Here is a 72,089-nt window from a genome sequence, read left to right as displayed (position 1 = left end):
TAAGAGCACTTCCTACAGAAGAACATTTTAAATAAAATGGCAAATGATTGGTCAGAAGTTAGGAAGAGAACTGGGGATGAAAGTTCTTTGTCTCTCAAATTTCAATGGAGGAGACTCAAGCTTGCTTAAATGCTGAGGGGCAAAAGCTGGGCAAAAAGAGAGACTGAGGTAAGAATGAATGGATCTAAATGGTGGAGCAAGTTTCTGAGAGAAGGTTGAGAGATTAATCTTGGATACAGGAAGTTCTCCTGTTATATTAAATGAAAGAGACATAGATTAGCCACAGAGCAGAGCCAAATAAGTATGGAGGGAGGATAGGAAGTTGAGAATGTTGTTGTACAGGATTTCAAAGTGAAGTAACAGCACTTTTAAGATTTGCTACTAATTGTTCTGGGTGAGTATGGTAAAATTAAAAGAGTTTTTTTTTCATTTCAGAGTGAGAATCAATTATAAGGTATGTGATATATTTGACATTGGAAAATTACTTAATGGATAAAATAATAATAGGAATAATATTATTAAAAGGAGATTTGAAAAATCCTAATTATAAATAAAGTATTGATCTAGTACATTCCAGGACTGATGAAATTACTGAAAAATTTAGAGATTCATTCCAATTGGCAACTAACTAGAGAATAAAAACTGAGCAGTGAAGTTCAGATAAATGACTTCTGCCAAAACATAGCAAAGTAACAAAACTCAACAACAGCAACAACAAAAATCTTGGCCACAAGAAGAATTTCTGAAATATTTCTAAAATAAAATGTAAGTGTTAAGTAGATGTAAGGAATTATAACTTTGCTAAAATCTTAAAAGGATACTAGATAAAATAATAAAAATATTGAGAAAATGTTTAAATACTTGATAGGTATAGAAAGGGGGCATTTCTATTGTGATCCTGAAGATAAAAAAGTCATTGGTGGGCTGGGGATGTGGCTCAAGCGGTAGCGCGCTTGCCTGGCATGCGTGCGGCCCGGGTTCGATCCTCAGCACCACATACAAACAAAGATGTTGTGTCCGCTGAAAACTAAAAATAAATAAATAAATATTAAAAAATTCTCTCTCTTTCTCTTTAAAAAAAAAAAAAAGTCATTGGTTACATTAGTGTGAATGAATTAAAAACAAAGTCAGTGCTCATCTGTGTCTTTTATATCCTCTGCACTATTCATGTAGATTTCTTCCCACAAGTATAATCAGGCTTATTATTTTGAAATAGAGTTTGGAAACAACTTTGAGGTTCTATGTCCTGTAAAAGGAGTGAACTTTTGCCTCTGAAATATCCCTTGAAAATCACAGGTTTTTGAGAATGAGATGTCTGTGGTGTAGTCTTGACTAAAAGCAGCATTACCCAGCTTGATTAGTAATTTTATTTGCCAACTGTGGTGACAGATGACCATTTTCTGTTAAAAGAACCACCAAACATCCCCAAATTAGAAAAGTATGCTCTCATTGGGGATATTCACAGAAATGCAATGTTGGCTTCATTGGCAGTTTCTAAAGGGGCATATAACAACAATTCTTTTAATCATAATTGGAATAAAGATAATTTCTAGCAAAGTTTCCATTTTCATGAGGATAACATTAATTTACTTAAATTGCCAGTTCTGGTATGCTTATTACAATTTCTTTTAATAATCATTTTTCCTGTTCTATTTTTAAAATGTTTTGAAAGACAAACTTTATGGATGTATGAACATATGCTTTGTAAAAATTCAAACCATATATATGTGCATGTGTGATATATATAGATAGATCTATTGAAATAAAAAAATATAAATATAATATAGCTATAATGTAAATGATCGTGTTATGTATATTGCTTTGCAACTTGATGCTCCATTTAATAATTTTGACATCAATATAGTTTTATGTTAACATACATCATCTTTTTTTGTTTTTGGTACTAGGGATTGAACCCAGGGGTGTTTTATCCCTGAGTCACATCCCCATCCCCATCCCTTTTTATTTTTTGTTTTGAAACATGTTCTCACTAAGTTTCACTAAGTTGCTTAGGGCTTTTCTAAGTTGCTGAGGTTGGCTTTGAATTTGTAATCCAACCTGCCTCAGCCTCCCAAGCCACTGGCATTACAGGCATGTGTCACCATGCCTAACTTTACATCCTCAATGGCTACATAGTATTCTGTGGCATGGATATGTTAAAAATTAATCTGACTTCTGAATTATTAAAAAATTACTATGTATGTACTCTTACAAGAGTTCTTAGCCATATTAATCACTCTATATGCTAGATCTTCTTCTGATTATTATTGTATCTTATTATGATTATTCTCGACATATTGCACATGAAAAAGGCCAGTATCAGAAAGATTGACTTCAGTAAGATCGTATGGCTGGTGGAAGAAGCAGAACTGGAACCCAAGACTTAACTTTTAGAAAAGGCAATGGTAGTACGCTCTACACACCTTATGTCAAATGAAAAAAATTAGGAAAGAAAGCAATAAAAGAAAAAGAGATTTAAATCATAGTGTGGATCTTTGAGAGAAAAACAACAAAGTGTAAGGTGGAGTCAGGAAAGGATTTTATTTGAATGGATTCCTATTCCCCTGACGGTAAAATAAAGTGTGACAGATTGGAAACTGTTTTGAGATAGGATAAAGAGCACTATGGTCTTACCAGGGCTTGGCAAGGATGAGCCAGGGCTAATTTGACTAGGAGAGGTGAAAATGCTTGGGGAAGTTTTGTGGGACCTAATTAGGGACTCTGACTCGGTATGGGGTGATGGGGGTTTCCAGCAATGGGCCAGGCAGAGCTGAACTTGGCTGGACCTGTGGTGGGTGGGGCCTGTTTTATCAATGCAGAGCTCTGGGTGGGAGTCTCTCAGCAGCCAGCACAGGCAGATGGCCCACAGGCAATGCTTTAATGGGCAATTTCTATTCTTCTTCCTCCTCCTCCTTCTCCTTCTTCTTAAAATACACTTTATATAAAATAGAATATTTTTTTTAGAAAGTCATAGTTTTCAGAATTTCGTAGAAAGTGGCTGTTAGGGATCGAGTCTTTTGTGGGTAGGGCCAGCTCTCTATTGGTGCCACGGGCAATCTTTGGCAGGTGATACCCACATTACAGGCAGCGTGCTTCTCCCAACGTGTGGTAAAAGAAACGCAGGCAGTCCCTGCAAGAGGGAAGTGGTTACATGATTGAAAGCAGCTTGGGACTTGCGCAATATAAAGTCATTGTCATAGAAAACTCCAAATGCGTTTTCATTTTCAAATGATGAATTACATGCAGGATTGCACAAGGACAGTCTCAGAAGACTTCCAACCAGACAAGCCTTGATTTCCAGTGCTTTGGCTTCCAAAAGCATGTTTGGGACATTTTAAAAACCTGTCCCTAGAGGCAAAGAGGAAGCGTTTTGTTGTGAAAATCTGTTTTTTTATAAATGGGATGAGAAAAACTGCACGCACATTTAATTCAGGAATGTAATATGATCTAACAAAAGCATTTCTCATTTAGTAGGGATTGAGGGTTTTAAAAAATAATTTCCTCATGAGCTGAATGAACAGTTCATTGATTTATTGTTAATGGAGTTGTTCATTTCTTCTTAATCATATACTTAGAGACATTGGTTCTTCATGTCCCCTTTCTCTGTCGAAAACAGCTACACATATGTCAATACGAGTAAAGTTGTTCACTATTTGAGAGTCATGTTGAGTTTTAGTTATTTTTATTATAAAAATCACATATTCAAATATAAATGTAACTGGGTGTAGTGGCACATGCATGTAATGCCAGCAACTCTGGAGGCTGAGGTTAGAGGTCAAGAGTTCAAAGATGGCCTCAGCAACTTAGCAAGGCCTTAAGCACTTAGACCCCGTATCAAATAAAAAATAAAAAGGGCTGGGGGATGTGGCTCAGTGGTTAAGCACCCCTGAGTTCAATCCTTAGTATCATATATATATATATATATATATATATATATATATATATATATATATATATATATATTCATTCTCACGAGTGCATGTGTGTGTGTGTGTGTGTGTGTATGCATAACAGTTTCCGATAGCTTTTATACAAAATAAAATAAAAATAAATCTATAAAAAAAATAAATTCAAGCAAAACATAATCAGGAGGGCAGTGCTGTTTGATTCACAACAGATTAGGTGCTGATTGCTATGCCAGAGGCCCTTTTGCACTTGACAGAGGCTACAATGCCATTTCTTGAGTGTCCTCTGCTACAGCTTTTCTCATGTTGTCTCAACAGGAAGCTGGTAAAGACCAGTGGGTAAGGGCAGATGTTTTCCAGCCAGAATGCCTGACTGGTTTAAGTCCTGCCTTTGCTACTAATTACTGACTATGTGATCTTAGGCAAATTGCTTAACCACTTTAGAATTCAGTTTCCACATCTGGAAAATGGGAGCAACAAAATTCCCTATAGCATTTGGATGTGATAATTCAAGGAGTTAATGCTAAAGAACAGAACATCAGAAAATTATTAATACAATATAATTTTCATCATTTATGCACCAGGTTGTGTTGTCACTTACCATACATTGTTTGTCATTGGCCCTCCGAATCCTCTGTTTCCACATTTTCACATTCGATTAGCCAAAGCTTAAAAGTATTTGGGAGAAAAATTGAGTTAGCATTGAACATATACAGATTTTTTTTCCTTGTCATTATTCCCCAAACAACACATGAGAACAACTTTTACATAGCAGTACATTGTTTAAGTTATTAATCCAGAAATGATTTAAAGTACATAGGAGGATGCACATAGATTATATGCAAATATCTTTCCATTTTATACAGACAACATGAGCATCCATGGATTCTAGTGTCTGAGGAAGGTCCTGGAACCACTTCCCAAGGATACCTAGGGATGAGTTTAATTTACTTTTCTTAAGCCAGTGTGATGGCTTGCAATGTGTCAACTTGGCTAGGCTGAACTGCATGTTCCAGAATTACCTTTGCTGTTTGCTATTGGTTAGAGGGAGCTACAAAAGACATTCCCGTGTCTTTGGAGGGCAGGAGTGAAGTGGCAATCATTTTGTAGCTCATACACATTGTCATGTATCGTATCGGTTGGTTCCCACAATTTGTGTGAGGCAGAAGCTGGGCCTGTAGCTCCTCCATCTTCCCCTGGATGCTCGTACGGCTCCTCTGACTCCTGGAAAGGTTTGGTCAGCTCCATGGTGAGGCTCCTGACTTCTCCAGGACACCCACCTCACTCAGAGGAGAGGCAGTAAGTACTGACATAAGTTTCCCTTCCTCCTCCCAGGTGCCAGCTTGGGCTTGAGGTTCCCTCTTATGCTTGGTTTTCTTGACTTTACACCCATCTTTCCTTCCTGCCTGCCTTTTCTTCATGGACTTGAACCCTGGCATCAGATGCAGAAAACTGATATTGGGAGACCCCTTCTTAACCAGCTCCCACAATTGTGTAATGTCAAATTCTTTTAAAAAAAAAAAAAAGTCTGTGATAGATAGATCGATCTCTAACAGTCCTGATTCTCTGAAGCTCCCTGTCTGATACAACCAGGGTAATTAAAATTGTTTGTCTTTCTCAACAACATGGTCATAAACACAAATGAAAACATGGGCAATGAATCATGTGGGAGAGTTAATTATGAGAAGGACATTCATATAATTTAGAATACAATTATTTTTAGATAGATGATTATGAAAATGAAACTTCACAACTTAAAATGTTCTCACAAGATGTCCTAGGTTATGTTGAAAAATACTGCTATAATTCATTCTTATTTGTCTCTCTCCCTAGTATGTTTTGGAGACTGTGAACAATTAATATTCTCATACTTCCCACACAACACCCACACAGCATCTTCCATTGTAGGAGGCACTGTACCCTTGATTTTTTTTCTGACAAAAACAAAAACAAACAAAAAAGATGCATAAGATTCTACAACACTCTTTCTAAACTTTCCTCCTGATTCAAGGAATCCGACCCATTTCTCAATAATTCACTCACTTTTAAAAATTTATTTATTTATTCATTTATTTTAACTAGGTATGTATGACAGCAGAATGGATTTGATTCATCGTACAAATTGCAGCACAACTTTTCACTCTTGATTCATTCAATCATTGTAAAGTATTATTGAGCACCTGCTGTGTGCAAGAAAGGAAATTGTCACAGAGTATGTAAAGACAATTATTGTCTCTTCCCTGAAGAAGTTGGATTTCGAAGGGGCAAGCAACCAGCAAATTCAGGATAGCAATATCATGTGACTGTCATGGAAGAGCTGTGCACAGGGCTCCATAGGAGCTGCCAACTCAATAGGGATCTAGAGAGTACTTCCTTTAGGGTGAATACTCGAGTTGGGTATTAAAATCTAAAGGTTAGTCTGTAAAAGGTGAAGGGTCTTTGGACAAAGGGAACAGAGTTTTGAGGCTCTGGAGGTACAAGGAAGCATGAAGTTTTGGGGAAATGTTTAGTTGAAACTCATGAGTTTGAAGGTCAGGATGAGATCTGGGCTCATCACAGTTACAGAAATCTGAAAGGTCAAAAGACAGTTGACACTGTGGAAGAGAGAATGAAGACTGAGCACAAACAGAAGAAAGACTATGGTGGCCAACGTTGGCACTCAGCACAGCACTTTACAAGGTGAGATCAAGAAGAGCACCAGAAAGACAAGAGAGGCCGGAGAAGATCCAGGAGAGTTAGGGACTAGAATCAAGGGAAGAGGGACATGTAGAGAGATTGTGGTCAAAGATGTCACATGCTGAAGAAAGTGCAAGTAAACTAAGGATTGTAAAGGGAATTCATGAGTCACTGGTGATGTGAAAAGTGGGCCCTAATGTTCACAGACCTGGTGACTGCACCACTTTCCATAGAAACTGACTGTGAGAGTAGGGAGAAGAGCATGGGGTCTAACATGAACATATTCATTCACTGAAGGAAAAAAGAGTCAGAGCAAAAGAAAAAGTTGAAGGTAAAGGAGAGAGGACTATAACCCAAAGAGCAAATTGGAGATGAAATGGTTAAGTAAGGAAACCTGAAAGTACTGAAGTAGATAGGATACATGAAAGTGTTTATCTCAAAATTTGTTTCCCTTAAATTTGTAAAAAAAAAAAAAAAAAAAGTCTGTGACTCCTTTTATGGAAACCTTTCAGTAACTTCTAAAGGCTTATAGTATGAAGTATGTAGGATAGACAGTGTTTTCACTCTGTATACTCCCTGTTCTTGGAAGAGAGTAATACAATCCATTCACTGCCATGTGATTTACAGTGTCTCCTATGGGAAGAGTTTATATTCTCAGCCCATTACATTCAGCTTGCTGATGTGACTTTATTTGACCAATGAAAATGAAGAGGTAGTAATATTTGTTTCAACCAAATAGAAGCTTTAAGAGCTATTGTATGTATCCACCAACTTCCTGCCACGAGAATGCACGTCTCAGGTAGGGACTATTCCTTAACCCTGGGTCCTATGAGAGGAAGAGCCATAGCAGATGACCCAGAGGCAATGACATGTGACATAGGAAAATATGATGTTTGTTGTTCTAAACCATAAAGACTTTTGACTTGGTTTGAAATGATTAATCTTGCAAAGAGGATTAATATGGAATTTGGCAATGGCCATTACGCAGTACCTAAGTAGGGAAATAGTGCATTCAGAATTGTATTTAATATTGATCTAGCAGATTTGGGACACAAGAAGAGACTTTTCTACAAGATTAAACATTTTTACAGCCTTGTCTCTGCCAGTTTTTCTGGGTCTTTGTCTTTACTTTTAAGCTTGTGTATTATCATATGGCATAAAGAGAGAAGTTCATTCTGGTTTTTATACTGTTGTAGGGACAAATGAGGCAAGGCACTGAAGATAGCAGGAAATAGTTTTATTTGGCTGCAGCCAGGTTCAGAGGGTACAGCCTTTGCTGTAATCAATCAATCCCCTGAACCCCGAGTTCAGGAAGTTTCAGAGTTTTATACCCAGCGTGTAAGGGGAGGGGCTCAGAAGTTCACAGTCTGCAGAAGTTCACATAAAAGCAGCTTTTTCTTTCACTGTTTTAGGCAAGTTAAATACTTCAAGGACAACACCTGAGAAGGGGAGAGCTTCTTCTCCCCTTTCTTTCTTCCCCTGCCAGCTGTTACCATGGAGCCCAATTAATATCTTCTTCTCATCTTAAAAAATGTAGACATCTCTGTGAAGCCCAGCTCAAGGCCAGAAGCTTTGTTAGCACATTTCTACAAACTACTATACTGGATCCATTTGTGAAAAAATTATTAAGGGGGTGCCCAGCACCTGGAGTGCTGGTATCTTCTTGGCCAGTGGCCAAGTAAGCAGAGTGACATGAAAATAGAAAGTTTATCTACAATGGACTCTTTTGCTGACAGTCCTAAAATCAGCCATGGTGAAGAGGGCTTTTCTGTGGAGAAAGGGGGTGCCACTTCAATTCCCCCCTTTAATGATGCTCCCCTTAATTTAATCCTTTAAATTTAAGAGCATCATTACCATTATCTTGGCTTAAGGCCTTATATAATGCCAAAACCTTAGTTGTTGTCATCCTTTCAACAGCAGCTTCTATATTGGACCCAATAGTTTTAATGCACAGTGGAGCCAAACATGGGAGCAATGAACAGGTTAACAGCAGAGTACCCACTACACCAGTTAAGTTTTAAATCTACCAAGAGTTGAAAACCATCTCCCAAAAGCATGTTTGGGATTCAAACTTTAATGCCCTTCTAGGTATGAACGAGCACATGTGCTAGTTCTCTAGCACATTGGCTATATCCTTAACTGTTTGTCTATTGTCATCCATCTATAGTATTCCTCTGGTGGGACAGGTCCTAAATATATGTTTTACTACCTCTTATAGTGGATTGTCTTGACACATGGTTCACATGATCTCCATGGTTGGAATAGGAGTAGAACAGAATCTCTTAAGGTTATCAAAGGAAACCAAACTAAATAATAGGCTAACATTTTGGTTAGCATAGGTTAAACAGCATAAATTAACAAAGCCAAATTAATAACACCAAACAAATCCTAGAAAACTTATATAAGTAAGATAAAAAAATATAAGTGAAATTTTGTTTTTTAGAGCCCAGAGTGTTAACCATTACACTATAGGAATTATCTTAGAGGTTGAAAGAGTCCATTAGTTTTCATAGAAGGTTTATCTTTCACTATGAATAGATCAGCCAGTCCCTCCTGTGTGGCTGAAACAGGGCCGTAGTCTCCTCAAGCTTTGGCCGTGCATAGACCAGTCAGCTTCCAGAGTGACTGGAGCAGGGCTGTTGTCCTTCTGATCCTCAAGCTTCTCCTGTGCTCCTTTTTCTTCAGGATGGTCAGCTTCAAGGGTGTAGCAGCATCTGGAGAGCACTCCAAGTCCGCAGCTACAGGCGTGAGTCTGGTGTAGTGAATCCAGGGACCTATCTCTGCAAACTTGACTGTAGTTGAGGTGGATAAAATAACAGTGAAAGGGCCCTTCCAAACAAGTTCAGGGGTTGAATATTTCATTCTTTGACTCAGACTCAATCTCCAGGCTTGAAGGAGTGTGCACCTGGGTCAAACTTACTGACAATCTTTCTCTAACCCATTGGTTGAGAACCTGTAAAGTTTTCCCTAAGACCTGAAGCTGTCAACTCAGGATTAATTCCCCTATCTCTCTTAAGTCTCCCTGTAGCCCCCTAATAAGGCCTTCCAAACATTATCTCATAAGGAGAGAATCCAGTCCTCCTAGTGGGAGTGGATCTAATCCTCAAAAGTACAATAGGGAGAAGTTCATCATAATGTAAGTGAGTCTCCTGGCACAGCTTACCCAATTGAGCCTTAAAGTTCTGTTCATCCTTTGAACTTTACCAGAACTCTGCAGCCTATAGGCCGTAGGTAACTTTCATCTGATATTTAAACTCTTGATCAGTAATCGTATCACTTCTGCCCCAAAGCTGGCCCATTGTCTGAGCCAATAATTATTGGGATACCTTAGCCTTTTCAGTGCGGGTGGGAAAGGCTTCCACCCGTCAGAGTGGGAACACACAAAACCCAAAGTTACTTATAGCCCCGTGAGCATGGTAGTTCAGTGAAGTTTACTTCCAAGTCTTCAAAAGGTGCTCCTCCTATAGTTTGGATTCCTGGTGAAAGCTTTGGCCCCTGACAAGAATTGTTGTGAGCACAAACCTCATATTGTTTGCAGATCATCCAGGTGATGCTTGTGAGCTGGAAGTCATAGAAATGTTGACTCAGAACTGTCTCAAGTGCTGTATGTCCAACATGTTTTCCTGTGAAACTGTCTGATAAAGGCTGGGGCTAGAAACTCCGGGGTGGCTATTCCGGCCATCAGAAAATCTCCACCATCCACCTGGGAGAAAATTTGTTTTTTCAGTCTTAAATTACTTACTTTCATGTTGGGAGTAGGTTGGCTCCCATTTTGTTAGCTAGTTGGCCAGGCAGAAGGACAGCATTTAAACCTGGGACTGGATTTTTTTCCCATTTCTTGCAGACAGCTAACCTGGCCTCTCTGTCAGCTCTCCGGTTGCCCTGAAAAACCACAGTGTTTCCTTTTCGATGACCTTGACAATATATAATCATAACCTTCCTGGGAGCCCACAGTGCATCCAAAAGTTTAAGAATTTCTTGCCCATACATCATGTCCCCCCCGTTTTTATTTCTCCTGAGTTAATTAGCCTACATAAGGCCCTATGAACATGAAGGGTAGCGAATGCATATTTTGAGTCTATGTACATATTCACATAGAGTCCTGCTGTCAACTGAGGTGCTTGAGTCAAAGCAATAAGTCTTACTTTTTGTGCTGAAGTTCCCTGAGGCAGAGGCTCTGCCTCGACAGTAGAGTCCAGAGTGACCCTTGCATATCCAGCCAAACATACCTCATCTTTTATAAAACTGCTTCCATCTGTGAAGTACTCTGCATCAGCGTCCTTGAGAGGCTGGTCTGTTAGGTCTGGTCTGCTGGAGAACACTTCATCCATGACCTCAACACATTTGTGATCAGGTTTTCCAGGTCCATGGGCAGCAAAGTTGCTGGGTTTAGAGTTCTGACGACCTCAACGTGGATACATGGGTTTTCACATAACATGCCCTGATATTTGACCATTCTTTCATTAGTCAACCAATAGTGTCCTTTATATTTTAACAATGTCAAAATTGAATGAGGAACTCTGACAACCAGCTCTTGTCCCATGGCCAGTTTATCAGCTTCCAACACCAGAAGAACTGTGGCTGCAAGGGCACATAAACAAGGTGGCCAGCCCTGGGCTACAGAATCCAGCTGTTTTGACAAATAGGCCACTGGACTGTGCCATGTCCCCAGCATCTGAGTCAAAACTCCGATAGCCACTCCAGACCGATCATGGACATACAGAAAGAAAGGTTTCATGAGGTCAGGGAGCCCTAATCCAGGTGTACTGGTGAGTGCTTGTTTAATGTCCTCAAAGGCCTTTTGCTTAGTTGACTCCTATATTAGAGGATCCTATTCTCCCCCCTTTGTGGCTTCATAGAGGGGTTTTTGTCATAACTGAAAGTTGGGGATCCATACATGTCTGAACCCTGAATTCTCTAGTCTGATGGCAGGTTGAAGGGACTGGAATTGAGCAGATCTCCTGTTTCTTTTGAGGCCCAGTTGCTATTGTCTGTTCTGTTGCTTGCCGCAGTCTGGCTGGGCACAAATCACGAGCCACTGAAGCAGGAACAAACTTTATTTTTAAACTGCAGGAAAACACTTCACACAGCTCCGGGGGAATCCTCCCGAACGCCACGAGGCTTGTCCAGGAACCCCCAGCCGGAAATATCTCTCCCGGAAAATCCCTCCTCCTGCACTTCCCCAACCAATGGGAACTCTCGGGGAATCCCCAGAAATCCCCACGAGAACTCCAAAATAGTGCGAGAACTCAAAAGTTGCGACAGAGGTGGATAGTAATGCCTCGCCTGTCAATCAATACTGTTGGCAAAATGCCAGGGGCCATACAGACTCAGCCGTGGCTCTCAGCAGTTGCTGAGTCAGATGGTAACCAAAGTATTTGACCTTTTTCTTGATAGATATGGGCTTTTAAGTCAGAGTCCAGTGCTGTCCCAATGATGATGTACTTAAGCCCCTGGGAGGAACTGTCATTTAGGGAAGGGAAGTGTACATAGAGCCTCTGGCACTTTAAGATGCAGGAATTTTTTTTGTTATCTCCCAGTGCAGGATCTTGGCTGCTGGGATTCTCCACCTCTTAAATCTAACATAAATCTTAGCAGAGACTGATGACCTGGGACACTATTTGTATAAAAGGCACCTATGTCAATCTCGCCGTGGGCCATCTGCCAAGGTTGGAGGGCAGCAGTGCAGTTCCGTGCAGGTCCCAGTGTGGCAGCCACATTGTGCCCACCTAGGTGTTTCTCTTTGTCTGTGTGGCCTTCTCCTCTTGTCAGGTGGGAGTCTGCTCTAATTGTATATAGCTGCCAGCTTGTGTTTTGTTCAGTATGCCTGGGTGCATGGGGCTCTGTGGCCCTTCCTGCTGGTGGCTCACAGCTTGTGGCTTGGAGTCAGGGTGGCATATCCTTTTGGAGTGAGCACCCTATGGCTCACTATCAGCTGTTAACATGAACATATTCCTGGTTCATTTGGGGGCTTGCAGCAGCTGAGCCCTCCTGAGGCGCTGGGTCCCGTGCATCGTGCATCAGATACAGTTGTGTGTATCTGTTGGACCTCTGCCATATTCGTCAATCACAGACTTCCGAGCAAGTGGGAAGAAACTGAAAGGAGGGGCTGGGGCCAAAACATTTATTCCTTCTCTGTTCAAGGCTTAGCATTTGAGCACGGTAGTGGGTGCTTGTCCGCTGGGGTCACTAGAGGCTTCCCCTTTTGTCTGGCCACAGTTTTTTTTTTTCTTATAAACATTTGGAGCATTGGCTTTGTTCTAGTGAGACCCCCCACCCTTTGAGTAACCTCTGGGTTTGTGGTGAGGGCTGCTGTAAGAAGATCCATCCTCCACTTCATCTTTTTGGTCTGCCTATCTTTGAGTCTCTGGATCTCGATTGATGAAAACTATGGTGGCCACCTTACTCAGCTCACTGGCACACTTCTCAGTAAAGCCCTCTAGGATTGTAAAATTTGGCAAATGGCTCTTTGAGCCTGTCCCACAAAGGCTGCATTGATCACCTGTTGCTTGCACCTGTGCATTTCTTCACTGACAAACTTGCACCGTGGCTGCTACACTTGTATGTGCCCTTCCTCCCCCGGGCACCTCGGGGAGGAGAGAGGGGCGGCAGCGGCAGTGGCCTGGACATTTAGCTCTGAGTCAGTTGGGCACATCTCTTTTGATCATTGCTGCCAGTTTCATAGGGTAGAGGGGCCTTAGGCAGATGTGGGGCTGAGAGAAATATTCAGGCTATCAAGGTGCGAGAGGAAGACAACAGGAGGCTTGTCTGGGCTCTGTTTGTTTGCAGATGTGCTCAGCTTAGGCTGGGGCTCAGGGCTGGCTTTGATTCCTTCTAACTTTGTTCTCTTTTTTCTATTCTTTTAGACTTTCTCTGAGGGCTTCTTGACATCTCTTTATCTTTAGACCTTCTTTTTTGTTGGGGCCAGTCCTAGCTCTGGATAATGGGCTGCATCAGATCAGTCATGGCCCAGGGTTTCTCCATGTAGGAGGGAGTATGGTTTTTCCAGCTTATGAGCTCAATGGTGGAGAAAGGCTGGCACACAAAACTGCCTTGTCTCCCTCAGACATTTCCCTCTGGTCAACATGGGCATGTCCTTTGATCCCTTGCAGGGGCATCTGGAGAATTCTCATCTGAGTTGTGGCTCTGATCTTGGGACAAATCTCCCACCTTAATCTTGGGAGGTGAAAGAGTCTTTGGTCCTAGGAAGCCTTTGTCTCTGAGGACATCACAGAGGAAGGAATAGCCAGTATTGGGGACCATCATTTGTTGCCTCTGAGGACAAGGGGGCTGAGGGGACACTCTGCTGTCCCGGTGGTCTTGGCAAAGTTGGTCCTGGGTCCTCTTCTGGCACATGGGGAAAACTGTTTCCCTTCCTGTCTTTCCTAGTCAGATTTTCTGCTTAGCTGCTTTCCACTGGGTCTTAGAGACCACTGTGCTCCTGGCTAACATCAGCTTGGACTGTCCATCTAGACAGGCTCTCAACCAAGGGGACTGTTTCTGTACTATCTCTTGCCAGCAATCAGTATAAGAGAATTGGTTCAGGGTTCCAACAACAATCAAAAGGACTCAGCAATGACTCTTTCATCTAAAGATCCTTCTGGTGGCCAGCCCACATCTTGGGTGAGCCACTCTAATTCACAGAGTATGCAACCTTTGTGGAGTGAGTTTCACCCCACTGTAACCTGGAAAACCTTCCTAACGGTTTCTCACACACATTTCAGAAGGCTCAGTTTCCTTAGTGTGCCTCCCATGTTCCACCCTGCATCGGTGTCGAACACTTAGAACAAAACATACTTAGGACAAGACTCGCTTCGTCCATCTCCGGCCACTCCCCTGGCAGGGACTTAGGGCCCTCTTAGCCTTGTGAGTCGGTATCAACCCCCGACCTGGAGCTTTCACCTGGACGTTGGTTGGGGAAATTCTTCCATAGACTGTATGAGGTGCCACAGAACTGCGGATCAGGACTCTGCACTCGCTTTGGCCCTCGGGTTGGGTCAGAACCCTTCCCTTTGTCCGTCTCATTCGCACACTTTCCCACAGACATGGCCAGGACAGAATTTCTATATCACCCAAATTCCAACAATTCCAAACCAAACAGAAAAGGGAGTCCCGGTTTCCCCTCTGCTCGCTGACCCTGAACATAGACTACTCGGGCGACTCCCCGGGTCCGTTTCAGCTCCAACCACTTTGGAGGGTACTCGGGACCCAACAGAGGGTGATCAAGCCTCTCTTCCACCAGCTTAGGCCTCAAAGAGGAAGTCAGGTGGGCTACAAAACCAAATGGATCCGGGTCCTACCTGTTCAGATGGGCGGTGCTCCAAAACCCTAATTCTGGTTCCTGCTGCCTGTGGGTTCTGTTGTGCTCAGGGGTGGCTGCCCCAAGGCGCTGGGTGAGTGGATCCTCCTTCAGGCTAAGAGTGGCCTGGGCAGCCAAGGGGAACTTTGTCCCCTACAGCCCCAGGGAAGCCTGTCCCCGGAGACAAGAGAGGCAGAATAGCCTTCCTTACCTCCCAGTGTCCCATGTGGGTCTCCAAAAATGTTGTAGGGACAAATGAGGCAAGGCACCGAAGATAGCAGGAAACAGTTTTATTTGACTGCAGCCAGGTTCAGAGGGTACAGCCTTTGCTGTAATCAATCAGAGTTTTATACCCAGCATGTAAGGGGAGGGGCTCAGAAGTTCACAGTCTGTAGAAGTTCACACAAAAGCAGCTTTTTCCTTCACTGTTTTAGGCAAGTTAAATACTTCAAGGACAACACCTGAGAAGGGGAGAGCTTCTTCTCCCCTTTCTTTCTTCCCCTGCCAGCTGTTACCATGGAGCCCAATTAATATCTTCTTCTCATCTTAAAAAATGTAGACATCTCTGTGAAGCCCAGCTCAAGGCCAGAAGCCTCGTTAGCACATTTCTACAAACTACTATACTGGATCCATTTGTGAAAAATTGTTAAGGGGGTGCCCAGCACCTGGAGTGCTGGTATCTTCTCGGCCAGTGGCCAAGTAAGCAGGGTGACATGAAAATAGAAAGTTTATCTACAATGGACTCTTTTGCTGACAGTCCTAAAATCAGCCATGGTGAAGAGGGCTTTTCTGTGGAGAAAGGGGTGCCACTTCAATACTGGATTTTTTACTTCAGTCCTTTTCTCTTAAATAGGTTTCAACATGACTATTATTTAGATTTCCATGGATATGTTGATTTTGCAACTAATTTTTTTTTAATTCTGTTAAAATTACCATGTAATGTATGGGTGACAAGGAAAAATTTAATATATGACTATTCCTCAGCTTTGCTTATTTTATGTTTACTAAAGAAGGTTTTGTCTCCCTCACTCTGCATCCAAAGAATGTTGTGCAGAATCTGGAGTCTGGGGAAAGCATGAATATCATGGGCTATTTTAAAAAATTATTGTTTAGGAAGAGAAATGAAGGGGGAAGATAGACTAAACTCTTCAGGTGCTTGGCAGTATCATAGTGTTTGACATGTCACTAGCACGTCATGAGGAATCTTTATTGTGCAGAGATGAAAGATGTGATCAGGGAGATTATGGAATAGACTCGTAGATGAGAGGAAAAGAGGCATCCTGGACAGAGACGCAATAAGCACCTGGAGTTTATAGAGTATTAGAGGATTGGGAAAGACGGAAATTGAAATAAGGGTTATTATTGATCTATGTACTTGGGTTCCCCCTTACGATTCTGGGATAACATAAATAAATAAAAATAGAATTTTTGTTTTCCTGCTCTTTTTGAACATAATGCCCCTCCTGACTGAACCACATGGGTTAAAGTCTCCCTATTCACTATACCTTAGCTTATGTCTCTTAGCCTACTTCCTGATTCCCATCGTTCCTGAGCTTCACTGAATCCCTGAGCCTCCTATTTCTAAGTACAGATAAAGCTGACCCTTACCCTGATCCTGACCCTACCCCATTCCCAAGCCTTACTTTTTTTTCACAAATGTAACCCACATTTTAATGTTGAAATTCAATAATGTGGCTTAGATGTGGTAGAGAAGAAGGTATTTGTAACATAGGTTATTGAACAGGTTCTATAAATCATGTTCCTTTTAGGTTTTATCAAAATACAATCTAAAATTCTTGTCAGTGTATCCAGACTGCCATGTAACAATACTTATCTTTTTCTATTTCTGTTGGATTTCTTCACTTATTATCATTTCTGATGAATCAGGGATGCTTCTCTGTAATTTGGAATGTGTGGCTAAAGTAACATTTCCTGAGTTCTCTGGATTTTACCCTTGGCCATTTTGATGTCATCAACAGTAAATTGGCCCAAGATTTAAAGCTTAGTAAAGAGCAGAACCATCAAATTAGATTTGAGGGCTGGTAAATCCCAGATAACTTTAGTTTGGTTAAAATTTTTAAAAATAAGGTCACTTATTAATTCTAAACAAATAATACTAATGTTTTGGTTTAGATGTGGTGTCCCCCAAAAGCTCACATGTGAGACAATGCAAGATTTGGAGGAGAAATGATTGGGTTATAGCCTTAACCTAATAAATTAACTAATCCTTGATGGGATTAACTGAGTGGTAGCTGGAGGCAGGTGGGTTGTGGCTGGAGGAAGTGGTTCGTTGGGGGCCATGACTATGGGGCATGTATTTTGTATCGGGAGAGTGGAGTCTTTCTTTCTGCCTTCTGATCATGTGAGCTGATTCCCTCTGCCACACTCTTCCACCATGATGTTCAGCCTCACCTGGTGCCCTGAAGAGTGGTGCTGAACTTCTATGGACTGAGACCTCTGAAACCATGAGCTCTCAAACCTTTCCTCTACAGTTGTTCTAGCCAGTCCTTTTAGTCACAGCAGTGAAAAAGCTGACTAAAACAGTTGATGTCAGCTAACTCACATCTGGGTTTTATATAGTCAAAGTTCAAGCAACAAAGTTAAAACAAAGTTCAAGGAATGGATTCAATAAAATTAGATTTTTTTTTCATTATCACACAGTGAAAAGTCCTATATTAGGCAAAAGTCTTTATCGTTGTTTCCAGAACAGCCTGAAAAACCTGTTTCTCAAAGCTTTCTCCACTTAAACTCTCTCTCTCTTCTTTTCCCTGCACCCATTTCAAGAATAAAATTCTATGTAAGCTTCTTTTGAGTTGGTACCTTTTTTTCAGGGCTGGTTTTCTGTAATTATAATATGATTCGATTTTTAACCCTACCTAATTAGGGGTATTCAATATTGCCTATCCTTTTTGGGACATTCAGTAAAGCTGGTATGCTATTGCTATTTTAGGGCAGCCTCACTGGCAGTGGGGCAGTATGTTTATACAGTCTACTTTGCTTGTGCCTCCATTAACAGAAGCCAGAACCACTCATGTGCTCCTGCAGGAGATGCCAAGGCCCTCTCAGCTCTGTTCCTAAACTTATCACCAAACAAATATAGACCTTTTCAGGGTAGATCTTGTTGCTCTTTCATTTTTCAAATACTTTTCTGAAATTCTTTATCTCCGTGACACCAAAACAATCACACAGTGAGTCAGGAAATTTCATGTTAGTTTTTACTTTCTAAATAATAGACTCCTCTGATTATGTGTTTCAGTTTTGAATCAAAATTATTAAAAATGTTCAGCCTGAACTGAAATCTATAAACCTTCATTATACTTACTCATTGAAACAGGATATTTTCACTTTTAGGCAACATGATTTGATAAACTTATTAAATTTTCTTTCAAACCAGTTACTTTTTTTCTCTTGAAAAAGACTTAATTATTATTATTATTATTATTATTATTTGCTTAAAAATGATTTTATAGAAGTTAGTAGGAAAATACAAAAACGTCAAAGTGTTTTTTACTAGTTTTTTAATATTGTGATCAAATGATATAGGTTCAATGTAAAATATAATTGAGAATAAAGCTGAGAATAGAAACAAGCTTTTATTCCAGGCTATCTACTGGAATTAAGTCAAATAAATAAAAATTCATAGTGTAATTCAAGAATTAAACAGATTTCCATTCCTTCCTCCATATTATATTATATTCTTGAGCAAACACTAGAAAAATAAAAGAATGAAACAAAAACAAAGGGCTAAATTTTTTTTTCTAATTTTTACAAACTTAAAAAAAAATGTTTTGAATATTAGCAGAGTCCTTGAATGGGTCCCAGAATATGACAGGGAAGAGACATTACCAGGACAAGGAGCAGGGTAACTGATGACTATATTTGCTGCTGGAATAATAGTGAACTTAACAATAACTTAAACAAGTTCAGCTCATTTCCCTTTTTCCCAAGGTTTCAAGATGCGGATTCATAGAAAATAAAGCAGCTTGTACCATGAGGTCACCCAGGAACCTGGGTTCCACTGCTGTGGCTTTCATGTTGTATTCCAAGGTGACTTTCACATTTGATCAGCAGGAAATGGAAAAGTAAGTAGGTTGGATTTAGTCTGTTTCAAAAAACAAAAACACCTGTAGTTTCACACATGACTTTGGTTTACATTCCTTAGCCAAAACCTAGTTATGTATCATACATAGCTAGAAAAGAAGCTAAGAAACACAATTTTCAGCTCCGAGACCATGTTCCCACCTGTGTACATAACATGGTAAATAGCATTGCCTGCTGAGAGCAAAGGACAGTGTCAGCTCTCATCTTATAAAGCCACTAATCTCATCATGGGGCCTAACCTCCATAACCTCATCTAACCCTAATTATATTCCAAAGGCATTATCTCCAAATACCATCAACATATGAATTTAGGAATTAAGTTTCCAACATAGAAATTTTGCTGGCACACATTCAAATCATAGCAAAATGAAAAAAACTATCCATCAATTGATCTTTCTATCTACCTGCCTACCTAAATTTTTATCACAGTTGTTGCAGGTTTTTGAACAATACATTTCCCACAAAAACTTGGTATGTTTCTTGTGTTTTCAGACAACCACAAACAAGCTTATCATGTGATTGAAATCTCTCATGTCTTATCTTCTGCCTTTTGTGCTCTGTCCACATCCCACGTCTAAATTGAGGTTGTTAGAAAAAAATCTTGCGTGGGGATACCACACTCATCCAATTTTGTCAGTGACAAGATTTTCTGTAAGCAAGTTCCAATCATCAGCCTGAGAAATCTTAATGAAGATGTTTGAGAAAGGTTGGGATACAGTTTATTTTCCTGTATGACACCTCTCTAGAGTCAGAACCACCTTTTGTAACTAGAAAGTGTTCGTCTCCCTCTTTTGATTTTGCTAAAAGAGGTAAGAAGCTGTTGACTCATAGTAATATGAGTTTTTCCAATTATTTCCACGTTTTGATCTCAAGACAACCATACTACTGGATTTCTTTCTACCTCTCTGGTCTTTCAATTTCAGTCTCTTCTGGGAGACTCTGACTTCTTTCTTTGATCATCTCTTCAATTTGGAATGCCTCAGTCCTCAATAATCTTTCACTGCCCACTTCCCTTTGATTATATCTTCTCCATTGATTCAGTTACCATCTTTTTGCTGATGATTCTCATATTATCTAAAGTTCTTTCATCCTTCACTTTCTGTGGATGATTTTCACTCAGCTTCTATTCCCACATTTGTCCAGCCATGTCTTGGTGTAGTACAGAGACTGACAAGTGACAATATTTATAAGACTCCTTTGCTTCTAGAGTAATTTATGTGAATTAAATTCCATAAAACAGATACACAAGCAAGAGATTTAGAAGGCAGAAGCTGGTGATGACTCTCTTCTTGCTGCTTTGACTATTTTTTCTGCAACATTGTGAAAATATGGCTTTTGTGCCTGAGCATTCCAGGAATATGGTTGTTAGGTATGGCAACAGCAATGGTAACTTCCTGGTTGTGGTTTCCTGATTTCTGGATCACAAGTATAGGCATATGTTCCTGGAACCAGTATCCCTAGTAGCAGCTTTGTAATTTCTTCATAATTTCTTCATGATTTATTCCTGTCCAAAGTAAACGCTTTTCTAGAGGATCAATTCTGCCTAATTCTTCAACCCATCCAACAATTTGTGTAGCATGTAATTCCATGGGTTTCATCATTTTCTGCTTAAAATAAATAGAATGATTTCTGTTCCTTGCTACCCATCTTTTGCCCTGGTCTCTGTAGCACTGTGGATGGTGAGGCCTGAGATTAAGAGAAACCCACTGATAATTCCTCTGAAGGGTCTAGGGGTGTTCTATTCCAGGCTTCTCTCCTAGTTCCTGGTGGCCCCTTGGGTTATGGCAGCATGATCCTAATCTTCATGTGGCATGCTCCCCGTGTGTGTGTGTGTGTGTGTGTGTGTGTGTGTGTGCGCCCACCCTTAAATCTCCCCTCTTTATAAGAACACCAGTCTGATTTGGTTGCCACCTAGCTCTCCTCCAGGGTGATTTCCTACTATCTCAAAGATCTTGTTTCTAAATGAATGCCACAGTCTGGCTGGGCACAAATGCCGCAGTCTGGCTGGGCACACAATCACGAGCCACCACACAGCTTGTAGATTCAAACAGCAACTCTTTATTCCCGAACTCACACCAGCTGTCTACAATCATGTTCTGGGGAAATCCACGTTCTCTGCCCAAATCCACCTCCACTGGGCATCTGTCTCCCAAAAAATACTGTCTAAATCCCATGAGAACTCAAGGGGAACTCAGGCAGCAGGATACGCCCTATTCCCAGGAGGAATAATCTTAAACCTGGAACGCCCTAAACCCAATTATCTTAAACCGGGAACACCCTAATCCGCCTTGGTCCTTGAGCAAGGTCACCTACATTCAATGTCACTGCAAATGTCAGCAACATGGGGTACGCTGGCAAGGAAATTGTCATACCTACTTGGCTAATGGCTCCCAGCATCTCCCCCCTTCTGATTAATTAAACAACAAGCAATGTGGCTTAAGGACCGTGCCTGGTAGGTTGTCCAATTCAACATATGGTTCTTACCCGTCATCGGAAAACTGACCTTTAGGCGTCAGCCTCCTGTCTTAGGTTGATACCACTGCAATTGAATCATACCCGTCACTGACTACCGGTCCAGCATACAGCCATACTTGTGGATAGGTCTATGCACCAGTGGGGGGGTGAGGTTCTTTGCCTCACCTCTGTTGGCCCCCAAATTTGGCCTTGGTGCCAGTGGGGGAGTGAGGTTAATGTGGCTTAAGGACCGTGCCTGGTAGGTTGTCCAATTCAACATATGGTTCTTACCCGTCATCGGAAAACTGACCTTTAGGCGTCAGCCTCCTGTCTTAGGTTGATACCACTGCAATTGGATCATACCCGTCACTGACTACCGGTCCAGCATAAGCCATTGGCCCCCAAATTTTAGACCATCACTAGCAGAAGGGAGGAGGATACAGAAATGCCACGACACCAAGCCAATTGACAGCTCCTTGGGAAAAATTGCATCACTGGTGACACCATCAGCAAAGATATGTCAGCACTACCACAATTAACATGGGGTGTGCTGGCAAGGAAATAAAAATTGCATCACTAGTGACACCATCAGCAAAGATATGCCAGCATTACCACAATTCGCTGCTCCAAACGATAGTTACATAGTCCAGGCAAGTTCTGCAAGCAGTTCAAAGCGGAGGAATCTATCAATATGTCCATTTCCTCCCAAAATCCGTCTCCTCCCAAAGTAAGTTGACTCCTTGATTGAGCATTACTTGTTGAGTTAAATTCATTGATGCATCAGTTTATACAGTTTACTGTGATAGCTATCATAGAAGCTGTAGTCTGGTTTTATCTTTGTCTTCACCGGCACTGGGATGAAGATAGGAATTCTGGCAATGATGCTAAAAAGACATTATCCTGAAAAGAATTATTAAATATAATGAAAAGGAAAGGTGAAAGTAAACAAACAGATCTGTTAACCTACTTTAAAAACAATCCTTAACAGCTTTTTACCTAATTTAAATTAGTAAACAAACAGATCTGTTAACCACCTTTAAAAACAATCTTTAACAGCTGTTTACCTAATTTAAATTAAACCATTTAAATCACGTGAATAAAAATAATAATAATAATAATTCGGATCCATTTTTTCATGAGTGCTCCTCATATAAGAAATATGGACATACGCACATACAGACATACAACACAAAACACAAGAGTGTACACAAACGTACAACACATAAGAAAATAGTAAAGGCCTTGTAGCTTTACCTGGGTGAAATCTCCATTGCAATGTTTAAAAACTCCACAGTCAAAAAATAAAACTGATCAGAAAAACACTAACCTAGGTTTGTATGAGCTCAAAAAATAAAAATAGAACCTTATGATGTGGAAAAATGCAATAATAAAATAGCTATTGAAAAAAGCATCCTGGTTAATCACTGTCGCAGATGTAAGAATGGCCAAGCTGGAGTTCTGGATATCAGCTGTTATGGATTTGAGTCAAATCATCTTCTTTTCGATCTGTAGAAATTGTTTTAGTTAATCTCTCTGGAATCCAAAACGGCTGCTGTTCTCCCTGTGGAAAAACACAAACAGAGCCCCGACTCCAGACAATCACTGGGTCAGGACCTTTCCATTGTCCTGTTAGAATATCTTTCCAAAGTACTTTAGGCTTATGTACATTTTTTGGATACATATGCCTTTCCGCAGCACTAAGTCCTGATGAATCCAAATTTAAAAAGTTTAGAGTAAAAAGCGTTATTTTAAGTTTATCTTTGGGGGATATATACCCCCTTCCAATTCCCTCTTTTTGCTTTAATAAGTACGTTTTAATAGTTTGATGAGCTCTTTCAACTATGCCTTGTCCCTGTGGATTGTATGGGATTCCTGTTATATGAGTAATACCAAATGATGAGCAAAATTGTTTAAAAGAGGTAGAAGAATAACCAGGGGCATTATCTGTTTTTAACTGTTTTGGAACACCCACAGTGGCAAAATTTTGTAAGCAATGAGCTATAACATCTTTAGTTTTTTCTCTGGCATGAAGGGAGCCCATCAAAAATCCAGAAGAAGTATCAACTGTAACATGTAAATATTTTAATTTTCCAAATTCTGGCAAGTGTGTGACGTCCATCTGCCAAATATGGTTAGGTATCAGTCCTCTAGGATTGACTCCAAGATTAACTTGTGGTAAAAATGTCACACAATTTTGACATTGTTTTATTATATGTCTGGCTTGTTCCTTAGTTATTTTAAAACGCTTTTGTAAAGTATTAGCATTAACATGAAACCTTTTATGAAAATTTGTAGCTTCTTCAAATGTAGAGAAAATATGTATGTCATGTGTAGTTTTATCTGCTAAATCATTGCCTAAACTAAGGGCTCCAGGCAATCCTGTATGTGCCCTAATATGTCCTATAAAGAATGGATCTTTTCTGTCCCAGATTAGACTTTGTATAGTGGAAAACAAAGAGAAAACAGTAGAAGAAGGGGAAATCCTACCAGCATCTTCAAGAGATACTATAGCATTAACTACATACTGACTATCAGAAAATAAATTAAATACAGAATCTTTAAACATCAAAAAGCTTGTATAACTGCATTAAGCTCTACCTTTTGAGCTGATTGTTTGGGTACTAAAAATGTAAAAGTTTGATCTGGGGTAACTACTGCTGCTGTACCATTATTTGACCCATCAGTGAATACATTTGGAGCATTCATGATAGGGTTTTTTCTTGTCATTTTTGGAAAAACTACAGGATGCAAAGACCAAAAAAACAACAAAGGATTAGATGGTAAGTGATTATCAAATGAAACTTTAGATTTACACATGATTATTGCCCAAGTATTTAACTCATTAGCTAACTCATCAATTTGATCCATAGTATATGGAGTAATAATTTTATTGGGAGAAATTCCAAACACTCCCTTTGCTGCTTTTATTCCTTTGAGTATTAATTGTCCTACAGCCTCAGGATACCTAGTAAGAATAGTGTTAGGAGAATAAGATAAATGTATCCACAATAATGGACCTTCTTGACAAAATACTCCTGTAGGAATATTTTTTGTTGGTAGTATAATAAATAATAAAGGCAAACTTATATCAATTCTATCCAAATGCATATTTTCCATATATGTTTCAATAATTGTTAATGCCTTTCTTGCTTTAGGAGTTAACATGCGGGGTGAATTTGGATCTGATGGACCTTTTAGAATATCAAATAAAGGTCCCAACTCTCCTGTTGGTATACCTAGATAAGGCCTTATCCAATTTATGTCTCCCAATAACTTTTGAAAGTCGTTAAGTGATTTGAGTTGATCTACTCGTATTTGAATTTTTGGTGGACAGATCATGGTTGAGGATAATAGAACTCCTAAATAATTAATTGGAAAATTTAATTGTACTTTATCTATTGCTACCTCTAGATCATAATTTTTTAATAAGTTTGTAAGTGTGGCATAACATTCCAGCAATATGTTTTTATCTTTATGTGCCAATAATACATCATCCATATAGTGAAATATTTGTAGTTCAGGATTTTGATTTCTAAGTGGCTGGATTGCTTTGTTAACATATATTTGACACATAGTTGGACTGTTAGCCATCCCTTGAGGGAGTACTTTCCATTCATATCTCTGATCAGGACCTTCATGATTTAATGCAGGGATAGTAAATGCAAAACGTGGACTATCCTCGGGATGAATTGGAATTGAAAAAAAACAATCTTTAATATCTATAGCTAAAACATGCCAAGTTTTTGGCAAAGCAGACAATTGAGGAATCCCTGATTGAGCTGGTCCCATAATAACCATCTCATTATTAATGGCTCTTAAATCTTGCAATAATCTCCATTTACCAGATTTCTTTTTGATGACAAAAATGGGAGTATTATGGGGAGATATGGAAGGTTGTATATGTCCCTCCGCTAATTGTTGTTTGACCAGATCATGGGCTACTTGTATCTTTTCTTTAGTCAGGGGCCACTGAGGAACCCACACTGGTCTTTCTGATTTCCAAGTAATTTTGATTGTCTCAGTGGCCCTTTCTGAAAATCCAACCCATGTCTGTCTGTTCCTTGATCTATTTGTATTGGTGCTGCTATACCTTGCCCTTGTTTTCCTAATCTTTTTTCTTTCCTAAAGCCTTGTCTAGCCCTAGTAGTGGGCGCATTAGGATTGATGTTATTTGTTAACGTCAAACCTAATTGATCTAGGACATCTCGTCCCCATAAATTTATAGGAAGATGATCCAATACATATGGCTGTATAGTTCCTTCACATCCTTCAGGATCCTTCCAATCTAATATCATAGAACTTCTATGGGGATTAGTCGCCACTCCTAGGCCTCGAAGCGTTTGAGTGGCTTGTTGTAATGGCCAATGTTTTGGCCATTCTTGACGAGATATGATGCTAAGGTCAGCTCCTGTGTCCAGTAGCCCATTAAACTCATGACCTTGAATATTTAGTTTTAGCATTGGGCGAGAATCTAAATTTAAAGACAACATAGCCCAATCTACACCTGTGGAGCCTAATCCCCTGGAACCTCTTTCTACACTATGACTAGGAAATTTATTATATAGGCTGGATATTATTAACAACTGTGCTATTCTATCTCCAGGTGAAATTACTGATATACCTCTTTGAGAACTAGCTATAATTTTTATTTCACCTACATAATCAGGATCAATTACCCCAGGACTTATCATAAGTCCTTTTAATGTAGATGAACTACGTCCCAGTAATAAGCCTACTGTTCCTTGGGGAAGAGGTCCTTTTACTCCTGTGGGAATGATTTGAACTCCCATCTCTGGAGTTAATACTGCTCTGGCAGAGGCGCAGATGTCCAACCCTGCGCTCCCTCGGGTTTGTCTGATGAGGGATTTAATGGACAATGTGTCCTGGGCACTAGCCTGATGGTGTTGCTGGGTTCCTCCACTGCCCCGTAGATTTGTGGTTGTGGGCCCCGGGGCATTGGGCCCCCCTGTCCGTTTTTTGGCAATGGAGCCTGATGCCTTTCTCCACGATATCTTGGATAAATACCTGGTCTTTGTCCGTTTTTTGATAAGGGAGTACCTTCTATGGTGGTTTGAGAATGGCATTCATTAGCCCAATATCTCCCTCTATGGCATCGTGGGCAAATACCCGGTATTCTATTCCTTTGATACCTACTTTTGTTAAACCCTCCTCCTATGGGGCAATTCCTTTTAAAATGCCCTGTTTGTTCACAATCATAGCATGTTTTTGGCCTGGCATCTAAAGCCTGTTGTACTGCAGCTGCCAAGACTTGCCCTTGTTCATTAATATCTCTACATAATTTAATATATGTGTTTAAATCTTCATGTCTCCATGGTCTAATAACCTCTCTGCAGCAACGATTTGCTTGGTCATAAGCCAGTTGTTTTATTAATGGCATTGCTTGTTCTGTATCCCCAAAAATTTTGGCAGCCGTTTGAATTAGCCTATCTACAAAGTCAGCGTAAGGTTCATTAGCTCTCTGTATTACCTTAGATAGCTGACCTTGTAAATCTCCATGTCCTTGTAAAGTCTTCCATGCCCTAACTGCGTCTGCAGCAATTTGTGCATATATAGCAGGATCATATTCAATTTGTTGCCGTTGACCCTCATAAGGTCCTTTTCCTAACAACATATCTAGATTTCTTTGAGGGTAACCAGCTGCTGCATTTCGCCTAGCTGTCTCCACGCAAAATTCCTCATTGGCAACCTTCCATAACAAATATTGTCCTCCATTTAGTACAGATTTACACATGCTAGCCCAATCTGCTGGCGTCATGTCCAAGTTAGTAATGGACTCAACCATGCTTACCGTGAAGGGAGCTTGGGGACCATAGGTTGTTACAGCCTCCTTTAACTGCTTCACTGTTTTAAAATCTAAAGCATGGTGAATTCGCTGCCCTCCTGCCTGTTCAAGTACAGGGCATGCTAATCTTTGAGGTCCTGTCTCAGGATCCCATTTATCAACTACGGGGTTTGAGGGCCACTCAGCTGTCTCCATCGGTGGGGCTGTTGGTTGAATTACGCCCTCTTGTGATAAAACGGAGTTACTAACAGCCTCCTGTTGTGGCCTTTTTCCTAACAACCCCTTTTCCTTTAAATTTTCTTCCTCTGTCTGACTAGCTCGAGAGACCTTCTCTTTTGCTTGATCTAAAATGTCTTTCTCCATGGTCTGAACCTCTAACAATTTACTTAACATCTTTTCGGTTTGTTTTTTATTAATTTCTAATCTACTATAAAGATAACGCAACCCAATAAGATAACACAAAACAAAACCGAAACTGAATGAAACAAAAACGGAATAAAAAATCGTTGTATCAATTTTCTCTTCCTCAGGGCTGACAAACTTCAAACCTTTAGCCAACCATTTTTCCCAGTTTGCCTGAGAAATTTCTAGGGATAGGCAGCTTGAAACAAAAACAAAATAAATCACAACAGGAACACATTGTTTTTTGAATTGATCACCCATTCTCTCGCCTTCCCTCAGGGGCAAGCAATTTCACTTACCTCCAAGTTTCAGATGTTCCCCGTAAGAGCCGCCAAATGCCACAGTCTGGCTGGGCACAAATGCCGCAGTCTGGCTGGGCACACAATCACGAGCCACCACACAGCTTGTAGATTCAAACAGCAACTCTTTATTCCCTAACTCACACCAGCCGTCTACAATCACGTTCTAGGGAAATCCACGTTCTCTGCCCAAATCCATGTTCTCTGCCCAAATCCACCTCCACTGGGCATCTGTCTCCCAAAAAATACTGTCTAAATCCCGTGAGAACTCAAGGGGAACTCAGGCAGCAGGATACGCCCTATTCCCAGGAGGAATAATCTTAAACCTGGAACGCCCTAAACCCAATTATCTTAAACCGGGAACACCCTAATCCGCCTTGGTCCTTGAGCAAGGTCACCTACATTCAATGTCACTGCAAATGTCAGCAACATGGGGTACGCTGGCAAGGAAATTGTCATACCTACTTGGCTAATGGCTCCCAGCAAATGAAGTCATATTCTGAAGTCCTGGGGATTCAGACATATGAATTTGATGGGAGGGATGCAAACCTATAGCAAATATCAGTTAATTGCAAATAGAACATCAGCCATGTAGTGGAGTTATCTGTTAAGGATAATACCAATCTCCTAGGAATATTATGAGGATTAGAGGGATAATATATTTAAAACATTTAGAACAAACCCCAGAAAATGAAAATTTCTCAGTGAATTAGTCAAGAATCCTAGCTGCTACTATAAAAATAAGAACAACAATAAGTGTATTCAATTTATTCATTAATTCATGTATATCAATGATCTCTCATCTGTGTTAGGCCCTGTGTTAAAAGCAGGACTACAAGTATAAAGCAAATTAAAAGTAAATATTTGTTGAATGAATGAGCTTACAGCTTAATGAGGCAGAAAGGCGTGCAGATAAGTGTGGGTCAGTGAAGCAAGTGCCAATAGGCGTCCACGTCATGTCCTATGGGGAGAGCTGGAGGGCCAGGGATGGCTTTCACAGAGAGGACAGCTGCATGTTGTGAGTGCTAGAAAACAGGCACAATAACACTGATGTTTTAAATCTTATTGATTCAATTACTTAGAAACCAATAGTGAGTGTATCATCTCCCTCAAGATTATGGTAGTGTGTTTTTATACTGATTGTTGCCTGAAGCTAAAGGATTGATTTCCCAAGTTTGGAAGGTTTGTGTTAAAATATTATAGCTCAAAAGAGGATTGCAGAATATCAATAACAGAACCAATATATTAACCTAAATAATATTTGATGAGGATCCTTATGAACCATATCAAAATTTGAAAGTTGGATACAGTCACTTATTCCTAAGAAAGGAATAGGCTCTTTCTTGGTAAAGAAATAAGACAGGTAATCATCCTCATGGGAACTCAGAAATGGTGAATCTCTCAGAAAATGAACTCATAAAATGAAAGGCAATAATGTATTATTATTTCTCACTGTCCTCTTTTGTGATATACTGTAGGGTAACTTTTCACTTCTCTCTTAAACCTGGACATGCCAGAGCTCTTACTGTGGCCAGTGAAATTTGAGCAAAGATTCTACATTAGAGCATGATAAGTCACCTTTGCTTTTGCTATGCCAGCGATAATAAAATATTATCTGGATAATTCCCCCATCAGTCTGTGTTCCTGAGTGACAATAACGAAAGATGCCTACCAATCTGGCATTGGACAAGGAATAAAAAACAAACTTTTGTTGTTCTAAACTACAGTCTGAGCATCCTTGGTCCAAAAATCTGAAATCTGAAATGCTCCAAAAATCGGAGACTTTTGTTCACTAACATTATATCACAAGTGAAAAATTCCACACCTGACCTTATACTATAGTCAGAATGTAGAAATACTAAAAATATTATATAAAACTACCTTCAGGCTATGTAAATAAGGTATATATGAAACACAAATGAATTTTGTGTGTAGACTTGGGTGCCATCTCCAAATTATCTCATTATACATATATACAAATATTCAAAAATTTAAAAAAGTATTTGCAATCAAAATACTTCTGGCCCCAAGCATTTTGGTAAGGGTTATTCAACTTGTACTTCTAAATTCCTGCATCTGTGAACAGAAGCATGAAAAGTGAACAGTATCTACATACAGATTTCTAAATTAATTAATGCACTGTTTTTCTGACCTTTAAAGCCATTAAGTTTTCAATCATTAACAACTCTACAACTTACCATAACATTTTTTTTTATTCTTCTAGGGGAGCATACAAGAGGAAATTTTTATTCATTTGCTTTATGAGAGGTCTCAATTTTGAAAATTTATCTTTTTGATCTAGGTGGCTATTATCTGCAAAATGCAGGTATGAGAAAATCAACTCAAATCTGTCCCTTCTAATTGCATCTCGAACCAGGTTCTGATCAGCATCAGAGATTTCCCAGTACATCCCCCTTCTGGGACGCCTTACAAATCCACTCCATAGCAGGACACCAAATACACACCTCATTTCCTGAACTGTGACTTCTAAGTTAACATTTTTCTGAGAAGCATAATTAATGGTTTCATTGACAATCAAGTTGAATGTTTCATCATCAAAAAACAATTCAAAGAGTTCTACTGGGTTCAACTTTTCACTCTTGAGATTTAAAAGTCCAGAATCCAGTGCCGACCAGCTGGGAAAGTTCGGCTTAATGTCTCTTTTGGTCCAACTTTTTTCTGGGACACTTGACACCTTTAGCTTCTTTTGAGGCTGAGCCTCAGGCTCATCTTCCTCCACTTCTGAGTCATCAGAAAATGCAAGACCTTGGAGCAGTTCACTCACTCCAGCTTTGTCTTTTTTTCTTCCTTTTCGGGTAATGTCTCCTGCTGCATACTGCAAGGATGCAATGTGCATTCGGGCCCAGGAGTCACAGGGTGGATGACGGTCCTTTAGAGTGTTCAAATTTGAGACTGTCTTTTTAGTAGGGACAGAAGAGTTACAAGAGATGTGGGGTGCACACTCTCTGTTGTTACCATACCATTTTTAAGGTGTCATTGGAAAGGGGTTTTGCTCTATCAATGGATTCTGCTTACTGGTTTCTGAATTGGGACTAAGGAGACCACAGATGAACACACACACACACACACACACACACACACACACGCATATACCTGGGAAAGTCAATCGAGCTGGGGACTGGGGTTGCAGCTCAGTGGTAGAACACCTATCTCGTATGTGTAGGGCACTGTGTTTGATCCTCAACACCACAAAAAATAAATACATAAAAATATTGTGTCCATCTACAACTAGAAAAAATATTTTTAAAAAAAAAGAAAGAAAGAAAGTCAATTGCTGGGTTTCTGTTCGTGATTAAAAGGTTCAGGGGTCATTCCAGTTACATTGGGCTAATTGGGCTGCACAAAATAACCACACAAGAGACACAAATACCTTTTTCTTTGGGGTCTCTGTGACGGCTCCTCTGACCTTAAGGGTACACAGGAAGAGAGAGAGCGAGAGCACGTACTGACCCCTTTTATTGAGGAGAAGCTATTCAAATGAGGCAAGGGGCCAGGTTTCAGGGGGCTGACATCTTCATGATGTCCACTGTCAGCAGGTTGACTGACACCTGGGTAGGCCACACCCAAGGGCACAGTAAGAGAAGGGGACACACACAAGGCACTTCCATGGAAGATTCTATCCTAAACAGGGCAAGGGGTTATATTACAAAGGAACAGGTGAGTGAGCATAGCTTCACCCATGGGGCTGTAGCAAGACACACCCATGCACGAGACACTGACCCTCAAACCCAAGAAGGGTGGGGAAAGCTCTGCCACATTTCTGTGACTGAGCGCCTCAGCACCCAGCCAGGGAGTGTGACTCAGTCACGTGTAAGGTTGGTCTCCCACAGTCAATCAAGCTGGAAGATTCTCAGATATTACCATGAAATGCATAATGTATTCTGTGGATCCCTGGGAACATTGTAGGGCAAAAGGTGCAGGTCTTGGGGCTCTTGATGTCCCCATTCCTGCTCCTGCTGTACCTAGAGCTACTCTTCTTTCCTTTTGATTGATGATATTCTATGTTCTCTCTCTCAACTTCTGTCTCAATGACCAAATTCCTGCTTTAAAAATGTTCACCAACCATTAATATAAATCATAAATTAAACATGAAAGCATAATGAATCATCTTTATGAGTTTGGCTTCTGAGAGTTAAATTATGAAATCCACAATAAGAAGCAGACAAAATTATTTAGAAGAAAGAGAGTGGTTCTGGGACTTGAGTAAGAATTTACACAGCCCAATAAATAATATTAACACTTCTAAAGAAATAATACTTTTCTCAGAAAAGACCAAGGAAATAACTGGTAGTAGACCATGGGAAAATGACAATCAGAAAACTTCTCTATCTCCAGGCCTGAACAAGAAATCTTGCTCAAATGAATCTACCTGATGACATTTGCTGGGCCCCAAATTCTTTCCTCTATTGACATTTCTATCTTAACCCAAAGAGAAGGAATTTTTCTTTTCATATTTCTGATTTCTTCCCAAGGAAAAAGAAATTGCTAACCAGATGGGCTAAAGCCATCTTTTGCTAGGGGACATATGATGTCTTTGGAGTTAATTTCTGAGAGGTTTATTTGACTTGCATGTGGGCTCCCAAAGTTATCAGGTTGAACCATATGAAACTTCTGATGTTCAATCACTTTCAACTTATAAGAGTAGGAGTTCCACATGGTCCAATATAATACTTGTTAAAGGAACTGATGCTCAAACCCTGATTTATCTATCCCCCAAAGAAAGCACTGTCCATTCTGTAAAATGCCTGCAATTTATTGACTGAATATTTTTGAGAAATGTGTATATGGCTGGGTGGAGGGCAGAGGGAGTAAGATGATAGGAAATTAAATAGTGTTTATTGCAGTAAAATGGGCTGGGGAGATGGCTCAGTGGTTAAGTGCCCCTGGGTTCAATCTCTAGTACCAAAAAAGATACATAAATAAATAAATATATAGATAAATAAATAGTGTTTATAAAGACTGGAAAATAATGTGTGGGGTGGATTAGAAAGAGGCTTATCAGAAGCAGAGAGACCAGTTATGAGGGGCCAGTAGATCAGGTACAAACCTTAAAGGCAAGGGGCTAGAAAGACTAGGAAAAACTCAAGGGGAAAGAAGACCAGGAAACTGCTTTTCCACTCTGCTAGAAGACACTCAAAAGACCACCTTGTCTTTTGGATGCAATTCAATTCAGCCCTGTTTTTTTTTTTTCCTTCCTTTTCTTCTTGTGATGCTGGAATCAAATCCTGAGCTTCTCATGCATGTTCTCTCTCACTGAGCCACACCCCCTATATTTTTTTTCTTTTATTACAATCAGTAGACAGATCAGAGAATCCCATTTGATTACTCAGCTATTAAGTAATGAGAATGATTCACTTCTCTTCCGTTTACATTTTCCCCCTAGGCTGTCTTTTCCAATCCTGTTAACCTGCATTGCCAACTGAATGTCAATGACTAACAAATCAGCATCTCCCCCATATCTCTTTCCTGGCCACAGGCTTCTTTCCCTTTACCTAACTGATAATAGAATAACCCCCCCTGGTTGTCCCAGAAGCATCTCAAACTCAATATTCGAAAAGTTGGAACTCACAGATTTCCCCCACTAATTTGATCTTCCCTATTATATTTCTTTAATGCAGCATAGTAGGGGTTCATCTCATAAGATTCCTGCTTCTTCACTCTCAACATTTAATATGTCCCTGTATCCTGTTCTTTTATCCCCTAAACATTTTCTCTATTTCTATTGCCAAAGTTTAGTTAGCTCACTAATTTTTACAATGTCCTTTTTTATTTATTTCCTTTCTCTATTTTAAAATACACCAAATTAACCGTTACCAATTCCTCCCTTAAAAATCATCGAAGGGGCCAGGGATACTGTTCAGTTGGTAGCGTGCTTGCCTCGAATGCACAAGGCCCTGGGTTCAATCCCTAGCACCACAAACAAACCAAAAAAAGAAATCATGAGGGAATTAACTTCAAATTCCTTCCCGTGGGTTATTTTCACCACCTGCTTACCATTTAATTGTTTTGATACATTCCCTCCCATTCTCTTAGCTGAATTTTTTCTTTTGTCAACTCCCAAGTACACCAGACTTTGCCATGCCTTCGGGTATGTATATATATCTTTCCTCTCCATTTGCAATATTTCCTTCACCTTTGCCATACCTCATACCTGCCTTGTTCATCTGGTTCTCTTAGTCACGCTGAAAAAAAGACAACTTTTTCCACCTTCTTCTTGAATCCTTCCTATAACTCTTCCTCCTTCCCCCACTATTTCCCTTTTCTATCCCGATGATATCATCTTACTATATCTACACTGTGCTAATCACCTTGTAACAATACTTTGCCCTATAGATTGTATTTTTTGATACAATAAAAGAATACAGGAGCCTGAGCCAATTTTACTTCCCTTTTACGATCTAGAACCAGTTTTAAACTGTCTGAACAATCAATGAACCTATATTAACATGTTATTACCCACAGTTCATAGTTCACATTAGGGTTGATGCTTTGTATTGTTCATTCTATTAAGTTTGTTTGTTTATTTGTTCTTTTTAGATATACATGACAGTATAGTGTATTTTGACATATTATACATATATGGAGCATTCTATGAACTTGAACAAATTTATAATATATATTTATGTACACTTTTGCAATAAATATTCCATTCTGGTGAGGGATGTTGATCAGGGAGGAGTCTAGGCAAGGGAAGAGACAAGGAACCTGTGGGAAATTTCTGTACCTTTCCTTCGATTTTGCTGCCAACCTAAAAGAAAAGAAAAAAAAAAAAAAACCTTAAAAATAAAGTCTGTTTTTTTAAAGAAAGCTATGAAAAAAAATTGAAGTGTAATCGATATTACAAGAAATATTTGAGATGCTCACAATGTTATGATTAAACCTCAATGAAAATGAATTAAGTAATGTCTGACAAACTTTATGTTCTTATTTTTGGTGTTTAAATAAGACAAGTGCCGGGTTTTGTTTTTGGTACTTTTCCTTATAATTATTGAGAATGTATTTAATGTTCACAACAAAAAAGGTGAGAGTAAAATTGCCTATCATGGCCATATTTTAGAACCATGTATATGATAATAAGGTGGTTACTATGGTTTGGATATGTATCTCCAAAAAGCTCATGGGTTAGGTAATGCAGGAATGTTTAGAAGTGAAACAACCAGATTATGAAAGCTGTAACCTAATTCATTCGTTTGATGAATTAATAATTTAGATGGTTTACTGGATGGTAACTGTAGGTATATGAGGCAGGGCTAGAGGAAGTAGGTCACTGGGGGTGGGGTGGGGGGTGTGCCCTTGGGGATTATATTTTGGTTTTGGCTCCTTGTTTTCTCTCTCTCCTTCCTAGCTGCCATGATCTGAGCAGTTCCTCTGCCATGCCGTTCTTCTATCATGTTCTACCTCATCTCAGGCCCAGAACAATGGAACCAGTTGCCCATAGACTGATCCTCTGAAACCATGAGCCCAAATAAACTTTTCCTCCTGTATTGATCTTGTTGGATGTTTTGGTCATAGTAACAAAAAGCTGACTAACACAGTGGTTGATTGGTCAGAAATTTGCAAGAGCATCAAGTGCCTCTGGTTGCTTGCTATTTTCATAGTTATAGTTAGTCAGGGATCATTATGCTAACTTCACACGTTCAAAAAAATGGACTTTTGTCCTTTCTTTCTTTCTTTTTAAAAAATATTCTTCTTTTTTTAAAAAAAATCTTTATTTTATTTATTTACTTTTAGTGGTGCTGAGAATCGAAACTAGGGCCACACACGTGCGAGGCGAGTGCTCTACTACTGAGCCTGAACCCCAGCCCCAACTTTTGTCCTGTTTTTTGAATTTCAAAGTTGCTGTGGAGGATTTCCATCTTTGTGTATACAGAAATATTTATTGATCATTAACTACTATATTTGATTGATTGGTTGAGAATTAGACCAATAATCAAGTTTTTTTTTTAATCAATTCTTTTATATCATCCAGAACTCTTGAATCCAGGGAGAGATTTTTGTTTTGTTTTGTTGTTGTTTTAATAAATGTTGGGCCTTTCTTGCCAGTTCATAAAAAGATAATTTGTTAGATTGCTTAAAAGTCAAGACTTCACAATTTTATTATTATTTTTCATTTTTTTGGACAATTATCATTCTTTTATGTGTTATAGAGCTACTTTTCATTTCTCTTTAGTTTATATGCTTAGTGAGTTACTGAACTGCTGATTGAGAAACAAAGTAGAAAGGGGTCTCTTATTTCTTCTTCCAAGGGAGCACTAACCTGGTTGGAGCCAAGTCCTAGACATTGTTGAACCACCTTGTGAATGGAGTTATGGTGTATTAATAGGTCCTGCACCCAATTGTGAGACTCCTTCTTCCTCTGATTCCAGGAAATAAGCCAGGGAAATTGTTAAGAGATCTTTTTCAGTGGGAGTCCTCACCATCCCACTTTCTTTCTTTGTCCTTCTTAATACCTACAAGAACCTCATCCCTTTGGTTTCTTGTACCAAGTAGACAATGTGATGTTAGTAAGACCTTGAGATGTGGGTTTGTCCCTAAACTGATGAGAAAGGCACTTTGCCAGGCACATTTACTAACCTGAATAACTGGATGTCTCTGCATTAGAATGCAAACACAGATCCATTTTATAAAAGCCAATAACTGTTTTTGATGTTTTCCATTGATCCATGTGTGTATTTTCTTCTTTGCAGACATTATTAGAGAAGCAATGACTGGTCAAACACTAGACTGAAGCAGTCCTGGGTCTCTTGGCCATGATACCATATAAACATTCTCCAAACTCCCATAATCACTCTTCACAAGCTGTTTGTTTTAGGGTTTTATTTTTATTGTTACCATTATCATACTGTCAGCACCATCATTATTATCACTGGGATATCACCCACTGTTCCCATGGTTGATATTGCAGGAGAAGAATTAAGAAAATTTTGCAAGACACCAGGATCTAAAATGGTTTTAAATGGAAGATTCCTGGGAAAGGAGCTTGACAGGGTGATACTGGAGATGATGATGATGATGATGATGATGATAACAACAGCAGCAGCAGCAGCAACAACCACATCAATGTTATCTTCTAACATTATGGTATTTAGCATATATGAGACACTATGGTTAAGTGAAAACACTGACATATCTACTTTTACTTGGAGATGAAGTATCATTTTTGCTTAGATTTATATCTTAATTAAAATGATAAGTCTTTAAATTTCAATTCTACCTCTAGCTTTGTTTGCTTTTAAAATTTATGGTTTTTCCTTCAATACGTAGAATTGAATCTCAGAACCCTAAACATTTATTAAAATGAATAAAAATCTCACATTCATTATTATTCTATGCTTCAAAGATTATATATATATATATATTTTTTTTTCTGGACTATTTTCCTAAGAATAGGTAATCCATCTACTGTTAAAGGTATTAAACCATATTCAGTTAAACCATATTTCAGATTTACTGAATTGATCTTTGTAACTGGCCCACATTGGAAAAACATTAGCATGCTATTCCTTTCTTCTTGTATCATCATATATCTAGAACACAGTTTATTTATGAACTCACCAGGAATAGTTGGGCTTTTCTTAATTGGAAGTTTGTTTAATTCCTATAAACAATGAATCACATTGCTGGATATGTTTTCTATTTTACCTTTGATCTCATCTATTTTATAGTAGTTAGACAAATTTAATAGTCTTGCTGTGTTCTTGTGTACCAGTAATAGGAGAAATGAGGTCAAGTGATATTTTATTATTCTAGAACATGATAGAACTATTTATTACAGTTATTTCTTTGATACCATGATGCAAATACTACAACCCACTGTTGCCATGAGGAGCAGAGGAGGTGACCCAAGGTCAATAATGCCATCTATAATAAACTGTGGCAAAAAGTAGAGAGTATTCAAAAGTGGAATATAGAAGAGAGAAATGAAGGGTTTATTTTAAATGAATTATATTTTTCAAGTTCTTCATCTCAGAAGACTCTGACATGGCCCAAATCTCTGCTGCTCTATACCAGTACACATTAACTGTGTTTTTGTTCAATAAGGCACTGCCCATATTAACTGAATATTATTGATATAATGCAGATTCATTAGATATTCATTTCTGAACATTATAATAGTGACTAGATGGAGAAACAATTGTGAATTAGATTTAAAAGCATAAGCTCAACTGTAGTGTACTTCATGATTTATAAAAGATCATCACTGTTATTTGCTAAGCAGCCAGAGTAATGTTTGTGTGACTATATTTCATAAATCATCTTCTCTAGTACCATGAATAGAAATTTTTACCTTGTTCCCCCCACAAAGGATTTGATTTATTTGCAAAAAGATAAAGTTAATAAAATAGAAAATCACAGCAAAGGGAGAAAAGAAAACAAAAAATGTTCTAACTATGACAATCATTGTGGTTGAACTTGACATTTGCCTAGCATATAAAGGAAAAAAAGAGGAAAATATGGTTAGTTACAACAGGGCTTCTTACTTTTTATTATATTATAGCATGAACAGAATGATGCAATTATTTTAAGGGACATGGTTGAAAGCAGAGGATCTCCAAATTACCTGAAGGCTGAAAGGGTGAATATTTTCACATGTCTGTATATATTTTGGGATACATAATTTTCTACCATGATTGGAAAAATGGATCATGTGGCACAGTGGCACATGCCTATAATCCCAGCAACTTGAAGCCTGAGGCAGTAGGATCGCAACTTCAAAGCCAGTCTCCGCAGCACATTGAGGCCCCAAGCAACTTAGTGAGACCCAGTCTCAAATTAAAATATAAAAAAGGCTGGGGATGTGGCTCAGTGGTTAAGTCCCTGGGTTCAATCCCTGATACAAAAAAAAAAAAAAAGTGTTATATCGTTTATAGTATCAGAACAAAAGTGTCTCTCTCCTATCTTCTCTTTGGGAAAAATGAATTTTCTAGGTCCGAATTCCAAAATACAATATATATATTATTGATTAGAAATCAGGGGAGATGTTTGATTTGGAGTTAATATTCACATATTCATTCACTTTTGATGATCATTAGTGTAATGATTTTGCATTAATAAAGAGGATTTTTGTTTGCATGGTTGTTTGGCTTTCCCTGTTTCTAGGCAGAGTCTCGTCCTACGTGGCAGGTTATGGCATCACCCAGCTCTCCAGAGGAATTCTTGGAGTAATCTAGCTAGGGTTTCCCTCCCCACCTCCTAATAGAAGATTCCCTTGGGGAGCTTGAAGATCAGCCAGTTCTTCAGGGATGGCAATGGTGTGTGTATACTCTGCTATTGCATGCCCTCCCAAACCCTATGAATGGTTCAGAAGGGCAGGGCATTGCAACTGGATGCCTGCAGGAAAGGGTGACAAATTTTCATGTGAATGTAGACTTTCGCATAATGAGCCCATGTATCTACTTCCAAGTTATGCAAGTTGTAACGGGCAATATTTTGGAAACAAACATGGGTATAATCAGCTACTAAGATACATAAGCAGGATATGTGGAAAATGTCCTTCTCTTAGAAAGCCATATGCAGGGTGTGGAAAGGTGTTCCTAAAGTGAGGGAGACACCAAATCCTGTTGCCATGCAGTGCTGTAAAAAGCAAACAGTATGCACACCTCCAAGGGCTTTTGTTTGAGGAATCCTGACTGGGATGAGCCCAGCAGATACCACAACTCCCTGTTGCCATGAGGAGCAGAGGAGCTGACCCAAGGCCAGAAAACTCATGTCAGCAGATAAGTTGGCTGAAAGTTAAGGCAACCTGATTGTAAGTGTTACTGTTTATTAGGTAGGTGGTATTTCCTCCTGGGCAAGTTTTTAAACTTAAGATAGTGTACCGTTTTTCTAATTTCTTTAAAATATATTGTTTGGTGAATTATATAACTATATTCATTCCTGTGAAATATCTACTACTTTCATGAATCATCCTAATTTGACTGTATAAATCACTCTACCGTATGGAATTGATTTTCAGGGTATGTGAGGCTGAATTTATTGCTCTGAAGTCCCTATATGGAAGTCCTACTCCCAGTATTTCAGAATATGATGATTGATATTATTTACTTCTTTTAAAGCCCTACCCTTTAAAGCCCTACCCTTTAAGGTAGGGCTTTAAAAGGAGTAAATAATATCAAATGAGTTTGTTAGGTCCTAGCCAATATGACTAGTGTCTTTATGAGATGGTGCGGTTGGGACACAGACATTTTGTGAGCACAGAGGAAAGACCATGGTGAGAAGGAAGGACCATCCATCAGACAAAGAATGAGGCTGCAGAAGAAACCAAACCTGACAACAAACACCTTAATCTTGGAATTCTAGTTTCTGGGGCTTAAAAAAAAAAAAAATTCTGTTAGTGGTATTTTATTACGGCAACCTAGCAAGCTAATAAAACCAGCGTGTGAAATAAAAAATGACCTAGATAGTATTTTTTAAAAGAATAATTTCTGCTTTGGAGAATAACATCATGACTTTCTCCTAAGTTGTCTGAAGATCCAAAGCGTCTCCATTGACCTATGAAGGCTCTTTCCTTCTCGGTTGTAGTTTTCATCAGAAAAGGAGCTGAGCCATGCTCTTGTTTTCTGGAATTTTCTGAGCAATAGCATGGGGCCATACTCTGTTGGTGCCTCAGCCTTCACCTTAATTAATGATTTTCCATAAAGGAGAAGAAAGCAAATTCTGCAAACTATGAAACCAGGAATCTTTCTCTCAATTTGGATCAGGAACCTAGAAAAAAACATTATTGAAAAGAATATTGGGTGTAGGGGTATTTAAAAAATGGATCATTGATTACAAAAGTTTAGCATGAAACAAGGAAAAGTCATTATCCTTGTCATTCACTCTGGGAAATTCATTTGATGATGTTGAAACCTGCTCTGCCTTTGACTCTTCATTCTTTTCTTGCTCCTCTGACAGGAGCCTGTGTGCCTGTCTCCTTGGTTTCCCTTCTCCAATCTTCAAAGATGTTGAATAACTGGTACTTTGAAAAAATGCACTTATTAACACAATCAAAACATAATTTTATTATTGAAAGAGACTCTAAAATTCACTTTTCTGACAATCTTCCTCTACCCCTGTGTGGATGTTGTTGGTGATCCCATTCCTTTTCTTCTTAGAGCATCAGGGACTCGTAAACCGGGCAATGATAGTGTGAGGAATCTCCTATTCTGTTTGATTCCTTTTGTTGTTGTTTCTTTCTTTCTTTTTTTTTTTTAGGCTTTAGGGAGAAGCTTTGTACTGAGATGAACATGCACACCTAAGTGCTGGTGGGAAGAACTGGTTAGAAGGGAAGTGGTAGGGACCAGAGAGAGAAGGTGCAATGGAGGGTGCTGGGTTTGGAAAAGTGTGGGAATCCAGGTTGAAACTAGATTAAAGTGGGGATGAGTGCTGATATTTGAGGAAACAGGAACAAAGGAGGCTAGAGTGGGTGCAGGAACAGGGACATATTCTATGTGATAGGAAGAATGTGTAGGAATTGATCTTTGCTGGCCTCTATTTTCTCTATTAAGTTGGAAGTAGGTCATCCTCAGGGAACAAAGGGCAGCATGGGGATAGGGCAGAACCTTAAGGAGAGAAAAATGTGCAAAAGTCCTCTTGGAAAGCAGAAAGTGAGTTGCTAGGTCAAATGATGAAGCACTGTGGGAGTACCAGGAACTCTACACTCTCTGCTTCATTTGAATCTGGTGATCATGAATTTGCAAAGGTACCAGCTCTCTCTCTTGTGGGGGCTTTTTCATTTAAATTTTAAGTTCTGCTGCATGAGTATGAAGGAAGTACAGAGAATTGGTGGAGCCATGTGGAGAAAGTTTTGAGTAAGTTGATAGTTTCTTCTAGAGATTTTTCAATAAAAATGGAATGAAAAGGAGGATAGAGGAGTTTAAGATTTTGGAAAAAGAATGGAGGTAATGGATTTTAAATTTATTCTGAAAAGAGAGAATACAAGATGGAAGGAAACTAAGGAAAGGAGAGAGTAGAAGTGTTAAAGGATTGGAAAGCCCAGGCAGATTCAGGAATGATTCCATGTGGGCATTGAACAGACTGGGAAGATAGGAAGATAAGGTCACAGAGCATGGTCTTTGGTTTAATAGTTTGATGACTCTTTGTGGGTGATCATCATGGGAGTAGGAACTGAGGTAGAGTGAATGAATGCTATACTTCCAGTGAGGTTTGTCCCCACCAAAACTCATGTTGAAACTTGATTGCCAATGTAAAAGTGTTGGGAGATGAGGCCTTTACTCTCATGAATGCATTAATGTCTTTCTCTTGAGACTGGGTTAGTTTTCTTAAACCAGATTAGTTTGAAGAATGAGTTATTTCTTACAGGAATGGATTGTGAGCCTGGCAGCTCTCCTCATTCACACATGATCTCTCTTTAACAAGCATCATTTGACCTTCTGTTTTCCTAGCATGAGGTGAAGCAATAAGTGGTCCTCACCCATTATGGCCACCAGAGCTTGAACTTTCTGGTCTTCAAAGTCATGAGCCCAAATAAGCCTCTTTATCAATTACCCAGTTTTAGGTATTCTCTTATAGCAACATAAAATGTATATGATCAGCATGGAAAATTTTTCTGAGGAAGAGAATCAATACGTATTTATTTTTAATTGCTTGCATAATATCATTGGCATATGCTTTATGTTGTATACATTCAGGAAGGTTTTTTTCCTCTCCAGAAAATCGTGAACTAAGGGAGACAAAGGACTGTGTTTACAATGTATTTATTTATCTATAGATATAGAAAATCTGTTTCCCAAAGAATATTTTGACAGAACACTCCTTTAATGAAATAAGGAAAAGAGCAATTCAAGGATTTTTTAAATCCATTTCATTGTCTTTAGGAAAATAAGTTGCTGATTCTCCTTTGTCAGCTGAAGGTGAAGGTAGGGCAGGGCAAATTATTTACCCAAGGTGGGCTAAAGCTACCTACAAATGTACAGAAATTAGTTAATTCTTTTTAAGAAGGCACAGTATTCTGAACTTATTCCGACATAGAACTTCACTATTTTTTTTTTCTTTTCATAGAGAACTTTGTGAAATAGGTAATGAAATGATCCAGGCACAAGATGATAGTGACAGAGAAGCCACCAGTGACTTGAGGGAAAAGGGAAGTGTAGGTGCTGCCTGTGAGGTCACCTTTCCTGTTTCAGAACCTCGGGGAAGGTGAGGTTCTGCTTTCCTGCATACCGTTTCCCCCATCACTTCTCCTCTTTACTCTTATGTAACAACTGGACCAACCCAGCCTGCCTCAGGCCCACATTTCTGGTTCGCTCCTCTCACAGCCTCCCGAGTCTGGACAGAATTTAGAATTAAGGTATTGGAGTGCAGCTTGGAATGACTCGAGCCATCTTGGTTACAACCACCATTTTGCCCCCCAGGTGGCCCTGGCATCCATCCCAAGCCCTATAGGACAAAGTCATTATCAACTGAGGAGTGAGGGTGTAGCTTCTGGTAGACTGTGTGCCTAACATGTACCTGGGTTCAATCCCTAGTAATCCTCCATCAGAGAAAAGTGAGGCAGCAAAGCACATTGTGTCAGATACTGATGTCTGGATGCTTTCTTCACTGACATTGAACAAGTTAGTGCCTTTTGAGAAGTGCCAGGCCTTTGTCTAATTAGCATTTAAGACCCTTCCTTCTGTCTTGAGGATCAGATAACCTTCTATCTTGCTGCTGCTCATGGCACACTTGTGTTCATAAACCACTAATAAATTGTACTTTATGCAATCTTTGATCTGTTTCTATCTTTGGCAGGAGTTTTTTGTTTGTTTGTTTGTTTTGTATACAGGGGCTGGGTGTTTCTGAAGCATAAGTTCTCAACTAATTAGTGTTTAGGAAATTTTAAAAGTCATCCTTGCAAAGTCATATTTATTCAGAGTGACACATGGTAGCAGCTTTCATGAATCACCTGTTTCTACTTGCAACTGCATTCATCTTGTTCAGCAACTCCCAGTGATCCAATCATTGCTGAGATGTACTGGAAGTTATAAAAATGCTTTCATTTGATCTGAGGGTTGCTAATTTTAAAAATAAATTTGAGAGGAATCAACTAAAATGTCTTTCAATGGATCAGTGGTTAAACAAACTCCGGTATGTCCATGTAATAGAGTACTACTTAGCAATAAAAAAGAATGAGATTTTGTTATCTGCAGCAACGAGGATGGACCTCAGAGTTATCATACTTAGTGAAAAAAGCCAATCTCCAAAGGTCACATACTGTATAATTCCATTTACATAACATGATTGAAATTGCAAAACTCTAAATGTGGCAAATAGATCAGAGGCTTTCAGGGATAGAGGCAGGACTACAAAGGTGTGACTATGAAAGAGAAGTTTATGGTATTCCTTTATGTTCATAGAACAGTTTGATGGTGACCATATAAACCTGTACATGGTATCAAATTGCAAAGCAGTACACACATACACACGTAAGTAAAAGCTGGTGAAAACTGAAAAGGTCTTTAGCTTAATTAACAATGTGAACTGGGTGTGGTGGTGCACGCCTGTAATCCCAGTGGCTCCGGAGGCTGAGGCAGGAGGATTGCGAGTTCAAAGCCAGCCTCAGCAATGGCAAGGAGCTAAGCAATCTCAGTGAGACCCTGACTCTAAATAAATACAAAGTAGGGCTGAGGATGTGGCTCAGTGGTCGAGTGCCCCTGAGTTTAATCTCTGGTACACAACCCTCCCCCCCCAACAACAAAAGAGTGTAAATTTCCTGTTTTTGACATTTCATACATTAGCATAAGATGTCACTAGTAGGAAAAGGTAAACAAGAATCGGTATACAGTTTTTAAAGCTTTAAAGAGTTTTAAAAAGTAATTTTGAGAATATCCAAATATTTTATGCCTAAAATAATGTCATCCTTACTTATTTGTATTCTTACAGAGAGGGAAAGAATGAGACCCTCTTTGTTCTAAGGACAATCTTCCCTAAGAAGCAAGGTTAATGAGAAGCTCTAAAGATTAGCTCTCAGTAAATCATGCTTTATCCTATCAGACTGGCTCCCTTTCAATTGCATTTCCACACATACTGAATTCCTGCTCCTGAATTCCCATCTTTGGCAACAGGGATGTGACTAGACATTGCAGACACTTCCTACCTGTCTCCCTGGCTCTTGGGTGGCTATTCATCATTGCTCCATCACTGCTATGCTGGGTAATGGGGCATGATCTGTGTTTTCTAGGTCATTTGCATGCCGTTCTCATCTTCAGTGACAGTTCCTTATGTGGCTCCTCCTCTTGTCTTGCTTCCCTTTAGAATCCCATACTCCATGGTTTCCCCTTAGGAGTACAGACGTTTCTACCACAACATTCATCACACATTAAGATCCTATCTTGTGTTTGTCTCATGTTGAATGCTTCCCTCCCCACTAGCCTGTCAGTTCTGGGAGGGCAGAGACCCACCCAGGTCCATTTCCTTCCCTTCCTGGGGAGCAAGCCACTTAGTGCAGGCTCAAGCCTAGAGTGCTCTTGACAGTTGGAAAAGCAAAGAAAGAGGACTCAAGTCAGGAGATTTCCTGAAAGTTTGAGGAAGAGTGACGAGGCCAGTGTGGCTGTGTAAAATGAGCAAGAGGGAAACCACAGGAGACAAGGAAGAGAGGTGACAGGGCTTGGGCGGGGGGTCGGGTGGGGAAGATGATGTCAGGGCCTTGCGTGGCTATAATGACTTTGCCGTTTACTATGATGACTTTGCGGTTTATTCTGTGAAATGGGAAACCTTTGCAGAATTCTGACCAGAAAGATGTGATCTGACAATTTTGGAGGTGGGGGGGTGGTTACTGGGGATTGAACTCAAGGATACTCAACCAATGAGCCACATCCCTAGCCCTAGGGATGAATGTGATCTGGCAATTTTAAAAGAGGTGTTTTCTTTGTCCTGATTCCTGGGCATCTCTCTGATTTAAAAAAAAAAAAAAAAAAAACTGAAGGAAGAAAAGGGGTGTGTAACTTATCCATTCCCTAAAATCTCATACCTGCCACCTTATGTGTTTAACTTGTGTTATTTTCTTTAGTTTCTAATTTACCCGGCTTAAGAAATCAAGAAACTAAAGCTCAGAGAGGTTAAAAAAATTACCCATCACATAATTAGTAAATGGTAAATTTATACAAACCTAAATCTGCTAAACTCAAAATTTATTCTCTGAGCTACTCTGCTGTATTTCTGGAGAATAAAATTTGAAGTAATGAGTGGAACATAGTAGTGCTGGAGAAGTGGGTTTTCTTTAGATGGTCAATGGTTTTACTTACCATACATAGGAGATACGAATACATTTGCTGTCCTGTCTCCTTTTCCCTTCCTGCTGGGCCCGTCCATTATAGTACCTTCTCCCCAGGGCTGGGATGGGCCCCCATCTGGACCTGGCCTGTCAGAATGACTCATTCATTCCTCTAGCCACAGGGATTGAGCCAAGGATGAACATGATCCCAGCCAGGGCATCCGGAAGTTTTCCTTTTGGAATTTTAAAATTAAAACTGGAGAAGAGTTCTCTTTATTTTTGTCTTAGAGATGGAGTATGTAATCAGGAAATACCATCAATTATCTTTTCTTCCACGTGGAGAAGTCAGTCCACAATGTGGGGGAAAAAATAATTTGGAGCATAGTACTCTTTGTTGTTAGTCATCTCAGGAATGCTTTGTAATATAACCCAGAGCAGGGGTGGAAAGAGGAAATGCAGGTTCTCTTTGCATAATCTATCATGCATATTAATATCAACATTCTTAGAATAAGCTTAAAGAAATGTAAGTAAGTAGAATCTCTCTGTCAGCAATGAGTGAAGTTTTTTTTTTTTTTTTTTTTTTTTAATGATCTTTTATCTTAGGCGTGTTTGTGCATTAAGAGAGAATGGAACCTATCCTGGCCTGCAGACTTCCCCTGTTCTCTCCTTCCATTCAAACTCACTCCATAAAATTACAAACATTAAGATACCTCTCTTCACAAACACAGCAGGGAAAGGACGGAAGATTTATACCAGAGGCTTCAATTTGTAAAAATCAAAAGGGTAGACAGATTTAGATTGTAGGTTCAGTTCTCCTCACAGTTCTGTTCAAGTCACTAGAGAATTTCCATCACTTTTAGGATAAGTTCCAGGTCAACTTCCTTGGTGATCCATTGCATGACTTCCTCTCTCACATCACCTTTACTAGTTTCCTTCTTGTTCACTATTCTCCAACCACCTGGGCTCCTGGCTGCTCCTCAAACACTCCAAGCACTTCTATTTCAGGATATCTGCATGGACGGCTTCTTCTTTCTGATACACCTTTTTTTTTTTTTTAGATGCCCACGTGACTCTCACTTCTTTCAAAAGTCTATTCATATGTCACTTAATCACTGAGAACTTGACTGGCTAAAATAACCTACCCAGATTTGGGGGCTAATTTCTTCATAGTACTGATTGCTATCTATCTGTTTAAATGTCTCTCTCCCCCTCCCCTGGAGTGTCAGCTACTGAAGAACAGAGACTCTATTGCTTTGCAGAACCCCCTGTGCACATAACAGTGGTGCCCAATAATTATTCTTTGATTGGATGAATGAATGCAAAAATTGTGATATTATGCTAATAATTGATTTGTAATTATTCAGGGTTTCTTTAAATCTTTTAATCTCTACGTTAGCATCTCCAAAATTTTTCCTTTTCTACAATTATGTACCCACACACCCAAACCTACACAAAGGGTTAGAACCACTGAGTTGATTGAAGGGTAAACATGACAAGATCTTTCTGGTGACTAAGTGAAGGGTAGAATTGAGAGAGACAAAACTGTAGACAGGACTATTGTAATTAAGGAACTGAATGATAAAAGACTGAATCAGGCAACTGGAAATGGATAAAGGTGCATATGAAAACATTTAAGTAACCATATCAGCAGAACCTGGGACATATTGGGAATAAGTAAAAGGAAATACTCAAGGATGATTCCAGATTTCTAGCTGAGGTGAGTGGGTTGATGATAATGCCACCCATTGAGAGAGATGATATCAGAGGAGGTGATGTGGGGGTGGGATTTGGTTAATTCAGTTTGTGCAAGACCCAGGTGAGCAGCAGAGAACTGGCTATATGCGGCTGAAGCCCTGGTCTTCAGATTTAAATTTTAGTAGTGTGTCCCCCAGTCTATACCCCAAACCTGTAAACATCACTCAAATGAAGTCATCAGTCTCCCTCCAGAAGCCCTTCCTGTTCCTCCTTCTGGTTACCACTCTCGTGATAGAGCTGCTTTTCACAGTCTATGAGTGGGAAAATATGTAGAGTTGACTTATTTCAAAATTAAGTTACTTTTCTGAAAAAATGCACAGAGTTTTATTTTCAAATAAGACAATCTTTTTGTTGCTGAGAACTGAATCCAGGGCTTGGCACATGCTAAACCCATGATGTACCTCTGAGTTATCTCCACAATCCTATAGTCCATCTTACTCTTGGACAATCCTTAATTTCATAATTGAGAAAATTGTGCCCCATGTGCCTACCCTCCAGAAAAAACTCTAGCTCTTAGTTTTTTGATTCAGGTATTATCTTATTACTTTTTAGATATTATGCTTATGCTATGTCTTGGCTTATTCATTTTATATATTTTCTATTAATTTCCTATAATGTTCACATGTTTTTAGCTCTCTTACAATCTCTCTTCTCATTTTCTCTCCCATTGTCTTTAATATCACCATGTAACTATTAGGCTCAGACCCAAGCAGTGTAATGTGTGAGTCACTGTGTTCGATTCTCAGCTCCACATACAAATCAATAAAATAAAGGTCCATTGACAACTAAAAAATATTTTTAAAAATGTGATAGGGAATAAAAAAACTATAAAGAAGACTGTAAAGAAATTGAGGAGTAAGGGACTAGGCCTTCATTAGATAAGAATGTAACATGGTATGAATTCAAGTAGGAGAGGATTGTTGGTACTGAATTCAGTAGAAAGATCACAGGTTACATTGTATGCACTCATACTATTCCTAATGAGTTAACCTGGAAAGTGGTGGGTGGTAGCTGAACGTAGTAGAATTTAAAAGTCATTAAATGGTTTAGCTGAATTTTCTAAAAGGTAGACAATAATTGTGGGAAGGTGTACAACTCTGAGCCTTGTATCAGAATCCTCAAAGTATCATTAAGGATTGTCCAAGAGTAAGATGGACTATAGAGTCAGTAGCCCGCACCTTTAGGATTTGCTACTTTATTCAAAGAAGTATACCCTCATATTCACTGGTAACTAAAACTTGGCTATTTATAACTAGAATCTTTTAGGATTAATCTGGGAGGAATAATATTTTTAACAAAGGATCATCACATTTTATTTATTTGGTACCAGGGAGTGAACTCAGGGGCACTTAACCACTGAGCCACAGCCCCAGCAGTTTTTCTTTATCTTATTTAGAGACAGGGTCTCACTAAGTTGCTTAGGGCTTCGCTGAATTGCTGATGCTGGCTTTGAATTCAAAATCCTCCTACCTCAGCCTCCCCAGCCACTGGGACTACATGTGTGCACTACCATACCCAGCTCCTTGTATCATATTTAATCTAACTGTATTTCTCCTCTGTTTAGCTTTATGTATGTAGTACATTTTATGTCGTATTGAAAATCTCTACTTTCTTTATGATCTGCTTCTTTCCATACACACCTACTTGGGTCAGTGAAGTCAAGGAAGATGAAAAGATGGGGAGAGCCTCTGAGATATGGCAGGCAACATTTTAAGTCTAAGACATTTTATAACCTCCTCCACACCCCACTGATTGACAGAAGCCCTTTGATTATTTCCATACCTACCAATTGTCTTGTCTACCCAGGTCTGGCTGACCCACTTCCTGGTTTGATGGATTGCATGGGAGCCAACTAAACGCCCGCCAGGTTAGTCAGATTCATTCAGAGGAAGTTACTTAAGAACTCCTTATATTTATGTTCCTTTATAAACATTTTCACTCCCACCCTTTACCTAAACCATTCACACTCTCTCCACTCCCTAAGAAAACAATTATAATAAAAACAAACTTCTGTGTTGGCTCTCCATGGGTGGTCCTATGTTTGTGATCAGTGCCAACAAGTAATGGAGATTCTAAGACTGGGTTTTCTTTCTCCCCCTCTCATCACAAGCAGTGAAAATAGTAAGAATAATCCTGCTAGCCTCCAGTGCTCTTCAATACAGAAATTCATTTGTTTTTCTGAACCCACAGTCATTCATGTTCATTCAATATTTTGCAGATACCATTTGCTCTCTAACAGGATGCAGAAATCCTTGTAGTTTGCAAATATTGAATTAACTGCTTAAAGCTAAGGAAACATTCTGAGGAGTCCATTTGCTACCCAAATCATTTTAATTCTGCTGTTGTTTCCTAAATTAATGAAGATGCAGACTGACTTGCATAAGTAGCACACATTTTTAAAAGAGCAACACAGGTTGGGGTTGTGGCTCAGTGGTAGAGTGCTTGCCTAGCATGCATGAGGCACTGGGTTCGATCCTCAGCACCACATAAATGCAAAATAAAGATATTGTGTCCACCTAAAACTTAAAAATAAATTTAAAAAAATAAAAGAGCAACACATACTTTTTTTTAATAGTAATTTTTATCTTTCTACAAATTAGACTCATTAGTTATCTGGTATCCCCTCAGTATTGTATTTTTTTTTCTTGATAAAATATAGGCTTAAATTTCTTAACAGTTTCACAGATTCAGGAGAATTTACTTAAATTGGTGTTCTGGAGAATATAATCTCCAGTGGATCAGAATTCTCTTTTATATTGTATGAACAATATAGTGCAGACACATGGACACAGTTGTTTATTGGGTCACTTTTTTTAGACTACAAAGAGGACAGGTCTTCTCATAGTGTCTTTAGTAATTTAGAGGTATCAAATTCATATTTCATGAGATTTCTAGTCCCTGCGAATGCTAAGGAGATGACTAGTAGCTCAGGGCTCCTAGGTAGCTTCTACTTTCTCAAAGTAGACCAACTGATGGAGCAACTTGTGCGGTTCAGGGAGAGAAGACAGGAGTTTCTCAAAGCAAAAAGAGCTTGGCAGCTGCTGGGATAGTCCCCCAGTCCCTCCCTTTACTCACATACATAATAATCTACAATAACAGTCCCATCTTTATGACCTCATTTAACCTCTAGAGCTCCTCTGGTTTGGTCTGAGGCAACCTCACACTGTCTCCCAATTTCTTCAGCAGTTGGCGCTCAACAAACTCACCAGCACCATGAATCCTCAGCATGGAAGTAGGGGTCCTTGGAGAGTCAGGCCTGCCCAAAAAAGCTGGAGTGGGGGCTGCTCTTGGGTCCCATATGGGTTGCCAAATTTGTTGCCAAAAGGTTAGTCCTTGTCCCTGATGCCAATCCAATAATGAGGACACAGTTTTGAGAAAAAGGAAAAAATAAAGGGTTTACTGCTTTGCCAGCAAAGGAGAAACACAGGGGACTCCTGTCACAAAGGCTATGATTCTGGGCTGAAACTTTCTAATGAAAGTTTTATACCTAGAATTTTTTAAAAATAGAGAAGTGAGAATATTAATTTACTATATTAATTATCAAGCCATTTATGACAAAAGTTGACATAGTTCAAGGATGTGTTTTAGGTAGTTTTACAATTAAATAAATCTTTTGCTTTTAGATGTCTTGCTCTATAGTGCAATATAATAATAATAAAAAAAGTTTAAGATGCCAGATTGTCTAAAAAAGGGAATACTTAAAAAAATTTTGTTAAACTTGTTCATGTTATTATCATATTTTCTATTAAAATAATCTTTTTTTTAAAAGGCCATAATATTTTATTTAATTTAGGGCATTAGGATTCCCTAATCTGGCTCTGACTACTGGCAGAACACTCCTGTTCTTGAGCTTTTGGGTCACAAGAGCTTAGGCATCACAGTGATTCACATGGCTGTATTTAGAAAAGTGTGTTTTAACAATACATTAAAAGCATTTAAAGTGACATGACCTCTTTATGCATGTTCCAGTGGAGGGTTCTCATAAGGAAAATGATCTACAATAATAGTCCCATCTTTATGACCTTGTTTAACCTCTACTACTTCCTTGGATGCCCCATCTCCAAATATAGCCACACTAGTGGTTAGAGCTTCAGCATCTGGATGTTTAGAGGACATAAGGCTTAGTCTATAACACCAACATTGAAATTTATAAAGTAGAGACAGACCAAGACAGAATGGTAAAAACTCAGGATTAAAACAACAACAAAAAACCCTGAAGATTACTTTGATTAATCATTCCTCTCATTTTTTTTTTTAACCCAAACCTTTTAAATAACTTGGCAAAGTGAATTCATGGCAAAGTTGGTTGCTTGATTCTCAGCTGAAAGCTGTGACATTACTGTCCTCTCTACTTGAATAGTTCTAAATCCCAAGTTGCTGCTGATTCCTTTTCACTGCAAGAGAATTCACACTGCCCAGGTTCTGAAGTTGGAACATGTTTAAAGCCTTTGAGAATGAAGTTTTATGACAGTTTTTGTGCTGTGGTTGTTTATTTTTTTTAGGAATACAGCTTTGATTAGATTCTCAAAGTACTCTATGATGGGACAAGGTCTGCACACTAAGTAGGCACTCTGCATGCAACCAGAGGGACAGCCTTTCACACACACTGGTCCTGAGAAACTGGCTCCATTTTTGAGAAACCAGCTTCTAAGGGGGTCCAAAGGGAGGGGGTGTGACCCTTGTCCTTGGAAAAACCCACAGAGCACATACCACATAGGCACATACCCACCCTGCTGAGTTGTTTGTCTGTAAATAACAGGGCATTAGGATTCCCTAATCTGGCTCTGACTACTGGCAGAACACTCCTGTTCTTGAGCTGCAGAAGAGATCTGCAGCGCCAGATGTCCCTGACTCAGTTAGGTGAGGACCCATAGCAACCCCCTAGCAACCACCAATCAGCATGAGACTTGGAAAATACCTGAAATACCAGGTGACCCTCCCAGTAGTTTGATTGATAACACGTTAGGAAACCGTGTAGTTTAGCATGTACACTCAGAACAGCTTAAACCAATCAGTTCAAATGTATCCACCTCTTGTACTAACCAATCACCCTTACCCAACTTGTTCCCGCCAGTGAATGTGCTAATCAATGTTAAGAGTTGTTGTTTGATTTTCCTGCGATATGAAATGATTTGCTGTGTGATGTTGTGACGCATAGAGTATCCCCCAAAAAACCTATAAAATCTCGCTGAACAAAGGACCAGGGCTCACTCCCTGGGAACGCTGTGTTGGAAACAGTTGTGAGTCCAGGCTCGAGCTTGCAATAAAGACTCTGTTGTGATTGCATCGGATTTGGCTCCTGGCGGTCTATTGGGGTCCCATGAATCTAGCATTACATCCCCCCCTTTTTTTTTTTTTTTTGCTAGAAGTGGCATATTTACTCAAACACCAGTGAAGAGTTCCCATTACTGAGTTTAAGAACAAAAAAATGAATACCACCATTCTGTTATAAAGGCTTAGAGGAGGAGCTAGAGAGAGAGAAATTTACCAAGCACATGATTTTTCTGACTCTAAAAACTACTTTTTTTTTTTTTGTTTCACTACACTGTGATAACCTCTAAATTGACTTGCCTCCTACTTCTTGGATCTTAATATAGCTATTGGATATTGGGCCCGAAATAACCAATCCATTTTTCTGATTCTAAGCTGATATTATGTTGGGGAAGAGAGGAGGAAGTTTGGCTTTGCATTTACTTTGAAAGTAGATAAGTGGAGGCATTCATTTTCTATTTTAATCCCAAGCAGAAAATTACACACCCTTTAAAAAAAATCCTCCTCTAATCTGTGCATAATATAGACTAGAGTTGATCCCAACAGAGAAACAGAAGAGAGAATGCGTACCTTTGAGGAAGATAGTTCATCAACTGAATAGCTAGAATTTGCAGAGAACATTTTTAAAAAGGTGAAAAAAAATCTAGTGATAGCTTATGGGGGCTTAAAGACTAAAAGCAAGTACTTAAAACAAGATCTTAAGATAAGACAAATACCTGTAAGTAATAAGGGCCTTGAAGCAAAGAAGCCCCACTCTGTTGCTGAAAGCTTTATCTTTGTCCCCAATGCCAATCAATGTCGAGTACACGGCTTTGAGAAAAAGGGGAAAAAAAGGATTATTGCTTTGCTAGCAAAGGAGAAACACAGAACTCCTGTCCCAGAGGCTGTGATTCTGTCCTCAGCAGGAACAGGGGGCTTTTATAGAGGTGATTCAAATGTTAGTTGTAATTCACTTGTTAATTTTGGAGACAATCATTTCTGAAATCTTCTGGTATCATCCCCAAAGTCTGTATTGCTTTCTTCCTAAGGTGGGTGTGTACTCAAGGATAGATAAATCTGCCTAGGATGGGGAAGAAAGGTGATCCTATTTCTCCTGAAATTAGGGATGGGGAGAAATTAGGGAGGAGCAGGGAGAGTGGAGGAGCAGGGAGAGAGAAAGAGAAAGAAACATTTCCATTTAAAAAATAAGTTGTAGTGGCAGAGCATCAATGGCTATATTCCAAGCATAAAGTAGACCACTGTCACAACTCTGCCAGTCTACACAGGACACCCAAAGCAGATCCAAAAGGCACCATCACATTAGCATGTAATAGGATCCTCTTTTCTAGTTCCTTACCACTGCCTATGAAAGATGACCTCAAACTTAGTGGTTTAAAACAATACAAATAATATCATGGCTCTGTACTTGAGAAGCTCAAAATGGATCTCATGGAGCTAAAATGCAGGTGTCAGGCATACATTTCTTTCTGGAGGTTGTAGGGAGAATGAGTTTCCTTGCCTTTTCTAGTTCCTGAAGACTTTCCCCATTCCCTGGTTGCTGGCCTCTTCATTTTCAAAGCCAGCAATGGCTGGCCAAGTCCTTCTCACATTGCATCACTCTTAACTCCTCTGCCTTCAGCTTCCACGTGCAAAGACAAATGATTATACTCCCGTCACCGTAATCCAATACCATCTCTTTATTTAAAAGTTGGATGATTAGCTACCTTACTTCCATCTGCAACCCTTATAGCTTTGTTAGGTAAGTGATGATAGTTTCAGTGATTAGGATTTAGACAACATTGAGTAGGGGGCATTCTGTCTGCCACAACTACCAAGTTAAAAAGCGCTCTAGATAATGTTCCCTTTGCTTCTATGACAAGGTAGGCCTTCCTGAGTTGTACAGTCTATTGTCTTCAGTCTCTTATAATGACTAAACTGAGAAATAAAGAAGCATGTTAAATTACCATAGAGTGTGTAGATGTTAAGTAAATTTAAGGGTCAGGTTGGAGGGAAGAATCCTATGGACTTCTCTTAAATATCTCATAGCAAAAGTGGAGAACATGAAAGATCAATTCCTAGTTTTAAGACATTAAGTGTCTCAGAAAACGGATATTAAGGTCTCATGTTACTTTTGCTTTCTCAGATTTATTTTCTCAAAGTACTATGATTATAAATATTATTAATTATATGATTGGACAAATTAAGGAATAGAAATAATCGTTTGCCTTGAGTTATGTTTGAAATTAAAAAAAAAAAAAATAGTTACCTTAAATTTAATGACTGACCTGAGCTAAGAATACAGAAGGCATCCCGTTCCCTTTTTGCTTTTTAAAGGTGAAGAATATGGGGATTTTGTCAACTGCACTGTTAGAAAGTGACAGAATCAGACTCAGAGCAGATTTGCCTGGCTCCACAAAGTCCGTGCTATGGCTGCCATCGTCTGGCAAGTTCACTGCCATGCCATTGTCACCAGGAGTGTGACTGTTCGATTTGTAAGATTTGAATTAGGCTAGGAAGCCAATATTGACTGTTTTATAATTATTAGGATATCTCTACTTCAAGCAATACTGTAAATTATGAAACATAAAGCACAAGCCCTGCTCTGAATTAATCTATTTATATAAATTATAATAGAAATCACCTTTTAAAATGAATAAAGAGAATTAAAATGAGAAAAGGAGCAACCCTATCTATATCTGCTGTTAAATGTTCCCAAATTAGAGATTTAATAGTTACACCATTTCTAATTTTCAAAGGCTTTTTCTTTAAAGCAGTCTTTTTCTAACTTAAAGATCATTTCAAATACTCCAATATTTAGAACATTGCTTAGTGGTGATAAGACAAGTCTGCATAAAATATATCATGATAGTGTTATAAAAAATTTGCATTTTAAAGGGTAGGTTTCAGGGTGTGGATTTTAGGAACATTCTTGTTCTATGCATCATCTCCACCTTTTTTCTATTTAAGGAGCAAGATTGTTTACCTGTTGGTATTTTTTTCTTGCTTCTTTCAGAGTACTGTGTAAAGACTTCTTTCAGACACTCCTTCAAAAGCCTGCAAAGTGTACCCCACCCTGTTTTGTGAATGCTGTCATCGTGAACAGATTTTGGGTATAGCCAGGGAAAAGTCACGCTATCATGCAACCACATCACCCGCTAGGAACAATAGGGGACATGAAAGGGCAAGTGAGTGCCATCCAAGAGTCCACAGGCACGAAGACCCAGAGGCAGGGGAAGCTGAGGCAGCAGGGCCCGGGCTCTTAGGTTTCTGTGGTGGGTGAACTTCGTAGAAGTTGATTAGGATGTAAACTGAACATCACTGGTTCCTGTGTCTTTAATTTTATTAAATAATGGTCTCTTCATTGAAGTTTTCTCCATAGGCAATGGAAAGTTCAGCTCATAGGCAATTTGGCCATGTATTTTTTTCTGAGCAGATTTATATGGAATGTTAAAATAAATTCTACTTAATTTAAGGCACTAACAATTATTATAATGAGAACAATCTGATCATTTTTGAGTATCTATTGTGTTTAATGAAGGCTCCCCAAAGTGATGCTTGTGTCTATTTTTAAAAAACAGAATGATTTATCAAACTTTTTATTGTTTATAGAAAACAGCTCACCTCTCCTTTCTTATCAGACTCTGGCTGAGTTCTGCAAAAGTCTGCATTGTTATTATTAAGAACTATATTGAATTCAGGGTGGTGTTATAGGACAATTGTGATTTGTAAGTTTTTTAAAATTAAAAATGCCAGCTTTTGTTGAAAAAATTAGGGGGAAAGCCTATGTTTGCAAACCCTAAGTCCCTATAGTTTATAATATTAATTTGTTAAAATATAATTATTGGACTCCTGGTTTCCAGTTCCACATGCAAAGGGTTGGAAGTCCCTACTATGATGTAACAAGTAAGAAATTGAACCAGGGCAGTGATCTGGACGCCCAGACTGGGGTGACCATCCAGACTTTGGTAGCAAGGTTCCTATTTTGCAGTCATAAATTCCTCCTTATAGGAATCTTATGCCCATAAGGCCTTCTGCTGATTAGGTGAGACCATGTTATGGCAAGTAATATACTTTACTCAAAGTTTACTAAGTTAAACGTTAGCTATATCTAAAAAATACCTTCATAGAAACATCTGCACCAATGTTTGAACAAACAAATGGGCACCATATCCTAATCAAGTTGACATAAAATTAACCATCATTGTTGGTCTTTTAAATTTTAACGATTCTAGTAGGTGTGTAGTATAAATTCACTATCATTTTATTTTGATTCTAGTAAGTGTGTAGTATTATTTCACTATCATTTTATTTTGTATTTGTCTGGTGATGAGTGACACTGTCCACATTTGTATTTACTTATTGGACATTCATGATTTTGCTTTGTAAAGTTCCTACTTAGGTTTTTTTGTTTGTTTGTTTGCTATTGGATTGAAGGGCTATTTATATATTCCATATTCAAGTGGTTTGTCAGGTATGTGTAGCATAACTATTTTCTATGAGTCTGTGACTTGTCTATTCATTTTGCTATTTAGTCTTTTCTTAAAGTATTCTTTTTTTTTAAAGAGAGAGAGAGATTTTTTTTTAAGAGAGAGGGGGGGAGAGAGAGAGAGAGAGAGAGAGAGAGAGAGAGAGAGATTTTTAACATTTATTTCTTAGTTTTCGGCGGACACAACATCTTTGTTTGTATGTGGTGCTGAGGATTGAACCCGGGCCGCACGCATGCCAGGTGAGTGAGCTACCACTTGAGCCACATCCCCAGCCCCAAGTATTCTTTTTTTTTTTTTTTTTAATTTCTTTTGTAGTTATCGATGGACAGAATGCCTTTATTTTGTCAATTTTTCTGTGATGCTGAGGGTTGAATATAGTGCCTCACACATGCTAGGCAAGTGCTTTGCTACTGAGCCCCTAATTAGTCTTTTGATGAGTAATTTTGTTAATTTTTCAAAGTTAATTATATTTGCATATTTTTTCATTACCTCAGTAAAATACCTGACACAAGCTAATGTTATAAAGGAAAGAGGTTTTATGAGCTAAGGGTATAGCTCAGTTGGTAGAGTGCTTGCCTCACATGCACAAAGCCCTGGGTTCAATCCCCAGCACCACCCCCGTCCCCAAAAAAATTTCAATCAAAAGGAAAGAGGTTTATTTACCTCAAAGTTTTGGAGGCTCGAAGTCCAAACAGCATGGTGAAAGCTATAGTGAGGGCCTCATTGGAAGATGGTGAGAAGCTTGAGAGAAAGTGAATAAAGCCTACAACCCTCTCCAAGGACTACCAAAGGGCCCCATTAGAAATATTCTAATCCTTTCTGAGGGCAGCATCCTCAGTGACCTCAGGACCTCTCTTTAGTCATCCCCAAGGTCCACACCATTTTCCAGTACTGCCACCGGGAAGCAAGCCTTCAGCCCATGAACCTTTGGGGGACACTCAAACCATATCCAAAGCATAGCACCCACTTAATTACTGCTTTCTTTTATTGCCAACACTTTCCAAGTCCTATCTAAAATTCTTTGCCAACTCCAGATTAATGAAGATATTCTTTCAATTTTTTTCTAGAAGCTTTAAAGTTTGAGTCTCTCTCTCTCTCTCTCTCTCTCTCTCTCTCTCTCTCGTAGATCTGATCATAGACTATCTTGCATTAATTTGTATGTGTGTTGAGTTAAAGAAAGCATACTGCACAAACCCCCGTTCTCCCTCAAAGAGGACCTTGCATCTCTTTCTCTCTCTCTCTTTTTTTTACAGTTTTATTTTGAAATAACTAATTCACAGGAAGTTGCAAAAAAAAAAAAAAAATATGTAGAGAGGAACCGTGCAGATTTCAGAGCACCTCCCCTAATGTTGACATCTTACGTATAGTACCGTATCATGTATCAAAACCAGGAAACTGACTTTGGTACCATCCATAAAGCTTACTCAGGTCTTAATATTTATACACACGTTGTGAGTGTGTGGTCCTCAGTCACTAGGTCATACATGCAGCTGTGTGTAGTTACCACCTCTAGCATGATACAGAACTGTTCTACAGCACAAGGCGCCATCATGCTACTCCTTTGTAGATACTTATCCCCCATCCCTAATCTGGCAACACTAATATTTTTTCTACCCATATAATCTGATTTCAAAAACATTGTATAGTGGACTCTCACAGTATATAATTTTTCTTGGGTGGGGGGCAGTGATTGATCCCAAGGGTGCTTAACCATGGAGACACATCCCCAGCCCTTTTTATTTTTTTGTTTGAGATAGCGTCTCTCTAAGTGGCTGAGGCTGGCTTTGAACTCGTGATCCTCATGCCTTAGCCTTCCAAGTCACTGGGATTACATGCTTGCACTACTACGACTATGTAATTTTTTAAAACTTCTTTTTGCTTAGTACCTTTTTCTTTCCCCCCCCCCTCCTTTCTCTCTGGCTCTTTCTTTCTTTCTTCTCTCTCCCTCCCTCTCCTATTTGGTTGTTTCCCAATTTGGGTACTCATGGACATACATGTACCAGTTTTTGCATGAATATAAGTTTTTACTTTTCAAGGGTGAATGCCCAAGAGTATAATTCTAAGATAATTGGCCCAAAAATTCAAACATGATTGTATGGTGTGGTGAGCAATATAAGATACCCATGCCTTTATCTCTCAACATGAAAACCCTTTCATGGCAGGGAGATTTTCCTGGATTATCTGCCTGAGCCCAGGATAATCAGAAGGGTCCTAATGAGAGTGAGGCAAGAGATATTAGAAGATGCTGCCCTGTTGGCTTAGAACATGGAGAAAGGGACTGTGATCCAGGGAATGAACGAAACCTCTAGAAGCTGGAAAAGACAAGAAGCTCCTCTAGAGCTTTTAGAGGAAAGGGCCCTCCTGTGTCAGCCCTGCTGATAACCTGGCTTTAGCTCATATGACCTTCTTCTTACTTCTGACATTCAGGACTCCAGATAATACATCTGAGTTCTTTTAGCCAGAAAATGTGAGATACTTTGTTAATAGCAATAGGAGAATAGCAAAACATTTATGGCAATACAATTTTAGTTGTAAAAGAAACTGCCAAATTTTCCCAGAGTAGCTATCTCTGCTTTCTAAGATCTTACTCTTTCTTCAAGAGTCACCACATATTCTATTGCTTTCTTGAAGCCATTCTTATCCATCAATTATGTTATTTCCGAATGTCTTTTAAATGTCAGGCACAGACATCTAAGACTCTATCCAGATAATACATCTGAGTTATTTTAGCCAGATAAAAGTGAATAACACAGGTAAGGTCCTTGCTTTCACGAACATAAAACTCCAGGGAGGAGGTAGAGAAAGTAATTACAAACAAGGAGTATCAGATAGAAATAAATGGTATGAAGAGGAGGCGGCCTTCATAGTTGCTTTAGTTTGGGTGATTGAATAGGAACTTTGACCTGAGATTTCAATACTGAGAATAACACAGCGAGGTAAAAATAGGCAGGAAAACCAGTTTCTAGGTAGAGGCCACATCTTGAGAATGAGTGATAGTGAGCAAATCACAAGAAAGGCAATGTGACAAGAGTAAGGAACAAGGTGGTCCTGGGGCGTGGAGATGCTGTCTCTTCACCAACACTTGTGTTGAAATTTACTTGCCAATATAATGGTAGTGAGAGACAGTGGGGCCTTTTAAGAGGTTTTTGGATCATGGGCCTCAAACTTTGTGAGGGGATTAATGCAGACCTCCTCCAAGAGTGAGTCTGGTATTGGGACACCCCCTCTCTTTGCACAAGCCCACTTGCCCTTCTGCTTTCCATCATGGGTTGGTGCAGTGTGAGGCCCTGACCAGGAGCCAGACAAATGTCAGTGACATGGTTTTGGACTTCTCAGCCTCCAGAGCCAACAGCCATATGACCCAGTCTCAGAAAATCTGTTATAGCAACAGAAATAAACTAAGGCAGGTAGGGGATCAAAGTAGATGGGATCAGATATGTAGACAGGAGATAGACAGGTTCTCCTATGGTAGGACAAGAAGTTTAGCCTTTGTGTAGTAGGAAACCACTGGAAGATTTTAAACATAGATAAGCCATGATCTGATTTCTGTTTATTTATTTATTTATTTTTTAGTTTTCGGCGGACACAACATCTTTGTTTGTATGTGGTGCTGAGGATCGAACCCTGGCCGCACGCATGCCAGGCAAGCATGCTACCGCTTGAACCACATCCCCAGCCCCTCATTTCTGTTTAAAAATGATTACTCTTCGGTGGTGCAAGCTTATAATCCCAATGACACTGGAAGCTGAGGCAGGAGGATTGCATGTTTGAGGACAGCCTCAGCAACTTAGTGAGATGCTGTGTCAAAATAAAAAATAATAAGGGCCAGGATGTAGCTCAGTGGTAGAGTGCCTCTGGATTCTATCCCCAGTACCATGAAAAACAAGAACAGAAACCAAAACACCCCAGAAGAATAATCCCACTGCTAAAAGGAATAATTTGAACAGAGAATAGAAGAGGGAGAACTGATTAAGAGACTATGAACTAACTAGGTTGATAGCATGGAACTGAAGAAAAAGGTGATAAATTTAGGATTTGTTTGTAGATTGTAGTCAACAGGATTGTTACTGCTGCTGGATTGGCCATGGGAGTGAAGAAAGTTTTTTGCTTAAAAACTAGGAGATGGTAGTGTCTTCAATTTTGCATAATTATTATTTTAGGGCATATGGTCTGGGAAGGCAGAGAAGTAAAATAAGCTATTAAATTTATGAATTCAAGTGGAGAGGCTGTCAATGAACAGTTAGATGTTGATCCTGGAGTCTTGAATATGGAATTGATTATTGTTTCAAATTATGAGGTTGGATGTGATTAATCTGGAAGAATGCAGAGTAGAAAGGGAGCCAGGCACTTCAATTTGTAGTAGAGTTTGAGCATAAAACAAAACCAACCAAACAAAAACATGGCTGAGCAGCAATACTCTTTGAAGGTGGAGAAAGACCAGGAGAGCATCATACCATGAAGCCAAGAAAAAAAAAAATCCATAAAGAAGTAGATATTTGGAGCTGGACGTGGTGGCAAAAACCTGTAATCCCAGCAGCTCTGGCGGCAGGGCAGGAAGATCACAAGTTCAAAGCCAGCCTCAGCAACTTAGTGAGGCCCTAAGCAACTCAATAACAACCTGTCTCAAAATAAAATATAAGAAGCTATGGGGGAAGGGAGGAGGCATGGGGGTAGGTAAGATGGTGAGATGAGATGGTCATCATTACCCTAAGTACATGTATGAAGACACGAGTGTACTTAGGGTACATGTCTACTTTGTGAACAACCAGAGACATGAAAAATTGTGCTCTGTGTGTACTATGAATTGAAATGAATTCTGCTGTTTTGTATAACAAATTGGAATAAATAAATTTTTAAAAAAGAAAAAAACCACTGGGGATATGGTTCAGTGGTTAAGTACCCCTGGGTTCGATCCCTGGGACCAAAAAAAAAAAAAAGGTTGATGGATCCGAAGGTCTCAGTGAAATTGGTGACTTAGATGTCAGAGTGTGAGTGCAATAGTATGTGAGCTGAAAGAGTTGGTAGTAAAGCTGCATACTTGAAATGAAGACTTTGAGGGTAGTGTGTAATGATGATGGGATCAAGGTATATGTGATTGTGGGAAATATGGTAGAAATAAGGTAGAATGGAGGAGGCCGGGGAAGAAGGGCCAGGAAAGATATTAACCATGTGGTCCATCTAGACATTGAAACCACCAAGACTTTAAAAGTAGGAGTGCAAAGGAAGCCACGGTGTAAGGTATGGATGTTTGGCCATCTTGAGCAATGTCTTCCTTCCTGAACTTCCTTTTTATTTTGTTATCTCCTTAGTAACATTTGTCTTATTCTTTGCCTTTTGTGGCTTCTGTTTTCTTCTAGAGGAAATGAAAACAAGCTTGTTGCTTTCTCCAACAGCACAAAGCCCATTTCAACACAGGTTTTCAATTAATAAACAATAAATGATGACTCTAGGAGCCTCTACATGACTGAGGGCAGAACCATTTCATTGAGGGCCAGCCTATTTTCCAATAAATAAAACACAAGACCGTAAGGATCAGGCTTCAGAGAAATCATGTGCCACACAAAGATAATGCAACAGTCAACATTTATTTTCAAAAGAGATTTTCTATTTTTTAAATAGTACAAAAATAAACTGTCGTTTGTCTCAAGACATGTTTTACATAAGTTAATTTACATTTGTCTAAGGCACTGAAACATTCACAACCTTAATTTTCAGGTATAGTCAGCAGGTTGTTTGTAACAATCAAGTTGGTTTGTCCCTCCCCCCCAAAAAAAACCCACAAAAAAACCCCAGAAGTTAGCAGTTTATAAGCTTTTCGAAGATGACTATTTATCTTCAAAATGTTAAGCATAAAAAAATCCCAAAGAAAAATTTCCTGAGTTATTCCTTTAATAACATTTCTTTCTTTCCTGAGACATTTTTTTTTCAGTTATTTACAAATATTGATGCTGTCTGTAATTGGTGCTTGATTTTAAAATACTAAAACTATTGTTCTTTGCACAGAACATTTTCAATAAATAATTGATTGAATGAAGCAGCCACAGGTCCAAATATATAAAAGACCCATCTCTATGGCATATCCCAGTCAGGCAATGTTGTCCGTGCTCTGGTGCATATGGAAATCAAAAGTCGAAATTCTAATCTTAAATATTTTAACATCTCAGAATTAGGTTCCTGAAAATTTATTCACAAATCTTACTTAATCCCAATCATTTACATATTTCAGAGAGGTAATCACAAAATATATTGATTCTGACATAAAAAAATCTATAACAATAACATCCTAATTAAACATAAATAATAATCCTCAATAAATATACAGTACCATAAAATGTCAGCTGATAATGAGATGTGGAAAACTATTGTCATCATTATTATTCTTACTATTAATGCTCAACTACTTACTAGTTTTTTGGACATTCATTAGTACGGAAAAGTAACTTGTCTTCCTGTGGAGAATGCCTTACAATTCTGAGGTTCTAGCCTCTTTTTAGGTTCTTGATTATAGATGGTTAAAGTTAAATAAAATTTTCTGCTGTTCACTTAAGTAAATATATTTTTAAAAACAAGGCTATTTTCTTTTATTCCTACTAAGAGGAGCTAAGTAGTAGTCCTGAGCTGAGGTTTTCCTGAAATGTGCAAAAGTTCAAGACAATATTAGAGTTCAAAGATAGAAGAGCTCTGATCTTAAAACGAGGAAAACAAAAATAGAAGAAAAACTGATTTTAACAAAGTAGCTACCAGGAAAAAAAAAAATCTAAGGAGCAGCAATGCAGGGCTGGTTTTGATTCAAATGTCCAAGGCTTACTGAGATTTGTGTGAAACGTTTTGTGAAACGTTTTGAAGAGGATTTTGATGGGGCTAATACATTTTGTACTGTGATAGCAACTGCTAAATCACACTGTACAAAAGAAAATCTAAGAAAATAGATCATTGTTCAAGTCTAGCTTGGAACTTCATTTAACTCAAAGCAAAATCTGTTGAGTACCATCCTGCAGTATAAGGATAGAATAAATTCTGCTTCAAAAATTTAAATCCAAATTAGAATTTGAATTTACTTTACCTTTTTATTGGTTAAATTTAATCAATTTATTTGTTGTGGTACTGGTGATTGAACCCAGATTACTCAACCACTGAGTGACACCCCCAGCCCTTTTTATCTTTTGTGACACAAGTCTCACTAAATTGCTGTTTCACCTAGATCCTTCTGCCTCACCCTCCCAAGTCCTAAATTCAGCATGGTATTGTTCATAAAAACAAATTCTAAAATCTTTTAAGATGGAACTGGACTCTAAAAGAATCAAGGGTCTATGGAAACCAACTTAATAAATAGTATTTTGATTTAAAATGAAGTTGTAACAGTCACATTATAAATAAATTTGCACTCACTAGTGAAAACCCCCAAATTTGATATTGATTTAAAAGGAGGTTGTAACAGTCATGTTGGATTTTTTTCTCCTAGTGAAAAAGCAAAAATCTCTAATATTTTAACCAGTAATTATAATTTCTACTGGTTTTGGAGATTTAAATCTGATTGCTTCTTTTATTGATATGAGTAAAGAGTTTGACAACTTTAGCAAATGAGCTGTTAAAATTGATTCTACCCATGGATTTAGATTCAAATTATTATTTCAAGGCTGCTTTAAAAAGACATGAAATTACTGGTAGTTTCTGCTTTAGACATTCATTTAAATATCTTGTACCCTTGTTTGATGACAGATTAATACCCAAAAGTCCTTTAAAATTCCAACCCTAGTTGCTCTATTGCAGCATAAAAGGCAGATTAAAAATAATGGCAGTGTAGAAACTGCAGCATTTCCATCTTGTAAGTATTTGAATGTTCAAATACCTTGGCATTTGTTCTTATTAAAACATACTATACACTGAAATTCAAGTAAAAACATGTCAAGTCACTTCCCATTGTTTTCTAAAGAAAAGAATGAACTGTTTTTCCCCCTTAAGTGGAAGAAAATGATCTTTAAAAGTAGTGACAATAATTTCCACAAGTGTGACCCCTTCCTCTCTAATAAGAGTACTGCCGCCTTCTGTTACAGAAGATGGAAAGTAACATAAGGCGTTTAATATAAATATTAAATAATTAAGTTAAAAGGTGTGGTCCATAAATAAATAAATATGATCAATAGACTTCTACAGTTCTGTTGCACGTCCTTTCAGTAGTACTGTGGGATTGATGTCTTCTAGTCTGGAGTGAGAAGCACTTGCATTGATGGTGACTGTCTTGGTGAGCAGTGGATCCTGAACACTGAATGAGACGAAGGGACAGCCCTTCACGTTACGGCAGATGAGGGACTGAATTGAGGCAGTGTTAATGATCTTAAAGCCCACTTCTCCTCCAAAAGTGCTTGGCTTCCAATAGTGAGGAGAACATATAGGATTACCTAAAAGTCCTTTCAAGGAGAATGGTGCTCCAATTTCCACCATGGTCTCACCAAAGATGGCATCAGGACGAGGCTTTTCCACCAGGAGGGCAGGATAGAACTCCATGGCATCAATGTCACCATAGAGGGCTTCCAACTCTGCAGCCATTTCCTTTTCTCCTGGGAAGGTGAAGACAGAAATATATCCAATGTAAAACTTTAACAAAAGAATTTCATCCCCTCAGTTTGCTTTCAACTCCCCTGTTGTTTCCATAGACCCTTGATTCTTTTAAGAGTCTAGAAAATTGTATACCTGTAAGTTCTTCAAATGATTTGTAAGGCTTCAGGTTGAAGCGTTTGCGGTACTCGTTGAAAGACTGGTATTTCATATTTCTGCTGTGGTCAATTGAGGCCTTGGCCACTGTTTGTACTGCAGATGGCACATTCCTGCCACCAGAAACCTGTGCAAAATGAATTAAATTGTCAAAACATTTTTAGGCATATTTACTCCTTTTGCTTTAGGTTCAGAGTAGATAAGAGAAGTAAACTATTTTTATCTCTTGGAAAGATTCTTACATATACTTTGTTGTTTGTTCTTTTATGGTGCTGAGGATTGAACCCAGGGCCTTGTGCATGGGAGGCAAGCACTGAGCAATGTCCCCAGCCTGCTTATATACATTGTAACAGCAGCTGTGCTCAAGATTCAAATTGACAGTGGTCTAGAACTAATTTGCCTTTTAAAGTTATACAAATGAAGCTGATATTCAAGTCTTCAATGTATTTTTCTATAATCTGTAAGATTTATATAAAGGTTTAAAAATATTAAGGTATGGGTATGTATTATTATTTTCTTGACAATGTGCACTAAAGCTTTAGATATCAAAGAAAATTTAGGCTTCTTATTTTAAGAGAATAATTTTCGTAGTAAAATAATTGATTTTTCCTTTACTAACTTCAACAAAACTAATTTCAGTGTCAGAAATTCTAAAGTCACTGGCCAGTCTTTTGTTTCAGTAATGCTTACCCTGCCAGCAATTTGTCTGGTGAATGACTCAACGAACTGGGTAAGTCCATGTTCCAGTAATATGGAGTTGTTGTAGAGAAACTGTTGATAGTTGTACTCCTGGTCATGAATTTGAAAGGTGTCAGGCAGAAGGGGATGCCAGTGATAAAGTGTGTTAAACTCAGAAGCAATACGGTTTTGGTACTGGAATTGTTGGTTGAAAAGCAGCTCTGGGTCAAACTTGAGTTTGAAGTGATACCCGCTCAAGTGCTGGACGTAGTCTTCAATCACAATTTTAATGGTCTCCCCTATTTGCACAAGACATAGAATTAAAAATCTTAATGCTTTCTGATAACAAGCTTTCAAACAACTAACATGCAATTGTTAATTTGCTATTCTTTATTTCTTTTTAAAATTAATATCAAATCAAAGGTAGTTATATTAACGATCATGCTTATAGACCAAATTAATGGTGTATGTTTTTTTCATTTACAACATTCCTTTGGAGTTACTACTGCCCCCACAGCAAAGGTACCAATGAACTATTTACTTTGGGGATGAGGGTTTTCTCACCTATTAATATTAGTCTGCTCGTCTGGAACAACCGCTCATCATCCCACTCTGGATGTTCCTGTTTAAGCACATCGCACACTCTGTTATGTTCCCGTAGCCAGATTGTGGCATACATCATCAGACCAGGCACAAGACCAAAGACCTCCTGCCCCACAGCAAACCGAAGGTGTTCAGGGATGTGAGGGGGGTAGATCATCTCCACCTGAGTGTCTTTGACTGTGGGAGGATACACCTCTCCACCAATCACCTGCAAACAGGAATAAACGTTTAATGAACGTTAATGAACGTTTTTTATCACTAGTGTAAGTAAAGAGTCATAACTGATTTTTAGTAGTCAAAGGGCATACCTGATATTTCAGTTTTCCATCCTTGAAGAGGCGCAGCTTATGTTGTCTATCCAGAGTTTCACCATAAACATGACTTAGGTCCACCTAGAAAATTATGGAATATTTTCAACTTGCTGCTGTTGAACAATCTTATGATTTTTATATAATTTACAATCTTATGATTTTTATATAATTTATCATTAAATAATTTGATCATTTAATTCTCTTTAAAATTTCAATACAGCAAATTTTTTATAACCACAAAATATTAAAATTTGTTTACCCACTGAATCTACAAGCCCCTATGTCTTGTGTTTAAAGGTGTTAGTACCCATACTGAGCTTAAGAATTTTATATACTTCACTATAATCATATGATATTTCTAAAGATAACATTAAAAAGTGAGGGCTGGGGCTGTAACTCAGTGTAGAGTGCCTGCCCAGTAGTATGCATAAGATCCTCGGTCCATCCCTAGCCCTTCAGGGAAAAAAATTGAATAAAAAAAACCCAAAACCCTAGAAAAGTGAATTGATACAAAATTCTTGTTTCACATTACATTTTTCAGTGCTAAAGTTTAAAAATATATAACAAAAAACTTCAAATAAAAGAATCTTTGTGTGTGTCTGTGTAAATACTTTTACTAAACCAGTAAATTAAAATGGAGAACTCTACTAAGGTTTTTATAGACATTTTATAAAATGAGGGTGAATTATTTGGTATGGTACAAATGCTACAGTTCTGATTTAACTCAGTCTTACCCCGTGGCCCAGTCCTGTGGTGAAAGCTGGCCCTCGATTCCTATCTGACTTAAAAAATTGATGGGTGAAATGCTGAGCAAAGAATGCAAACATCATATTGGTGCCTTGGGGGTCAGGAATGAACTTTCTTCTTAGAAGAACTTTTTCAAACACCTCTTTAGAATCAGGAAGCTCCTTCTTCCCTGAAAAATGAATAAAGCTAAGATAAAAATCCATCTACATATTAAAGGGAACAGACATGACTATCACTTTGAGGACATTCACTTACAGGGTACATACAATTGTCAAGAGGACCATAATATCGATGAAAATTCTAAGATATTTGAGAAAAACTTATTTCTATTTAAACTAGCATTAATTTGGTTTTAATAACATTTTAAAATTATTAGGACATTATATACCAAAATAGTCATTTAATTTTATGGAAGTTTACAGATTCATATTTTTTGGAAAAAAAAGTTCTATGGTTATCCACATAAAAGGAAAAAAAATTATACTGTTGTTAATGAAGTTTAGGTTTGAACTTTATATAGGTAGTAATCCAATCTCTACTACAATTAATGCATCCATAATCATTTATTCTCACCCACCTTTCACACCCATGGGCGTTGGGCAGTCATCTGCCACAGGAGGAAGGGCTCTGGTATAGTAGGAGAGGTTAGAGAAGGCTTCCCAGTTTTTGTAGCCATAGTGCACATTGTAAGTTGGTGGACTGTCAATTAAATGTGATCTGGCTGAAAGTTAAAGAAAAATATTTTATTGGTCTCCATATGCACAACAAATCAATGTTCATTTTTATTTCGAAATGTGGAAGGTAGTACAGAAATTAAATTCAATTCCAAAGATACTCTAAAAATCACTGCATTTCAGTGTAACTACCAGTGAAAATGCATCTTTACTAAAATATACATGCTTTACAAGAGTACTATGCTCTAGCAATTTTTTCTCCAGTAGTTTCAATTCTCTGCTCAAGAGACCTATAATAAGAATAGTTGTGCATGGCACTACTTCAGAAGTATAGAATTTCTTTCTGAACCAAATCCAAATTAACCGCTATGTGAATGTTTAGGATACCTCTATGTCCTATATAAATAAACTATACAAACTGGCTGAAACAGTTAGAGGGATGGAGGCTTCTGAGTAGAATTGACTACAGGACAGAACTGTATCAACTAGATGGGACCAAATGTCAATTATTTCTGATCTTTAAGCAGACAAACTAAAAAGTTACATTTAAAGTCATTTTGACAGGTTGGAAATGGTTTTTGGATTGGGTTTAGTAATCTTCATTATTATAAAGTATGTCTCTTTGAGGAAGCTGAAAACCTTAGAAAGAGATTTGTACTTACAAGTCAGCACATATCTCATGATTGAATTTCGCAGGAAGGGAATATTATTGACAATGTTCCAGACCCCCTTGAAGTGGGTAAGTATGTAGTGGACTGTGTTTGGAGTGGGCTTCAGAAGTCGTTTTATTCTGGTCAAAAGTTCAGCTTTAAGAGAGCAAAGAGAGAGAAATGAGACTCATCATAAGACAAAAATCTATGATACCTGTATGTAATCCCAACCCACATAAAGAAACTCAAGGGGAAACTTACGTGTTGAACAATTTTCACCATAGAATCCTGTTCTGGTACAGTCACACTTATACTGGTCAAATCCTGTGCTCATACATACACCTTGGTTTTGACATGGGTTGGAACAGCAAGGATTTGCTACAATATAAAAGTAAGGACAGCACATCAATCATTCTTCAGTGTCTTAACCTTGACTTAAATGTTTCATATTTTAACTATGGGGCATCTTTACAATAATAAATATAAGAAATATATTTATCTTATCAAGAAATAAGTAGTCATGGAATACAATTTTTAAACCCTTCTCACTGAATGGTTATGCTAGAAATACTAATTTATCATTCTAAATAAGAGTAACAGATTGCTCAACTTGATAACTCACATTTCTGAGGTTTCTTTATAATAACTTTTTAGACTTTCAAATTAGTGTTTCTAAAAAGCTAAAGCAGCACTTTCAAATGGATTGGATCTAGTACTTTAATTACTATTAGTAGTGGTAGTCCCATGGATTGAACCCAGGGGTGCTTACCACTGAGCCACATCCCCAGTCTGTTTTTATTTTTTGAGACAGGGTCTCACTAAGTTGCTTTAGTCCTTGCTAAATTGCTGAGGCTGGCTTTGAACTTGCCTCATTTTTTGCCTTTTTTGCCTCATCCTCTCGAACCTCTAGCATTAGAGGCTTGCTCCTGGCTAGATTAATTGAAATTTAGCAAACTTTTCAAAGTCAAAACAGCTTTTACTTTTTAAATGTTTTGTTTTAAAAACATAAATTATGTTTATGTTTCCCTGGGGCGGGAAAGCACTGAACAGAGTATTAATTAAAACAATGGTTGCTGGCCTGCCTGGCGCAGTGGTGCACGCCTTAATCCCAGCAGCTCCGGAGGCTGAGGCGGGAGGATTTCAAGTTCCAAACCAGCTTCAGCAATTTAGCGAGGCCCTAAGCAATTTAGCGGGAAAAAAAAAAGCATCCTGTGGTTCAGTGGTTAAGCCGCCCTTGGGCTTCAATCCTCAGTCAAAAACAGAAAGAAAGAAAACACAAAAACACAATGCCTGCTGTTTGGTAACAAGAGGTGGCACACACACACGTTTCACAGGTATCTTAAGATGACAACCTGCACATTAGGTTCTCTATTCCTATCTAGTGGGTGAGAGTGAATCTTAGACCGGTTCAGGAGCTGGTGCATGAGACCAGATTGGGTGACAAAACGGGGATAGCCTCCCAGTTCTTTTGGACTCAGGTTCAAATTCACCCAGCCCGTCTCTTCAGGAGTCGGCCTGCCGAGATGGACCGAGGTCTGAGCGGAAACTCAGCCTGGGTGCGGGCAGGCCACGCGGTACTCACCTGCGTGGCTGATGGCCAAGGCGGCGCTGAGCAGCAGAGCGGCCCGGAGCATCGTGGCCGAGGGCGGGGCGGTGCGCGGCGGGCGGAGCTTGGCTGTCGGGTCGGCTGTCGTCGGGAGGTGGCCCTGCGGGAGGCGCCGCTGCGGAGTTCCCGGGAGTGCTGACGCTCACTGCTCAAGTCGTTTGACAACTGGACGCTGGCGGAGAGACCCTCCCTTTTATGCCTGCAAACCAAGCCCACGTGACGTCATACGGACTTTTTCCATCGCCTGGTCTTACTCTCCACCGCCGTTTTCCCCTCTGCACTTAAAAAAGTTGCGTAAACCCGGGTGGGTCAGGAGTTTTACTCACGCAAAAAAAAAAAAAAAAAATCGGAAACCCGCGAAGCTGCCCTCCGCCGCCCCAAGGTGGGTGCGAAGCGAACTGTCCCCCCTCGTCTCCTATTCTTTCCACCTCCGGGGTGTCCTCGGCCCCCCGCCCCCCGGGGGCTT

General features: G+C 39.0%; 2 protein-coding genes across 2 annotated transcripts; both read right to left on the bottom strand.

Moving 5' to 3' along the window:
* Positions 1 to 30,151: 30,151 nt before the first annotated feature.
* On the bottom strand, positions 30,152 to 37,037 carry LOC139707801 (piggyBac transposable element-derived protein 1-like). The gene is made up of 3 exons (XM_071619679.1): positions 36,946 to 37,037; positions 34,685 to 34,708; positions 30,152 to 30,905 (listed from the first exon to the last, which is right to left on the bottom strand). Exons 1-3 carry the CDS (start codon positions 37,035 to 37,037, stop codon positions 30,152 to 30,154), a joined length of 870 nt encoding a protein of 289 aa, XP_071475780.1.
* A 28,753-nt stretch (positions 37,038 to 65,790) lies between these two features.
* Ptgs2 (prostaglandin-endoperoxide synthase 2) lies at positions 65,791 to 71,651 on the bottom strand. The gene is made up of 10 exons (XM_071619746.1): positions 71,600 to 71,651; positions 70,279 to 70,395; positions 70,030 to 70,173; positions 69,271 to 69,414; positions 68,681 to 68,862; positions 67,944 to 68,027; positions 67,597 to 67,843; positions 67,045 to 67,331; positions 66,334 to 66,481; positions 65,791 to 66,200 (listed from the first exon to the last, which is right to left on the bottom strand). Exons 1-10 carry the CDS (start codon positions 71,649 to 71,651, stop codon positions 65,791 to 65,793), a joined length of 1,815 nt encoding a protein of 604 aa, XP_071475847.1.
* Between the last annotated feature and the right edge of the window lie 438 nt (positions 71,652 to 72,089).

This window comes from Marmota flaviventris, chromosome 12 (assembly GCF_047511675.1).
Source record: "Marmota flaviventris isolate mMarFla1 chromosome 12, mMarFla1.hap1, whole genome shotgun sequence".
Lineage (NCBI taxonomy): Eukaryota > Metazoa > Chordata > Mammalia > Rodentia > Sciuridae > Marmota > Marmota flaviventris.
This window is presented reverse-complemented; position numbering and strand designations above follow the sequence as displayed.

What these genes read in the sequence shown, in the direction of transcription:
- LOC139707801 (XM_071619679.1), bottom strand. Translation starts at nt 37,037, where the DNA reads ATGTTAGAAGATAACATTGATGTGGTTGTTGCTGCTGCTGCTGCTGTT. An exon ending in ATCATCTCCAGTATCACCCT is followed by an intron (nt 34,709 to 36,945) that starts GTCAAGCTCCTT and finishes CTTTTCTTTTAG; the next exon opens with GTTGGCAGCAAAATCGAAGG. An exon ending in GCAGCAAAATCGAAGGAAAG is followed by an intron (nt 30,906 to 34,684) that starts GTACAGAAATTT and finishes TGGTAACAACAG; the next exon opens with AGAGTGTGCACCCCACATCT.
- Ptgs2 (XM_071619746.1), bottom strand. Translation starts at nt 71,651, where the DNA reads ATGCTCCGGGCCGCTCTGCTGCTCAGCGCCGCCTTGGCCATCAGCCAC. An exon ending in CATGAGATATGTGCTGACTT is followed by an intron (nt 69,415 to 70,029) that starts GTAAGTACAAAT and finishes TTTAACTTTCAG; the next exon opens with CCAGATCACATTTAATTGAC. An exon ending in GAGCAGACTAATATTAATAG is followed by an intron (nt 67,332 to 67,596) that starts GTGAGAAAACCC and finishes TTGTGCAAATAG; the next exon opens with GGGAGACCATTAAAATTGTG.